The following is a 72,089-nucleotide window of genomic DNA, read 5'->3' as shown; positions in this document are numbered from 1 at the left end:
ATTGGTTAATCTTGACCTTTTAATTGTAATATTTTGCAACCCTTAGTTTGTTGGCTTTGATATTTTCAAGAGCACATAGCTGAAGGCAACTCAAGTCCTCCAAATTGTCTATCATAAGATTCTTATAGACTTCGGCTAACAAATCATTCTGCAGTGTAATGCGCCTTGATCTAGTTCAAACTTTCCAAGGAAGAACTGCATTATGGCCATGCACAAGTTCATAAGGCGGCATTTTAATTGATCCATGATAGGCCATTCTATATGCCCACAGTGCCTCATTTAGCATCGAATGCCACTTCCTTGGTTGTTCCTCGATCTTTTTCTTGATTAGCCTGATCATAATCTAGTTGGACGCCTCTGCCTGGCCATTAGCCTGAGCATAGTAAGGAAAGGAATTTAGTAGCTTGATTCCCATACTAGCAGCAAAATCCCCGAACTCTTCTAATGTGAACATTGTCCCTTGATCGGTAGTCATAGTTTGAGGAATCCCAAAACGACACACAATGTGCTCCCTAACAAAATCAATCATGTTCTTTGAGGTTACTGCCTTCAAAGGAATTGCCTCAACCCATTTAGTGAAATAATCTATTGCTACCAATATGAACTTATGTCTTTTGCTTGAAGGTGGAAAAATCTGGCCAATTAAATCAATTCCCCAACCTCGAAATGGCCATGGCTTGATTATTGGATTCATGGCTGACGCGGGCGATCTCTGGATATTACCAAAACATTGATAGTCGTGGCACCCCTTGTAATATTCAAAACAATCTTCCAATATCGTTGGTCAGAAATATCCAGTTCTACGAATGATCCACTTCATCTTATAAGCTGATTGATGAGCTCCACATATATTTCATGCACCTCGCCCATCAACACCTTGCTTCTTCTTGGTTTAAACATTTGAGCAACACCTCATCGACTGTTTTATAATATAATTGATCATCTAATAAAAAATACTTAGCCGATTTATATCTTAGCTTTCTAGTAACTTTCTGAGATGGATCTCTAAGGTAATCGGCTATTTTGACCCGCCAATCATTACTTGAGGCTTCACTACTCAAGACATCTTGAAACATTTGATATTCTGATGCACTTTGAGCTAGACAATTAGCCTCTTGGTTTTGTGCTCTCGGAATATGTTGGAAAGAGACATGAAGAAACTCCTTGAGCAAGTTTTGGCACTTATCATAGTATCCTTTCAAAGTCTATTCTTTGCACTCATATAGGCCGATCAACTGATTAATAATTAACTGTGAATCTCCAAATACTTCAATTGTTGCAGCCTTTACTTCATGAAGAAGTTGAAGTCCCTTAAGAACAGCTTCATACTCCACTTGATTGTTAGTAATCATTGGTTCAGTTGGAAGAGCAAACTCAAAACTTGTCCCTTGAGGCAAAATAATAACAATACCAATGACACCACCTTGCTTGCATGATGATCCATCAAAGAATAACGTCCAAGGAATCAGCTCTACATAACCAATGCTTGGCTTATGATGCTGGGTGACAAAATCAGCCATTATTTGTCCCTTGACTGCTTTAGCCAATTCATACTTCAAATCAAATTCTGATAACGCAAGAATCCACTTTCTCACTCTTCCATTCAATATTGGCATTGATAACATGTGCTTAACCACATTAGCCTTGGAAACAACTGTACACTTGGCCAATAACAAGTAGTGTCGCAACTTAGTGTAAGAGAAATATAAGCACAAGCATAACTTCTCGGTGGGAGAATATCTTGTCTCTAGATCCAGTAGTCTTTTACTCAGATAGAAAACAACTCTCTCTTTTCCTTCAAATTCTTGCATCAAGGCCGATCCAATTGTCTTGTTATCAGTCGATATGTATAACTTAAAAAGCTTACCTTGCTGAGGAGGGACCAGCACAGGTGGACGCTTCATGTATTCTTTTATCTCTTCAAATGCTTTCTATTGTATGTCACCCCACTTGAATTCTTGATCATTCTTCAACTTCAACAAGGGAGAAAATGGTAGGATCCTTTTCGACAAATTTGAAATGAATCTTCTGATGAAATTGATCTTACCAAGCAGAGATTGCAACTCTATTTTGGTAGTCGAGGGAACTGCCTCATCAATTGCTTTTACGCTTTTCTGCCCAACTTTGATTCCTCTCTCGTGGACCATGAATCCCAAGAATTGTCCAACTGATACTCCAAAAGCACATTTATTAGGATTCATCTTTAAACCATGTTTTCTTATGCATTCTAGAGTCTCTCGCAAGTCAGCCAGGTGCTCTTTGTACCCTTTGGATTTTATCATCACACCATCAATATAGATTTCAATAATCCTCCTGATCAACTTATGGAAAATGTAATTCATCGCCCTTTGATAAGTTGCACCGGCATTCTTTAGACCAAAGGTCATCACAACCCACTTGAACAGACCGATTGCGTCGGGGTATCTGAAAGCGATCTTTGCTATATCTTCCTCAGCCATGAAAATTTGGTTGTATCCTGCATTACCATCCATGAAGCTAATAACCTTGTGCACAGCTACTACATCCACTAACATATCAGCTATCGATATCGGATAACCATCCATGGGTGTGGCTTTGTTCAGATCCCTGAAATCGACGCAAACTCTTAATTTTCCATTTTTCTTATATATAGGGACAACATTCGATATCCACTCTGCATATCGGCATGGTCGGATAAATTTTCCTTCCAGTAACCTTTCAGTCTCCTTTTTTATATCATCGAGCACGTTCGGGTTGAATCTCCTTGGAGCTTGTTTAAACGGCCGATATTCAGGTTTGATTGGAAACTGATGTTCAACAATTGATCGGTCTAAACCAGGCATCTCATAATATTCCCAAGCAAAGCAGTCATTAAATTCCTTTAATAAATCAATTAATTCTCGCTTATACTCTATATCCAACTTAGAACTTACATACGTCGGCCAAGGTCTATCTCCAGACCAATATCTACTTCTTCCAATTCATCGGCCGACGTGAAGCCATGTCCTAGTTTGCCATCTGTACCATCTATCAGATTATCCATTAATATAAATCTTCAAAGCTAACTACTTAGATCGGCTATTGGCTTTCACCATTGACTCTGAATTCTGATGGCAGCAGAAAAGCCATTTGGATATTAGCCGATGGTTGCTTTCTATCGGCTGTCTGCTTAGTAAGCCATACTTGTGGTTTACCGGATGCCTAAGCCTATTCCAACTCCTTATTCCTTAGGCGTTGCACCCTTCTCTTCTGGCTTCTTGTTAAACCTCTTGCACACTATTGGCCTTCCTGCCGAACATATTTTCCTTCGTTGCCTTCTTCTCCATGATCAACCCAGTTTTGGTCAACAATTCGCTTTCTAAGCCGATCATGAACACTTCCATTTTTTAAGCACCGATCCATGTTATTATGATGATATGCATCTTGAGTATGGATAGACCGGCGGTTGGTTTGAGATTGCCTAAACTCCTAATACTAATTGCTGCATTCTAGACAGTCATGTTTGGTAGGCAACTTCAAACATTCATTCCAACAATGCCTGAAGAAAGGACAATTCCAATGTGATTCGGCTTGTTTCCTTTCATACATTTCTCTTTCCAGTTGACGCTGGTATTCTTGATCCTTTAACCAACGCTGATAATCCTTTTCCTTCTATCGCTGCCACTTATTCAACAGAATCTAAGATGTAACTTGTGGCTTTGTTGTCCCTGCTTTTGATGTTCCTCCCTGCTCATATCGCCTCTTTTGCTCATCGCGACATCTCTTAATTTCCCTATATTCGTCGACTGATATTTGCATCTTGGGATCGACTATTCTGGCTTCTTTTGATTTGATTGATGTTAGGACCTTAGTCTTTCCTTTGAGTAGCCCAGCATCAACCATATTTTGCTTTCCTAGGAAAGGATTATCATCAACTTTCATTTTCTGAGGCATATCAAATTTGAGCCTCCCTTATTGAATAGCCCTCTGTATATGCTGCCGAAAGATTCTGCATTCATTAGTGGAATAAGAAGTAGTGTTATGGAACTTATAGAACTTCTTATTCTTCAACTGATCAGGGGGTAACATAACATAACCATCAGGCAGTTTGATTTGTCCTTTCTCAAGTAAGAAATCAAAGAGCTTGTCTAATTTGGTGACATCAAAGTCATAGCTCTCCTCGACTCCTCTTCCCCAAGGATTTGGCACCATTACTGTTTTCTTGCCTTAATTCTATTAACCTACAACAACCTCTTCTTCTTCATCTTCATAGCCGTCATCAACTGAGTAAGGATTGTAAGCCTCGGCCACTGTGATACTTTTCTAAAATTGGGTCTCTGTGCATACTCTGGAATTGTCTATTAAGCGTGGCCACTCGTTGAGCCAATTGACCCAAGTTGTTAAATTCTTGTCCTAGTAGCTTTTCTTTCCACATTGGCAGCATTCCTTGAATAGCTAAAGCAGCTAGTTGATCATCAGCCAAGTTTAAGGAGAAGCATAAGTTCCTAGTCTCTCGGAACCTCTGAAGAAACTCAGTGCCTAATTCATTAGTCTTCTATCTTATAGTTGTCAGATCAGTAATCTTCTTTTCTCCAGTCCTAGTGTAAAAATATGTATGGAACTTCTTCTCTAGGTTGGCCCAATTGGTAATGGAATTGACTGGTAGTGATGAAAACCAAGTGAAGGCTGGCCCTGATAGAGATAAGGAGAAGAAAAGAACTCGATGGGCATCCTCAACTGATGCTTCGCCCAATTGTGTAAGATACCGACTGACATGTTCTATCATGCTTGTACTATCTTGGCCAGTGAACTTAGCGAATTCTGAGAGCTTGTAATTTGTGGGAAGAGCGACCAAATCATACCATTCTGGATATGGATGTTTGTACGAAAAGGTCAGCCCTTTTGGCTTTAGACCGAACTGATTTTTTATCATCTCAGTCACCTTCAGCAGCAACTCATCAGCATTTGAATTTGGATTTCTCTGTACTTGCTGACCCATCTGTGGACTAAAATCCCGTGTGCCATAATACCCTAGATTTGGAATCATGTGAAAGGTATTATAGTTTGATCCATAGTGATATCCTTGTCGAATCTCCATCTGCTGGGTTCTTTGCTGGCTTACTGCTTGAAGTCTCTCATTATAGACATAAGGATCTATATCTCTATGGATCCTTTGCATTGATGGTGCTATTTTCTGAGTCGACGACGGTATGTGGCCTGATGTGCCAAAATTGATCACCTAGTTCTGATCTTGCCCCGCTGGCTATTGCACATGTTGTACTGATGGTCCAGCATTATACTGTATCTGATTTGTAGTAATTCCTTGAGTCTATTCAGATGAACCCTGAACTACCTGGACGTCACCATTACCAGCCGGCGTTGCTTCTTGATGGCTGGTACTGACTTGATTAGTCCCTTGGGTCAATGGATCCAGAATGTTGTAATAAGCCGGCCTAGCTTGACCAATTGGACACCTATGAATCACTTCTTTCATGGCGTTGTGGAATGTGTCCAAGAAAACTTCATTCTGGCTTGATATGGCATCACGAATAGATTTGTCTACAACCTCCATAAAGAAACGTCTATCTTTAGCTTCAGTTGTATCTGTCTGCCCGTGCAATAGAACTCTTGATAGTGGAAATTTCTGAATAATTGTGTTGTCACATGTTTTGGTGTAGGACAACAAACACTTGTTCTGAAACTCTTCTATAGCTTTACTGATGACACCTTTATCTCCATCAGGTAGATCTTCGTAATATATCATAAGGATGTTGTTGTTGTTGTGAGCCGCCATGACGATTGTGGGGTCCCACCGGGCGTGCCAGAAACGCATGTCGACACGGAATTTTGTCCTATGCCGAGGACACATGAGCAAGCCAGAAGGGTCCACTCGATGGAGCTAAGGATCTGCCTAGCTTCAGCATAGGGATGGTCGATCCTGCGCATTCCTCCCGAGATGTGCTAGTCAATTTGACTTTGCAATTGACAAGAAGAGAAAGTTTATCAGTAATTAAGGGTAGAACATGCAGATGTTGTTAGATAGTCCTGAATGTGCGGCTCTAAGAGCCGATATGAAAGGAGATCGACTAAATAGTCGATTCCGACATATTCATAAGAATAAATCGATTAAAGCTCATGGGGTTGTGTAAGAAGAACAGGTTATCATTCTGGATGAATATCATTGTTTAAACAGATATTAGTCACTGGCAAAAGGATATCAACAGTAATTAATTCATGCTAAGCCAATGACTGCAAGTAACCAAACTCCTTTTATGAAAGAAACAGTTCATCATCATTCAACTGTTTAATAGAAATAAATCTAATGAACATATTAGATCTCATCTATCGCTCTAACCAGTGGGGCATAAGGTAGAATCATGTAGGCCATAATACAATAATAAGATCATAGGGCTAACACATCTTTCAACCTATTGTTACTTCAATGATCTCATGATGTGAACTGTTCGTGAAAGCGCTCGATATCGGCTAAATAGCTGATTTAGACATAGCGCATAGTTTAGGTCTTGCCCTCTTAGGAATAGATCTACCAAATAAGGATCCCCACTCTACGGTGCTAACAGTGGGGTGTGAGGCAGAATCACACAGGCTATGATAACGGGCCGTGAAACGGTTTTCGCTAGCCAATAGATCTACTCAAAATCACACACGCCTTAACCGCACGCTATGTACGATCAAGATTGATATAAAACAACCGATAAAACATAACTCATCGTTTAAAGTGTAGATTAGATTAAATTTTAGATCAACAAATGATGAGTTAAAAAGGATATAAGGCCAATCTAGATCAATCCCAATTGGGCAAAGTGATATTGCTATAATTAAATAAACAATGGAAGCAATAAGCAATATCGGTAACTTAATGAATCTATCCAAAGGAACGCCACCCTTAGATAGAGCTGATAACTTGACCTTGATCTAGTTCAAGCAGTGGAGGTCGACCGGATCGATGCAGCCGTACTTGAACTAGACAAGAGTCAATAACTAACTCATACTAGAGTCATAGTGGAGGTCGACCGGATCGACGTAGCCATACGAATAGAGGTATAAGTCATGACGGTACTTACAAACAAACAGTAGAGGTCGACCGGATCGATGCAGCCGTACTTGCTGAAGAACTCGCCAACATCTACTCTACTCCTACTTTTAAGGGGTGGCCAGAGCTAAAAAAAGTAAATAACTAGAATTTGATTAATTATGTCTCTTTTACAATAGCCGGGCTTTGATATATTATACCCGGGACCTGCGCACGACTCTTGTCTAAGCACGACTCATCATAACTTTGACCCTAGAGAAAACATTCCTAATTTAAGATAACTTGGACTCTAATATTTCCCTTTTTTGTAGAGTCCAACATGTCTCGACCTAGCGCCCATCATAGCCTTTGTCGTTATTTGCTAGCGCTATATGAAGAAAGCCGATTCCAGTTTTGCATTTGAATCAGCTGATTCTGATCTGTACGCAATTGATCCCTTGATGACATGATCTTAGGAGTTTTTGAGTCCCTGTGTTCATCCAAATTCTGGTGTAAACATAGAGCATGCACATACAGTACAAGACACCAGCGTTGGTCGAAGCCCTGTCTGAGAGATGGAAAATCTAAACTCTCTTTACTGAGTTGCCATGGTAGTCTATTTATACAACTCTATCCATCTAGTCCTAGTATAGTGCACATGCTGTAACAGTAACTAGATAACATACAAGGCTGACTCTGCGCTGGCCTCTGCATGTGCCTACAGTGCTGCAAGTGAGCCGTGCAGCGCCTGCACCTGCAGCGGCTATAGTATCACAATAGGGGGCCTTTTTGGAGCCGCCTTCCCTTGCTATGTTCACACAAGGTAGCAGTTGATTATCTAACAAAATATGCATTGTTTTTTAGAACTATTAGAGATGCTCTTACTTAACTGTTAATAAAGCTCCTTTTTCTGCAAAAACATAATAATTTCTTTTTCTTGTATTACTCAATATCTACAAATTTGTTAGAACCGACTACCCTAAAAAAATTGTTAGAGAACCGACTAATCGAGCCGCAGATGTATCCCAAACATAGGGACGCCTAATTTGAATGTTGTTGGTGTAACAATCGAAATCAGAATTGATTTCGAAGAAGCACAGCTGAACACCGAGTTGGACACGCATGGTGCCAACCACCATGCAACTACGTTCGCGCGTCGCACCATCTTTCTCTCCCTATATATAGGTTGCAGGTGAGCTGGTTCGCGGCAAGAAAACCTTTTGAACCACACCCATCTCCATCCTTCTTCGCAACTGCCAGAAGCACACCTGTGCGTGTCTGATCGTGATGGATCGATGTTGATGGCGGCGGCCGACTAGGACAGCAGCAGAAAGTAGACCTGCACCCACACCCATGTGCTGGTGGTGCACCCGCTGCTGGTCTGGCACTCGGTGCCGTGGTGGGAGGACTTCTTCGAGTCATAGGGAGTGCCGTGGAAGAAGGTGATGGACCCAGACAGTGGCGGGTCTAGGATTTTAAGGCTAGGTATTCAAGGATTTTAAGGCTGGGTATTCAAAATGTATAAGGACAAAAAAAACTTCACAATCAAAAGTCTAATATTTGGCATGTATAATGCTGCATGGTTAAAATTGCATAATGCATAGTATATATAGGAAATATATACAAAATTTGAAATTGCATAACATATATATGAAATTTGAAATTGCATAATATATATGTAGGAAATATATATGAAATTCGGAAGCTAAACAAAGAGACAGAGACTGAAACTTACAGAAGTTGGGATAAACTCTGGCTCGGTAGTCGGAGTGTCGCCGTTTGAGCCCTGGACTCGTGCCTGGTGCCTTGCCGCTGAGTGCTGTCGGCTGCCTCCCTCCGCCCAATGCGGCGACGCCCCCAACCAGCCAATCGGCGAGCGACTGACGCTGGCAGCCAGGCATCATGGTGAAGCCCGCCCACCCCTGAGTCTGCCGTGTGTGGTGTTAGCCCACAGGATCACCAGCTCAAGTGAGTGAACCACTCACCAGTCTTGCCGAGCACTCGCTAGTGTTGCCGAGCACCCACTAGCTAAGTCGACCATGAAGAAGCGTTGTCTGTCTCCACACACTATGGCTTAGAGGTTGCAGAAGAGGGAGAATAGAGCATACACACACAGTACAAGACACCAGCGTTGGTCGAAGCCCTATATGGGAGATGGCAAATCTGAACTCTCTTTACTAAGTTGCCGTGGAAGTCTATTTATACAACTCTATCCATCTAGTCCTACTATAGTGCACATGTTGCAACAGTAACTAGATAACACATCAGGACTGACTTCTGCGCCTATCCCTGCATGTGGCTACAGTACGGTAGATGAGCCATTCAGCGCCTGCCTCTGCAGCGGTTATAGTACCACAATAGGGGGCCTTTTCGGCACCGCCTTCCCCTGCTGTGTGTTTACACAAGGAAGCAGTAGATTATTCTAACGTTTCTTCCTCTAATCCTACTGCTATCCCTTATACCTCCTCCATGTCGATCATCTTCTTCAGCTTCATGAGTTGAAGACGTCCAAGTGGCTTGGTGAGGACGTCCATGAGTTGCCAACTAGTTTCGACAAACTCGATGATGATCTACCCTCCATCGACACAGTCCCTGAGGATGTGGAACTTCACGTCGATGTGTTTGCTCCGATCATGTAGAATTGGATTCTTCGTGAGGGTGATAGCGGGCTAGTTGTTCACCATCAGTGCTAGTGGGTGAGCTTACATGCTGGTCAGCTCGCCCAGCAACCAGCGCAGCCACACAACTTGGCATGCCGCTGTGGCCGCCACTACATACTTTGCCTCACATGTAGATAGCACCACCACCTTCTGTTTCAGCGATTGCCATGAAATTGGGGCTGACCTAAGGAAGATGAGCATGCCAGAGGTGCTCCGTCATCCGTTGATGTCCCCCACCATGTCTGCATCGCTAAACACAGTGAGTTGTAGTCTACTCCCGCCAGTCTTTGGGAAGATGATCCCATGATCTACCATCCCCTTGATGTAGCATAGTAGCCGCTTCACCGTAGCCAAGTGATCCTCTCTAGGATCCTCCATGAAGTAACTGACATAGCCCATGGTGAACACAATGTTCGGCCTCGTGTGGACTAGGTAGCGCAGACCGCCGACGATGCTCCAGTAGAGTGTTGCATCTACCTTCGCCGCGGTGCTGGCCTTCGTTAGCTTCAGCCACTCCTCCATCGGAGTCACATATGGCTTGCACTCAGCCATGCCGCTCCACTCCAACAGCTTGGAGGCATACACTCTCTAACCGAGCATGAGTTCCTCCTTCCCCTGTCTCACCTTGATGCTAAGGTAGTAGGAGAGTGCGTCAAGATCGCTCATTCAAAAATGAGCCGCCATCTCACGCTTGAAGCCATTGATATCCTCCGTGCGCGCACCGGTGATGATCAAGTCATACACATACACACCGATGACGAGCTCCTCCATCCCCCATCGCCTCATGTAGAGCACGTGCTCGGTTGCGCACCATTGAAACCCAAGCTCACCCAGCGTGACATCAAGCTTGGCGTTCCATGCTCGTGGGGCCTACCGCAGCCAGTAGAGCGCCTTATGTAGTCAGAGCACCCTGTGCTCCTCTCCCTTGATGGCGAAACCTAGAGGTTGCCTGACGAAGACCATCTCTGCCAGCTCACCATTGAGGAAGGCCGATTTAGCATCCAAGTGATGGACGTTCCAGTCCTTTGCTGCTGCCAAGGCTAGTAGCAAACAGATCGACTCCATATGCGCTACTGGCGCAAAGACCTCCTCGAAGTCTATGCCCTCGCACTGAAAAAAGCCTCAGGCGATGAGGAGCGCCTTGTTCTTGACAATGGCGCCGAGCTCGTCTCGCTTGACCTTGTACACCTACTTTAGGCTGACCGGACAGCATCCTAGAGGTGGATCGATGAGCTACCATGTCTCATTTTCCTCGATCGTCTTCATCTCCTCTAGCATCACCCATCGCTAGTTTCCGTCACGCTCGGCCAGCATGAACATGGGTGGTTCCTTTGCACTGATGAGCAGCAGCTCTATGTCATTGAGCAGCCGACAGCCAGTCCTGAGGGTCCTGTGCCACTGATGATGTCGTCCAGCCTGTGGAACCGCACCTCCTCACCTTTGTCGAAGGCATCCACGAACTCAATGATGTCACTTGGAGGTGAGGCGAACTCGATCGGCGTTGATGGAGTTCCTTGTTCCACCAGAGTGCTTGGCACAACACCTTGAGTGTTCGGCACCCTGGTTGTAGTGCTCGGCACTACTTCTGGACAGCTCATCACTAGTCCTACAATGCTCGGCACCACTATAGGAGTGCTTAGCCTCAGTCTTGGAGTGGTCGACACCACTGCAAGACCTCTTGGCTCCACCATAGGAGTGCTTGGCACCCATCCTGGAGTGGTCGCCACCACTGTAGAACCTCCCGGTGCCACTCCTGGCGTGCTCGGCATCCCTCCCGAAGTGCTTGGCACTACCCTAGGAGTGCTTGACTCTACCGCTGAAGTGCTCGGCACCCATTCTGGAGTGTTTGGCACCTCTTCCCCAATGTCTCCACCATCGTGGATGACCAGGTGCTCGACGACAAAGGTGCTAGTGAAGCCGCTAGCTTCCCCCATGCTCGGACTGGTCTAGTCCTATGCCGCCTTCTCGTCGAACATGATGTCACGCGAGACAAGCACCTTGTCTCCATGTGGGTCGTAGAGCCAATATGCCTTGGTACCCTCCGCATAGCCTAGGAACACTATCGGTGTGCTCCTGTCCTCCAGCTTGGTGAGGTTCGGCTTCATCTTCCTAACGTGGCCGATGCAACCGAATGTTCAGAAGGACACACTCGGCTTGCGCCCAAACCAAGCTTCGAACAGCGTCTTGCCCGTCAGGGTTTGGTCGGAGCATGATTGAGGATGAATACCACCGTGGTCACCGCCTCCCCCCAGAACCTTGCCGGCATGCCTTTGGCCTTCATCATGGATCGGGCCATACCGACCATCGTTTGGTTCCATCGCTCCACCACGCTATTCTGTTGTGGCGAGTACGGCTCGGTGTGGTGTTGCACCACACCTTGATCCGCACAGTACGCAGCGAACTCCACCGAAGTGAATTCGCCGCCGCGATCAGTCCTCAGCACGCGGAGCTTCTTGCCGCTCTCGGCCTCCGTGCGCATCTTGAACTTCTTGATCGCCGCTGTCGCTTCATCCTTGCTCGTCAGAAGTTACAGCCACATGTAGCGACTACAATCATCCATAAGCAGGAGGAAGTACCATCGACCACCGTTTGTAGCTAGTGTGATCGGCCTGCAGAGGTCACCATGGACGAGCTCGAGAGCGTCCTTCATGTGATACTTGGCCGTCTTTGGGAATGGTAGCCTCCTCTGCTTCCTGGACAGGCAGCTGTCACATAGCTCGCCTCCGTGCTTGATATGGGGTAGCCCTCAAACCATCTTCTCCAGCCGATCAAGCGCGTTAAAGCTGAGATGTCTGAACCGGGCATACCACATCCACGGTTCCTCGGTATGCCTTGCCACTAAGCACACCAGTTGCTCTACCTTCAGGTAGAGCAGGTACAACCAGTTCAGGGACCTCTTCACCTTGGCGAGAAGTCACTGCTCCTGGTCCCTGATCCTAAGGACTCCATCCTTGATCAGTACCTTGCTACCGCACTCATCCAGCTGACCAATGCTGATGATGCTGAAACATAGCTGCAGGATGTAATATACATTTGTTAGCGCGCGGTGCTCCCCGTTCTGGCACCAGAAGATGATGATGTCGTGCCCTTGTATAGCCACCCTTGAGCCATCACCAAACTTCACTGTATCGGTAACATCGTCATCGAGCTCAGAGAAGGATGCCTTGGAGGCCGTCATGTGGTTGCTGGCACCAGAGTCCAGATACCACCATTGCTCCTGGTCGGCGTCCATATGTCCGAGGTGGACTTGAGCGCGTGGTTCGTCGAGGTTGACAGCCTGCAGGGCCTTCCTAGGTCCTTCCACCATCGTCGCCTCTTCCCTCTCCTCGGTCTCGATGTCGTGCAGCGCACAGAACGTCTCCATTAGGATAGTGGCCTCATCTTCATCATCAGCTTGCGCCAGATGAGCCTCACCCTTCTTCTACTTGTGATTTGGGCACTCCCGTGCCCAATGGTCCATCTTTCTACAGTGCCGACAGGCGTTGGGGCCGACCTGCTTCTTCTTCTCCGAAGAAGCCTTGCCGCGGAGCTTGCCATAGCCACCATGACTGGAGGAGGCTGCCTTCCTGGAGTTCCTCCGAGCAGCCCACTCCTCTTCCGTCAGCAGCAGTTTGCCGCTGTCCTTTGTTGCTGTCGCCTACTCCAGGCGCTCATCCATCGCCCACAGACGTCTGTCACATCCTCAATGGTGAGGGTAGATAAGTTCAGCATCGTCTCTATGGAGAGAGCGATCTAGATGTACTTTGCCGACACGGAGTGGAGATACTTGGAGACTGCCTTCTCTTCGTCGATGGTGACGCCATGGCTCTTTAGCTTGCTAATGAGCGTCTGTAGGTGGAGGGAGAAGTCCTCCACCATTTCACCATTCTTAAATTTGAGGTTGGCATACTCCTGCTTCAGAAGTTGGGCCGTTGCCTTCTTTGTGCGATCGGAACCGACGCGCATCGCCGCAATAGCCTCCCACGCCTCCTTAGCCGAGCTCTTCACCCCCAACGGCTCCCTGTACTCTGCTGGTACAGCAGCGGGGATAGCCTCTAATGCTGACATGTCATCTTCCTCATTGTCGGTGTCCTTGTAAACAACATTCCAGAGCTGTCGGGCTCTGAGTTTGACCTTCATGGTCACCGACCACTCTCTATAGTTGGTGCGAGTCAGCGTCGGCCAACAGGTGCGAACAACGACCTCCAGTCATAGCTAGGCAGCCACAACAGTGCCACTGCTGTCGCTCATCTCCAAACCGTCCGTCATCGCCAGCAGTTAGTCTAGCGACAACGCTTGTATGGCTTTGATATCACTTGTTAGCCCACGGGATCAACAGCTTAGGTGAGTGAACCACTCACCAGTCTTGCTGAGCACTCACTAGTGTTGCCGAGCACCCACTAGCTAAGCCAACCACGAACAAGCGTTGTCCGTCCCCACACACTATGGCTTAGAGGTTGCAGAAGAGGGAGAACAGAGCATACACACACAGTACAAGACACCAACGTTAGACGAAGCCCTGTATGAGAGATGACAAATTTAAACTCTCTTTACCGAGTTACCGTGGAAGTCTATTTATACAACTCTATCCATCTAGTCATAGTACAGCGCACATGCTGCAACAGTAACCAGATAACATAGTAGGACTGACTTCTGCGCTTGTCCCTACATGTGGCTACAATGCAGCAGGTGAATTATTCGACACCTATCTCTATAGCGGCTACAATACCACAGCTGAGGGCTTTTCGACGCCGTTTTTCTTTCACAGCAGAAAACAGTAGATTATTCTAATACGCGGTGCCGATCGCCTGCCGCTACCGCCGCCCGCCACCGGGTGTCGAACAGACTGTACCTACTGCGTGAGGGTGCGGGAGTGGAGAATATGGGCTAGCAAGCCGCTGGGCCTCTTTGGGAGTTCGGGTGTGGGAGAAAAACAAGCAGGAACATGTCTTTTTGGGTCGATTTGTTGTTTAGATACAGTTTCGCTGTGTATTTTTGTTTTTTAATATACAGGACTTGTAGTCTATATATATGAATTTTTTTTCCCAACTAAATACCCTTCAATACTAGTGGGCCCGCCCCTGGACCCGGACGTGGGGCTCAACGCCGACGGCGAGGGCAGCATCGCGAGATGGGCGATTCGGGCGCCGTCGAGGCGCTGCTCGCCGCCAGAAGGCGGTACTGGACGGAGATGAACGGCGGGCTCTGGAGGTGCCGTGCGGTTCCTCCGCCGCCAGGTCCCGGCTTGTACTGCGACGTGATCATCGAGGACGACGGCGGCCAGTAGGACGCCGAGCTAGACGCGGAGTACCAGGAGGCGCTCCGCGCCATGGAGCTCGCGTGGGAGCAGAACGAGAACGTCAGGGTCCTGACTGCGTCCGAGATGCCTCACGACTTCGTGCCGGTGGCCACCGGCTAGGACGACGATGTATAAACTCTGAAGATTGCCCAGTCCATGCATCTCATCGGATCCTCTCAACAAAACTGACCGATAGAACTCATCAGAAGCGGGTCGTACGTCTCATGGATTATTCTGCAGTTGTGTGTGTATTCACTAGTTCTAGTCGATTCAACTCAAGAACTGTGTTTAACCTTCATCCTATGCTTTGTTTGCATGCATGTACGAGTACGAAGGTGCTATGACGAAGGAGAGGACTCTCTCTATCGACTTCCCGTGATGCTTGCTAATTTTGCACACTCCCTATATATCGAGTTCCCGTGATGCTTGCTAATTTTGCACACGGTAGCAGGGGTAGAGGACTATCTAACTGTTGTTTTGCACCACCGAGAAATAAAATCATCCAGTCCGACTATGCGGACAGGAGTCATGCTCAACCCGTGACAGACCCAGGAATTGAATCAAGACCGGGCGAAACGACGTAGGAATAAAATAGAGTTGCAATGGTAGGCTATGGAGATAAACGCCTTTTTTTTCGCGGCTATGCCTTAACCTCTTTTTTTTTATTAGAGGTCTTCAGTTTGATACTTGGAATTGAATTTATTTTAATAATCATAATTTAGATATAGATTAATTAAGCTAATATGAATGTATATGGATTATATTGTATATTTTGTTGGCCATACGAGAGAGATACTTATGTGTTGTATTTCTACCGTAGGGGAGCGAGTTGAAAAGCATGTGGTAAGTTGCAAAATATAAACATATAGCATGATGATCCATAGAATCAATTTCTATTTCTCGCCCTATGAATTTTAGATAGGTTTATATATGAACTTTGGAAAGTTGTGGAATATTAAATTCCAAACCAAATAATCTAGTCTATTAAGTATATTCCAATTCCTCAAAAATAAAAGGATCCAAACGGCCTCTAAGAGAAAAAGAGAATTACAATGTATGGTCTTAGTATGTATATGCTTAATTACCAAGGTCAACATAATTTTTGCTATACTAGTGGTGAACGCTAACCTCATCTTAATTACCATTACTGTTGCAGTAGCTCTGCCCCTACCCGTCGCACGCACTGCCTAGCCCCGTCACACCCACCGCTGCAGTAGCTCCGCCCCTACCCGTTGCACACACCGCCTCCGCAGCTCCAGCTTGACACCCCATCCCATCATACGCTTGATCTACCAATCGACCAGCTTCCCTCCTTTGTTCCGTGCTCGTCCCATCGCCTGCTTGCATTGTGGTCTTGCGGCTGTGTCCCATGGATACGGGTTGAGTGCGTGGAGGCCGTGCAGCCGGGGGCGATCTGCTGCCGAGGCTCGGCTGCTCCTAAGCTGCTCCCTGTGGACCACCTCGTACCATGGCTGGGTCATTCCCTGCGGGAGATTTGTCGGCACCGCATCTACAAGCCGGCGACACAAAGAAGAGCAGCAACACAACTACAGAGGGTATCAAGATCGCATCAGGAGAATCAGATTACAAAGTAGCCAAGCCGTTCCTTCCAAGATCTTGCCAGTGATTTGAAGCATCTCTTGGATGATAGCCAATTCGAACTTGAACAGGCTAGGGGGAGGACTGTGGAGGCATTTCAGGACCCCTTGCTACAAGATATCCTTCTACGACACACCTCCTCCCCAAGCTTGGGATCCTCTTGCTGACAATTACATCAATCAATTTGAGTCCAACATTCAAGTGTTTGAAGATATCAAGAGGAGGGAATGCTCCTACCTCCAAAAGGACAAGCAAAAGGCTACCTACTCAAAGTAACAACATCTAGGCCAGTTTGTGGGAAAGCTTTCAAGCCAGCATCTTTCAAGTTCTTTAGATATTCATTTTGCCTGCCCTGATCGTCACTCGGCGTGGCATGCCTCTGGCTCCCACCTTTCCACCATGTAGGAGGGGACTTGTCGGTCTGCTCAACCCAAGGAGTCTCTGGTCATACTGAGAAGTTTGGCTTCTCCAATGGGTCTCCATCAGTTTCACAGGTCACAAGATACAGCTATAACAGGGCCGTCTCAGCTACCCTCTCCACAATTCCATGCCATAGAGGCAAATCATGCATGGTCATCGATCAGAGCTCCTTCCGCCAACGGGTGGAAGAAGGAACAGTGTCAGCCAAGCCCACTTTAAAATCTACACCAATCAGATAGACAGAGGAAATTCCTTGACCATGTTAGAGGGTGTTGCCTTAATTGCCTATCTACCAACAATCATGTGGCCACTTGCTGTCACAGAACAAGATGTTGGTGCTGTTTAAATGAAGGCCACATATCCTTCTCCTGCCCTAGGTGTAGACCTCACCACCACAACTGGATTGAGGAGGACCATGACTTGTGTCAGCGAGGGCCCATGGATGACTTCTACAACTCCATGGGTCATCATCGTGGTAGGGGCAATCTTCATGGGTCCCTCCTCATTGCTCTAGTCCTTCCTCCCCCCTTTTATGTGTACTGGGTTGCATAAGGAAGCCTTATTTGCTTTGGCTCATGGAAACGACTATGGCTACAACAGGAGGAAGATAACCAAGCATGTCACCTTTGCAACTCCACTCTTTAAGGTTTGCAATGATGAGTTACCAACACTTTATGATGACAGCAGCTTCCTTTTCCTAGGTAACCCCTTGTTGGTGTTTTTGGACCACCGACAAGTAAATTTGTATTTATGCGTCTGGCTCGGATGGTGTGCTCGGAGGACACAAGGGTTTATACTAGTTCGGACAGAATGTCCCTACGTCCAATTTGCTGCTGTTCGTGTTACCGGCACTTGGTTTGCAGTAGGGGTTACAAACGGGCGAGAGAGGGAAATGATCCCAAGTCTCTAGTGAAAGGAGTGAACGGGTGCTGAGAGCTCAAGCGTTGCTCAGCCGTGTGTTCGTGTCGTGCTCTTGTGTGTTTTATATCATGGTTTAGTCTCGTGCGAGTCCGAATCCCCCCTCATGGAGCGCCCTGCTTCCCCTTTTATAGGCCAAGGGAAAGCGCGGGTTATAGCCGAGGAAAAAGAGAAGAATGAGAGAGAGAAGAAGGCTTCCAGGATCGTCGGGTCCTTCTTCTCCTTCATACGGGTCCCGTCGATCCTGTAGACATCAACAGGGACAGTTCCACATCGCTATCCTGTTCATCACTGGCGCCATGCGTAGGCGTCATCTGCTGGTCATGGCGTCCTATTCCATCCCGGTGGACATCATGGTAAACTAATGTGCCTGTCAGTATTCATACGAGGGTTAGGCAGAATAGCACCGGCATGCCCGACGCTGTTCGTGATGTGAATCCTTAGGTATGGCCCATCATGGCCACAGGTTACATGGAGTCATGCCAGTCTTTTCCCTAATGTCAGAATTTTCACTCAGGCCCATACGCTTGGACCTAGAGTGCTTGGCAGCGGTGTGGGTCCCCGTCGGATAAGATGGAAACCATGTCATTAGGGTTGGGCGAGACAGAGTCTGCACCCAAGGGGTCGGGTGAGACGGAGCCCTCACCCAAGGGGTCAGGCGAGGTGGAGCTCTCACCTGAGGGTCGGGCAAGACGGAGCCCTCACCCGAGGGTTGGGCGAGACGGAGTGCACACCCAAGGGATCGGGCGAGACAAAGCCCATGGCCTCGAGGTCGAGCGATACGGAGCCCGTGACATCAAGGTAGGGCGAGACGGAGCCCGCAGCCTTGAGGTCGGGTGAGACGAAGCCCGTGGCCTTGGGGTCAGGCGAGATAGAGCCCGTGGCCTTGGATGTGAAAACCTTTTAATACATCTTGCTTCATCTAGGGAAGTCAGTGTGAGTGCTAACTTCCTTGCTTTGGGTATCCCTAATATTGATACCTGACACCCCTCTACTACTGGATAGAGCATTTACTCATGTGACCCTATGCTATTTGAGTCACATATCTCTATGTCACCAATAGCCATCCTAGGTACAATGAAAGCATCTAGGCCCCTTGGTGGATTTCGGTGATTAATGTCAATACAAGATTACTATGACTAACGTGTGTTTTGCAGATGCAATTAAGTTAGGTCATGGTAATGGAGATCAATTGGGCAATCAAAGTTGTCATGCCCCTACGATGGAAATCGTTTCGGTTTTCAAAGGATGGACGACAAGGTTAAGGATGACTAGTTCTAAGTGTCGATTGGAGTTGGAAAGACACTTAGAGTACTTTAGGACTTTGTTTTTCCTTTTGGCCGAACTATTAAGGGGGGTATAAACGGGTAGCTTAACCTAGTTGAGTCTAGTGAGTTAGGTATGGTGCACACTTGTTAAAACTAGCTCTAGGTAGCTCCTATGAATGCCTAAGATCCTTTGGAGCAAACTTCATTCACATATGTTCGAGAGTTGGAAGTGAATGAAGGGTCAAATACTGACCGGACGCTGGCTCCGGTGCGACTAGACGCTGGCCGCAGGGTCCGGTCAGTTCATTTGACCGAGTAGAACAAGTCTGGTGTGACCGGACGCTGGAAGGTCATTGTGATCGGACGCTGAGGGCCAGCGTCCGGTCGACTCCAGTAAGGGTCCAGACTTGAGAATGTGTGACCGGACGCGTCCGGTCAATACTGATCGGACCCTGAGTATCCAGCGTCCGATCGAGTCTAGTAAGGTTCTAGTAAGGGTTTTATGTGACCGGACCCTGCCAGCGTCCGGTCAACTCATTACTACTGGTTCATGGGTTGAACTGATCGGAGCGTTCGGTCTACACAATCGGAGCGTCCGGTCACCCCGCAGAAGCTCATAACGGTTCGTTTTTTAGGCTGCCTTATAAATAGAAGCTCCACTCGTGTGTGGAGTCACTTTTGCTCATTCCATTAGCTAAGAAACACGTTTGTGAGTGCCAAGAAGAGCAAGGTCCTAGTGAGGTGTTTGTGATTTGAGAATCCAAGAGTGAAATCTCATTAGTGAATCAAGAGTAGACAAGTGTGCATCTATCTTCTCATTAGGCTTCGCGTGGTCAAGTGAGAGTTCGTGTAACACCCTAGGTGTTTGGCTTCTACTAATTGCATGTCATTTCATAAACATGTGCATTATCCATGTCATCATGCCATTATCATTGAAACATACGTATGCAACATTTTAAATCGTATGTGTTTCATGCTTGATTGCTTAGAGTGGTAGTGGTGCAACATATGAATGCAACATGAATTTCTCATATCGTGAAGCATGGCAACATGGTAGTAATGTGACAAGTATAGGATAACAACAAGGTCATGCAACATGAATTTCTAGGTCATGTATTATCTGGTGATGGAATTTTGGTTGACCCTACTAAGGTGCAAGAAGTCCTTGAGTGGAAGGCACCTACTACGGTCACAGAAGTCCGAAGTTTCCTAGGATTGGCTGGCTATTATCGTCGCTTTATCCCGGATTTCTCAAAAATCGCCAAGCCCATGACTCGACTACTGCAAAAGGATGAGAAGTTTGTGTGGACCCCAAAGTGTGAAGAGGCTTTCCATACTTTGCGGACCCTACTAACCTCTGCTCCTGTATTGGCACAGCCTGACATCGAGAAGCCTTTTGATGTCTACTACGATGCATGTGGCACCGGTTTGGGGTGTGTTCTTATGCAGGAGGGCCAAGTAATTGCTTATGCTTCACGCCAGCTCCGAAAGCATGAAGTCAACTATCCTACCCATGACTTAGAACTAGCCGCAGTTGTTCATGCCCTAAAGATTTGGAGACATTACTTGCTGGGTAATGTGTGCAACATCTACACTGACCATAAAAGCCTCAAGTACATTTTTACTCAACCCGAGTTGAATATGCATCAACGGCGATGGTTAGAATTAATCAAAGACTACAACCTTCAAGTGCACTACCATCCTGGTAAGGCAAATGTGGTTGCTGATGCCTTAAGCAGAAAGGCCCATTGCAATTCCTTAGTTAGTGAAGACTTTCATCTGGCACACCTCCTTCATCCTGTAGTACTCCATAATATCACTGTGGATTGCTCTCTTAGAAGTCGAATTATCGAACTCCAGAAGACGGATGTGGGTGTATTTCACATCAAGCGGAAGATGAAAGAGAAAGAGACCAAGCACTTTAGGGTCGATGACAAGGGAATTCTCTGGTTTAATGATAGGCTTGTGGTACCCAAAGATAAAGAACTTAGAAATCAAATTATGGATGAAGCCCATTCTTCAAAATTGTCCATCCATCCTGGTAGCAGTAAAATGTATCAAGATCTCAAGCTGTATTATTGGTGGACCAAGATGAAGAAAGAAATCGCAGCTTACGTGGCAAGGTGTGATAACTATTAGTCAAGGCTATTCACATAAGGCCTGGACTATTGCAGCCACTCTCTATTCCTGGCTGGAAGTGGGAAGAAATTAGCATGGATTTTATTGTTGGACTACCCACTACCAAAAAGGGTTGTGATTCCATCTGGGTTATCGTAGATCGTCTAACTAAATCTGCTCACTTTATTCCGGTCAAGTCTACCTATCATCCTCACAATTATGCTGAGATTTATTTTCAACAAGTGGTACGTCTCCATGGTGTACCCAAATCCATTGTTTCTGATCGAGGACCGCAATTCACGGCTCGCTTTTGGGAGTGCTTACATCAGAATCTTGGCACTCATCTAATCTACAGTTCTGCCTATCATCCGCAAACATCAGGACAGACTGAGCATGTTAATCAAATTCTTGAAGACATGCTTAGAGCTTGTCTTATCTCTTGCAAAGGCTCTTGGGAAGACTGGTTACCTCTTGCTGAATTCTCTTATAACAACAGTTATCAAGAAAGTATCAAAATGGCTCCTTTTGAAGCTCTTTATGGCCACAAGTGTAGAACTCCTTTGAACTGGGTGGAACCCGGAGAAAGAAGATTCTATGGTATTGATTTTGTAAAAGAAGCTGAAGAGCAAGTCTGAACTATACAGAAGAATATGACTACCGCACAGGCTAGACAAAAGAGCTATGCTGACAAAAGAAGAAAACCTATTGAGTTTGAAGTAGGTGATTATGTTTATCTGAAGGTATCCCCTATGAAAGGAGTCAAGCGTTTTGGAATTAAAAGGAAGCTTGAGCCTCGATATGTTGGACCCTACCGCATTATCTAGAAAAGTGGAAGAGTAGCATATAAGCTCGATCTACCACGTGAGATGGGTGCTATATTCCCAGTATTCCATGTGTCCCAGCTGAAGAAGTGTCTTCGTATTCCTGAGGAAAGAATAGCAATAAGGAAAGTCAACTTGAAATCTGATCTTTCTTATGAGGAAAAGCCCATGCAAGTTCTGGATACACAAGAAAGAGTGACTCGTACACGAGTGGTTAAGTTATACAAGGTAGTTTGGAGTAATCATAGTGAACGGGATGCAACCTGGGAGCGGGAAGATTATTTAAAGGAAAACTATCCAGCTTTCTATACTGATTGGTACGCTTTCCAAATCTCGGGACGAGATTTTTCTAAGGGGGAGGGCTATAACACCCTAGGTGTTTGGCTTCTACTAATTGCATGTCATTTCATAAACATGTGCATTATCCATGTCATCATGCCATTATCATTGAAACATACGTATGCAACATTTTAAATCGTATGTGTTTCATGCTTGATTGCTTAGAGTGGTAGTGGTGCAACATATGAATGCAACATGAATTTCTCATATCGTGAAGCATGGCAACATGGTAGTAATGTGACAAGTATAGGATAACAACAAGGTCATGCAACATGTGAAACATTGTACTGAAACATATGTATGAATTGCTTGTTTTAATTGCTGTATCACATGTGATCATTAGAAGTGGTATAACAACTTTGTAAAGTGGTTGATCATGGTCTAATACACCTTAACTACACTTAGGGTAATTGTTTGGACATTGTTCATGTGGACCAAAATGACCAAATTGCCCTTTAGGAGAGGTTTGACTTTTAATGACCCTTAAAGTGACACTATTTGACTGATTCAAAAGACCAACTTGGAAGCTTTGCATGGTTGTGCACTCTTTACAAAAGTTGTAGCAAATTTATTAAGGAACAAAAGTTGTTTTATGATCATCTCATGAAAATGGCTAGAACATGCTCAAACATGGCCCACAAGTTAGAAATACATGCTGATTTCAACACTGAAAAATATGCTAAGTCTTAACTGCATTTCAGTTGCATCGAGCTCACTTTGGCTTCGTGTAACTTCTGATCCATGGCGAATAAGAGGATGGTCTTTGAAAGGAAATTGTAGATGGATAGTAGGTCTACATTTTTCATGTACACAGTTTGTGCAAAGGATCATTGATTAAGCCGTGTTGACGCGTTGAAATGGTGCTGTCAGTCACCGTCAATGTTTACTGAATCGCGATTTTTCAGAAAATGGTCAGTGACCGTCATGGCCGACCGGCGTAGAAGCTGGACGCCACGTGTCCAACACCCGTCGCCGGCCTTCTGTCGCGCAGGCCACGCGCCGTGGATGCCCTGGCACGGACAGCCGCGTTTTGAAGCCACCCCGCGCCTGCTCACCGAGTCGCCGCTCCATTTCTCCCTTCCTTCGCCTCCTCCGCTCACCGTAGCTCTGCTGGATCACCGAAGCCGCCGAGCCAAAAATCCACCGTAACCAAGCTTCATTGCTCGATTCGTCCAAGCCATAGCCCCGCAGTGAGCTTCTCCCCGTCCACGACCGCACCATCACCGCGTTTTCGCGCCAGGTAGAGATCACCGCGTAGGTGGCTCCACCGGGTCGCCATGACCGTCGCCGGCCGAGAGCACGTGTGGCCGTGCTGCTCAAGCCCCTTCCATCCCTTTCTTCCCCTTAGGATGACTTCTGTGAACCCTACTGAAGCTCGTAGAGCCACCATGTAGGTCCTAGTCGCCGTAGCGTCGTCGGAGCCGGCCGCGCCGTGGCCGAGCGCCGCTGTGGCCATCGCCACCCCCACTAGCAGCATCAATAGCTGTGACTAAGGGCTCCCCTAGGTCTGCTAGGATGAGGCGAACACGTAGACACCCTGGCCTTCGCCGGAGAAGCTACCGGCGACGAGCTTCGCCGCCGTCCCCTTCTCCTCCCCTGCCTGTCTCGCTGTCACGCGGGACCCGGCTGTCAGCCGCCGAGGCTGAGGCGGGAGCCCAGCTCGGGCCGCACCGCGTCTTGGGCCACGCCAGCGTTGTTCGCGGGCCACCGTTCCTCGGGCCGGCCCAACAGCAGTGAAAGAAATTCTTGATTTGTTTTGTTTATTTTTGTTTTCACAGATTTGTGTGCATAATTCAAAAATATGTAGTTCCTAGTATATAGATCCAAATGATGTGATTCTAATTTTGTTGAGTTCCTAGTATTGTCTAGTATTTGATAAAAATATTATATGAGCACATGTTTTAGAAAATTTGGATGAATTAAATATGACTTTGAAATGTGTTTTTAGATGCCTGGAAACTTGTTTGAATTTTAACTTGAGTTTCTGTGATCCAAAAATTATGAAATTTTGTGGGTCATCTATTTTTGCTTAGTAGAAGGTATGGTTAAAATTTCAGAGCTAGTGCATGTGTGGTTTTTGAGTTATAGAATTTCTTTTTATTAATGGATGGATCTTGTGTGAATTTTCATAAATTTTCTATAGATCTAGTATGGGTAAAATTTGGTGAGTGAGGTTCTTATGCTAGAATGATGTTAAGAAAAATGTGAAATCTGTTGCTTGACACTTTTCATTAGGGTTTCCTAATTATGCTCAAATTAGACATGTCATCTGTTATTTTGGATACAGCAAGTTATGATTGTCCTATGGCTTTGAAATTTTTATGATGGTCTATGTGCAGCATGAGATAGCTACTGTAATTTTGTAGATTTTTATGAATAGTTTTACTATATATTGCTTAAATCACCTAATTAACTAAATAAATTGAAAAAGGATATTAAATAATTTATTTAGAAGTTGGCACTATACTTTCTGATGTTTCTTAGGTATGAAAAACAAGTTGGTAAACTTGGTTTGATCAAAGTATGCTTTTGCACAATCATTAAATAATTAAGTTAGTAACCCTGTCATTCTGGGCAGATTCTAGGTTTGCTGGAAATTGATTTGGTTAACATCAGAATCATGCTTTGCTATTTACCATTGATTTGTAGAATATTTCATAAGCTTTCCAGAATGTCCTCATGCAAGTCAATTGGAATTATAAAACTCAGGTTATGATTGAATTAAGGAACTACTTGTGTGCATATGAAACTTTAAATGTTGATTTATGTATGCCGTCACTATTTCTAAGTTTGTGGTAATATTCCTAGGTGTTAGGCCTTTAACTGAAGATGAGCATCTTTATCTTAGGTTATGCAAGTTAGGTAAGTTGATCTTGTCTTTAAGTTAAGTAGATACATGCTTAAAGTGATTTGAATAGAGCTAATTACTCGGTAAACGAGTGTCTAGTGATGCTTTCGTAAGCACTCACTGTGATTCATTCATCATGAGCATCATGTCATTCCTTATACATCCATGATATTTATATTTTGCATCGGCATGCAATAGGTGTACCGGAAGGAGTAACCCTACTGGAATTCGAGGAACTAAGCGAGCAGCAGCAGCCGACGCCGGAGATTCAGGAGGAGCAGCCTTTAGGAGAAGTGCCAGACGAGGTCACCGTTGAGTGCCCGGATCACCGTCCTTGCAACTTTGTGAAAGGCAAGCCCCGGAGCATATTAAGTCTCCTAATTTCTGAAATGCAGTTACAGTATTATTATTACATATATTGTTGCATTAAGTTTAGGAGTTGGATGCAAACACTTGCTGCATTGGTTATCCGATCCTTGTCCAGATATTGTTACCCTAATCCTATGTAGCTCAGGCTCGTGTAGTGCTTAGCCCTGCTTAAACACGGTAGAAGTCAGGTGATTTCCTGTCACCTGCAAGATATAGGAAGATACATGTGGCACGGTTGGCTATATTTGCTATCGTGGAAAAGAACCAGTCGTAATTTGAAATGAAGACCGGGTGGAGGCTTGCCGGTTTGCAGTGACTCCGTCTGTGTCGATTAAGGACTAAATCTTGGAGCCTTTCCTGTTCATGTTGAACGCATACCTCTCTCTTAGTTGGCCGACCCGAAGACCGACCGCGAAGCCGAGTAGCTCAACTCAGGCCAGGAGTCGATAAGTATAAAGTACGCCTCGGAAGGGAGCCGTAGGCGTGAGTCCAAGGGCAGGTGATTTAAAAGTCTTGATCGTCCTGGCAGAAGGGTAATCCCTGAGAGCGCTGGCGCTGATCGAACCCACGAATTTAGTTCCTGAGTTGTCCCAAAGGTAACCATGGCTACCCTTGCTAAGTATGCCAGGGTGAGAGTTAGGAATACCCCCTCAGCTGAGTTGTAATTCGATTCGAGTCGCCGTCTCTCCCGGTTAGTGAGAACTTGACGGGCTTATCTCCAATGTAGATACACTTAATAACATAATGGTTCGGAAATGATGATATGATGATGACAGCCTTATTATACCTGCTATGGTTAATATTGTTTGCTCCTAATAAGTGAGTGCTCTAGTACAGGTGCTAATCTAGTGGACAGGTAAATAATGATAAGCTTGATGCTAGGTTTAAATTGGTTACTATAATCGTAAGCTCTTTTATGCAACTGTGTCAAGCTAGCCCACCTGAAAAGCCTTGCATAATCCTTGGTGTCTTTAATTTCTGGTTTTTGACGGGTAAATCTAGCTGAGTACCTTCTCGTACTCAGGGTTTATCTCCCACCTGTTGCAGATGACCAGTTCTACTTTGGTTGCTGCAAGTACTGCCTTCTCCCAGCTGGGGATGAAGACTAGATCGTTGGGCGCAGTCTCTACTAGTTCTCGTACCTGATAATGCTTTTGTGGGACATGACTCAGACTTGGCAATGTATTTGAAAACCATGATGTTTTATACTAAACTATGTTGCTTCCACACACTCAAACTTGGTTTGTAATATTCTATTTCAACTCTGATGGATGTAATCCGCATGCTACTTGTGAAATGTTGTAACAGATGATGTGTTGTGTTGAATCACTATGATCTTGGTTTGTATGTCAAGAGTTGGTTGAAATCCTTCGTGATTTCCGGACTACCGGGATTATGGGAGCTTAAGTACAGAAATTTGATCGCTTCGGTGATTGTTTTTGTACTTACGTTCTTATGATTTGGTCGGTTCTGTTACAGCTAGTATCAGAGCAAGATTTGACCCTAAACACGTCATTTGTGTATTTAAAACAAAAGTATTTGTGAAAATCCTAAATTAAATACTAAGTATTGCCAGTGGTCATATCCCTTATGCCCAAAATAAGGACTCTTAGGTGGCTTATTAAAGTACTAACTTGGGGGTTCCTGCTTGTTTCTGTTTCGTCGTCCATACAGCGTGCTATTGTATGGATGCCATCCTCTTGGGTGGTAATGTATGGATCAAAATACATCTACGCTCTGGTAAGTGGGAGTTGTGAGAGCATGACCGTCCAACCATCGGTCTAGGGGAGAGTAGTTGTGGTTGCTCGCATACTTACATGTTCGATCATGTATCTATGAGAGCACTTAATTATGGGTATCTCTGACGGGTAGCTGTGATACTAGAGTATATGCATCAGGGGGTGTATGTATGAAAGTATTTAGTTTACTGCTTATTTTCTATGCTTTTTGGGAAATTATTGGGCTGAAATGAATTTTCTGCAGGTACACTAACAACGTATCATTGTAGATCGACTAGCTACCGTGTATGAGAGAATGGAGGTATGCCACCGTATATTTCGCTAGCCTTTAAATTTTTTTAGGTTTGTGAGGACGTACGGATTGTGCATGCATCATGTTCAAGCATACATGGCATTTCTCGCATTATTCCCTCCCTTAAAAATTTGATTGTCCCGACTAATTAAATTTTGTATCCCTTAAATGATTCTCCCCTTACGTTGTAACTTTTTGCTACAGATGGCGCGCACAAAACACACTGCTCGCAAGTCTGCTGGAGGCAGGGCACCTCGTCACCGTTTAGCTCCTCGTGAGCCCCGTCTGGAGCCTATTGAGGCGGAAAGGCTGAGGGCGGAGCTGGCCCAGGTGACTGCTGAAAGGACTGCAGCGCAGCACCGTTTGGAGCAAGTAACACAGGAAAGGGACCAAGAGACTCTCGAGGTTTAGAGGTTGACAGTTGCTCACCGCAACTGTGAACGCATGTTGATTCACGTGATGAACCAACGGAATGAAGCCTGGCACGAAGAGAATGTGTTGAGAGCGCGACAGATGGAGCTAGAGCAGCAAGTGGCAGTTGCTGAAGAGTACAATGACAATCTCCATGAGGAGGTCCACCTATTACACAATCAACTTCACCCTCTCCTACCACCTAATGATGAGGATGAGATGGGTTCTGGTGTCATCATGGCTGAAGGTGATGATGACATGGAGGTCAATGGACCTGAGGACACTCCACCAGATGAGGAGGAAGATGAGGAGTTAGCGACTCCTAGTGATGAAGATGGAGGGGAGATCTTCGACACTGACTCCGAGGACGATGCGTAGTTTAGCTTACTACTCAGCTAATGCGCTAGATCTAGTCTTTTGTTGATCCTCATGCATGAACGAGTAGCTTTGTAGCAAGTTAATCGTTGGGATGTAATATCGAACCCTATGTTACCCTTGATGTAAGTTGGAACCACTATGGCTTGGATGTAACCTATCGAACGTATTATGCTCCACGTATGTGAGCTTTTGATGAATTTCACCTTTGCGGTCTATGGATCTCGTTGTTGGTTAAGTTCATCGCATTTATGTGTCAATTGATGCGCTTGATGAGTTGTGTGATTGTGATGAATGATTGTGCCTCGGTTGATTATTTAAATGCATTCTCTCCGATGGAATCAGTTTGGCATAATTATACAATTCATCTACAAAAGTTTCCACATCGTCAGTGCTCATTGACTATACATTTTGCAGATGGCTCATAACCTTCATCGTGGTCATGGCATGGGAAATGAGGAACAACCACCTCCTCCACCACCCACACCAGCTGAGCTAATGCAGACGGTCGTGGAAAGTCAGCGCATGCTAGCTAAGGCTATGCGCCAGATGGCTAACCATGAGGATCGGCATGTCCGCCAGGGACCTGAGCCGAACCAGTATAGCAGCTTTAAGAACTTCATGGACACAAAGCCTCCTATCTTTCGTGAGGCAGAAGAACCCTTACAAGCGGATGAATGGTTGAGCACGATAGAGCAAAGGTTTGGATTGCTCCGTTTGACGGAAGGCATGAAGGCTTCGTATGCAGGACACCAGCTCCAAGGCCCTGCAGGCATATGGTGGACCCATCACAAGACCACCTTCCCTGCTAACATTGAGATAGTTTGGGACTAGTTCTAGACAGCTTTCAGGGGACACTTTATCCCTCCTGGTCTCATGGCCATTAAGCATACTGAGTTTATGAAACTCACCCAAGGCAACAAGAGTCTCAATGAGTACCTTCAGGCATTCAACAACCTGGCAAGGTATGCTCCTGAGTTCGTCGATACTGATGCCAAGAGAATAGCTAGCTTCAAGAGGGGACTTTCCCCAAAACTGATGAAGTCAATGGGCAACTGCAAGTGTGTCACATTCAATGAGTTTATCAGTGACACTCTAACTCCGGAGAATAATGACAAGATTTATGCTGCTTCCAAGAACCGTAAAAGGAACTTTGAGGCTGGTGCTTCCCAGTCCAAGGCTCCAATGGTATCTAGGACCCTGTACCGTTCACCCAATGCTAATGTCCGATACCGCCCACCTCAGAAGAAGAACCAAGCTAAAACCGGTTTTTGCAAGGGGTATACAATTTCCTTGCCGAAGAATACCTCGGGGCAGGGTAGCTCCAATGTTCCACCAGCAAACAGGCCATGCTGGAACTGTAACCAGCCTGGTCATTGGGCAAATAGATGTCCCCATCCTCCCAAGAATGCTCAAGGAAACGTCCGTCAGGGGCGTGTTCACTATACTATAGTGGAGGAAATTCCTGCTGGTGAAGTGGTCACCGCTGGTAAGTTTCTTATTAATGATCACCCTGCAGTTGTGCTCTTTGATTCAGGTGCTTCGCACTCCTTTATGAGTTCTACTTTTGCATCTGAGCATAGTATGAATGTGATTACAATTGCCAAGGGTGGGTATTGTATTAGTGCTGCTGGAAATAATATCCTGACTAACCAAGTAGTTAAAGATGTAAAGCTTGAGATTGGAGATCGAGAATTCATTATGGATCTTGTAGTTCTACCAGGGGTAGGAATTGATATAATCCTAGGAATGAAGTGGATGAGCGGGAATGGAGTGTTAATCGATACCTCAACCCGTGTGGTAATGTTGAGGGATCCTGTGGATAAGAAAGGTTTTCTAGTGCAGTTACCTCATGATATCTCTATCCACAATACAGCCAATGTTACCCTAGCCAAAGCCATTAAGGATCTACCAGTTGTCTGTGAGTTTCTAGATGTCTTTCCTGATGACTTGCCTGGATTACCTCCAGACCGGGATGTAGAATTCAAGATAGAACTCATTCCGGGTACGGCTCCTATTTCTCGAAGGCCCTATAGAATGCCGCCCAATGAGTTGGTTGAGCTGAAGAGTCAGTTGAATGAGCTATTGAAGAAAGGTTTGATTCGGCCTAGTTCATCTCCTTGGGGTTGTCCGGCCATCTTTGTGAAGAAGAAGGATGAATCTTTACGCATGTGCATGGATTATCGCCCCCTTAATGCTGTGACTATCAAGAACAAATACCCTCTTCCTCGCATCGATATTCTGTTTGATCAGCTCTCCAAGGCTAAGGTATTCTCCAAGATCGATTTGAGGTCTGGCTACCATCAGATCAAAATTCGTCCTGAAGATATACCTAAGACAGCTTTCTCTACTCGTTATGGCTTGTTCGAATACCTCGTCATGTCATTCGGGTTGACAAATGCTCTGGCACACTTTATGTACCTGATGAATTCTGTATTCATGCCAGAATTGGACAAATTTGTCATCGTGTTCATTGATGATATCCTGGTATATTCTCAGAATGAAGAAGAGCATGCTGAACATCTGAGAATTGTTTTAACTCGGTTACGTGACAACCAGCTTTATGCTAAGTTCAGCAAGTGCGAATTCTGGTTGAACAAGATACCTTTTCTAGGTCATGTATTATCTGGTGATGGAATTTTGGTTGACCCTACTAAGGTGCAAGAAGTCCTTGAGTGGAAGGCACCTACTACGGTCACAGAAGTCCGAAGTTTCCTAGGATTGGCTGGCTATTATCGTCGCTTTATCCCGGATTTCTCAAAAATCGCCAAGCCCATGACTCGACTACTGCAAAAGGATGAGAAGTTTGTGTGGACCCCAAAGTGTGAAGAGGCTTTCCATACTTTGCGGACCCTACTAACCTCTGCTCCTGTATTGGCACAGCCTGACATCGAGAAGCCTTTTGATGTCTACTACGATGCATGTGGCACCGGTTTGGGGTGTGTTCTTATGCAGGAGGGCCAAGTAATTGCTTATGCTTCACGCCAGCTCCGAAAGCATGAAGTCAACTATCCTACCCATGACTTAGAACTAGCCACAGTTGTTCATGCCCTAAAGATTTGGAGACATTACTTGCTGGGTAATGTGTGCAACATCTACACTGACCATAAAAGCCTCAAGTACATTTTTACTCAACCCGAGTTGAATATGCATCAACGGCGATGGTTAGAATTAATCAAAGACTACAACCTTCAAGTGCACTACCATCCTGGTAAGGCAAATGTGGTTGCTGATGCCTTAAGCAGAAAGGCCCATTGCAATTCCTTAGTTAGTGAAGACTTTCATCTGGCACACCTCCTTCATCCTGTAGTACTCCATAATATCACTGTGGATTGCTCTCTTAGAAGTCGAATTATCGAACTCCAGAAGACGGATGTGGGTGTATTTCACATCAAGCGGAAGATGAAAGAGAAAGAGACCAAGCACTTTAGGGTCGATGACAAGGGAATTCTCTGGTTTAATGATAGGCTTGTGGTACCCAAAGATAAAGAACTTAGAAATCAAATTATGGATGAAGCCCATTCTTCAAAATTGTCCATCCATCCTGGTAGCAGTAAAATGTATCAAGATCTCAAGCTGTATTATTGGTGGACCAAGATGAAGAAAGAAATCGCAGCTTACGTGGCAAGGTGTGATAACTATTAGTCAAGGCTATTCACATAAGGCCTGGACTATTGCAGCCACTCTCTATTCCTGGCTGGAAGTGGGAAGAAATTAGCATGGATTTTATTGTTGGACTACCCACTACCAAAAAGGGTTGTGATTCCATCTGGGTTATCGTAGATCGTCTAACTAAATCTGCTCACTTTATTCCGGTCAAGTCTACCTATCATCCTCACAATTATGCTGAGATTTATTTTCAACAAGTGGTACGTCTCCATGGTGTACCCAAATCCATTGTTTCTGATCGAGGACCGCAATTCACGGCTCGCTTTTGGGAGTGCTTACATCAGAATCTTGGCACTCATCTAATCTACAGTTCTGCCTATCATCCGCAAACATCAGGACAGACTGAGCATGTTAATCAAATTCTTGAAGACATGCTTAGAGCTTGTCTTATCTCTTGCAAAGGCTCTTGGGAAGACTGGTTACCTCTTGCTGAATTCTCTTATAACAACAGTTATCAAGAAAGTATCAAAATGGCTCCTTTTGAAGCTCTTTATGGCCACAAGTGTAGAACTCCTTTGAACTGGGTGGAACCCGGAGAAAGAAGATTCTATGGTATTGATTTTGTAAAAGAAGCCGAAGAGCAAGTCTGAACTATACAGAAGAATATGACTACCGCACAGGCTAGACAAAAGAGCTATGCTGACAAAAGAAGAAAACCTATTGAGTTTGAAGTAGGTGATCATGTTTATCTGAAGGTATCCCCTATGAAAGGAGTCAAGCGTTTTGGAATTAAAAGGAAGCTTGAGCCTCGATATGTTGGACCCTACCGCATTATCTAGAAAAGTGGAAGAGTAGCATATAAGCTCGATCTACCACGTGAGATGGGTGCTATATTCCCAGTATTCCATGTGTCCCAGCTGAAGAAGTGTCTTCGTATTCCTGAGGAAAGAATAGCAATAAGGAAAGTCAACTTGAAATCTGATCTTTCTTATGAGGAAAAGCCCATGCAAGTTCTGGATACACAAGAAAGAGTGACTCGTACACGAGTGGTTAAGTTATACAAGGTAGTTTGGAGTAATCATAGTGAACGGGATGCAACCTGGGAGCGGGAAGATTATTTAAAGGAAAACTATCCAGCTTTCTATACTGATTGGTACGCTTTCCAAATCTCGGGACGAGATTTTTCTAAGGGGGAGGGCTATAACACCCTAGGTGTTTGGCTTCTACTAATTGCATGTCATTTCATAAACATGTGCATTATCCATGTCATCATGCCATTATCATTGAAACATACGTATGCAACATTTTAAATCGTATGTGTTTCATGCTTGATTGCTTAGAGTGGTAGTGGTGCAACATATGAATGCAACATGAATTTCTCATATCATGAAGCATGGCAACATGGTAGTAATGTGACAAGTATAGGATAACAACAAGGTCATGCAACATGTGAAACATTGTACTAAAACATATGTATGAATTGCTTGTTTTAATTGCTGTAAAAATGTGATCATTAGAAGTGGTATAACAACTTTGTAAAGTGGTTGATCATGGTCTAATACACCTTAACTACACTTAGGGTAATTGTTTGGACATTGTTCATGTGGACCAAAATGACCAAATTGCCCTTTAGGAGAGGTTTGACTTTTAATGACCCTTAAAGTGACACTATTTGACTGATTCAAAAGACCAACTTGGAAGCTTTGCATGGTTGTGCACTCTTTACAAAAGTTGTAGCAAATTTATTAAGGAACAAAAGTTGTTTTATGATCATCTCATGAAAATGGCTAGAACATGCTCAAACATGGCCCACAAGTTAGAAATACATGCTGATTTCAACACTGAAAAATATGCTAAGTCTTAACTGCATTTCAGTTGCATCGAGCTCACTTTGGCTTCGTGTAACTTCTGATCCATGGTGAATAAGAGGATGGTCTTTGAAAGGAAATTGTAGATGGATAGTAGGTCTACATTTTTCATGTACACAGTTTGTGCAAAGGATCATTGATTAAGCCATGTTGACGCGTTGAAATGGCGCTGTCAGTCACCGTCGATGTTTACTGAATCGCGATTTTTCAGAAAATGGTCAGTGACCATCATGGCCGACCGGCGCAGAAGCTGGACGCCGCGTGTCCGACACTCATCGCCGGCCTTCTATCGCGCAGGCCACGCGCCGTGGATGCCCTGGCACGGACAGCCGCGTCTTGAAGCCACCCCGCGCCTGCTCACCGAGTCGCCGCTCCATTTCTCCCTTCCTTCGCCTCCTCCGCTCACCGTAGCTCTGCTGGATCACTGAAGCCGCCGAGCCAAAAATCCACCATAACCAAGCTTCATTGCTCGATTTGTCCAAGCCATAGCCCCGCAGTGAGCTTCTCCCCATCCGCGACCGCACCATCACCGCGTTTTCGCGCTAGGTAGAGATCACCGCGTAGGCGGCTCCACCGGGTCGCCATGACCGCCGCCGGCCGAGAGCGCACATGGCCATGCTGCTCAAGCCCCTTCCATCCCTTTCTTCCCCTTGCGATGACTTCTGTGAACCCTACTGAAGCTCGTAGAGCCACCATGTAGGTCCTAGTCGCCGTAGCGTCGTCGGAACCGGCCGTGCCGTGGCCGAGCGCCGCTGTGGCCATCGCCACCCCCGCTAGCAGCATCAATAGCTGTGACTAAGGGCTCCCCTAGGTCTGCTAGGATGAGGCGAACACGTAGACACCCTGGCCTTCGCCGGAGAAGCTACCGGCGACGAGCTTCGCCGCCGTCCCCTTCTCCTCCCCTGCCTGTCTCGCTGTCACGCGGGACCCGGCTGTCAGCCGCCGAGGCTGAGGCGGGAGCCCAGCTCGGGCCGCGCCGCGTCTTGGGCCACGCCAGCGTTGTTCGCAGGCCGCCGTTCCTCGGGCCGGCCCAACAGCAGTGAAAGAAATTCTTGATTTGTTTTGTTTAGTTTTGTTTTCACAGATTTGTGTGCATAATTCAAAAATATGTAGTTCCTAGTATATAGATCCAAATGATGTGGTTCTAATTTTGTTGAGTTCCTAGTATTGTCTAGTATTTGATAAAAATATTATATGAGCACATGTTTTAGAAAATTTGGATGAATTAAATATGACTTTGAAATGTGTTTTTAGATGCCTGCAAACTTGTTTGAATTTTAACTTGAGTTTCTGTGGTCCAAAAATTATGAAATTTTGTGGGTCATCTATTTTTGCTTAGTAGAAGGTATGGTTAAAATTTCAGAGCTAGTGCATGTGTGGTTTTTGAGTTATAGAATTTCTTTTTATTAATGGATGGATCTTGTGTGAATTTTCATAAATTTTCTATAGATCTAGTATGGGTAAAATTTGGTGAGTGAGGTTCTTATGCTAGAATGATGTTAGGAAAAATGTGAAATCTGTTGCTTGACACTTTTCATTAGGGTTTCCTAATTATGCTCAAATTAGACATGTCATCTGTTATTTTGGATACAGCAAGTTATGATTGTCCTATGGCTTTGAAATTTTTATGATGGTCTATGTGCAGCATGAGATAGCTACTGTAATTTTGTAGATTTTTATGAATAGTTTTACTATATATTGCTTAAATCACCTAATTAACTAAATAAATTGAAAAAAAAGGATATTAAATAATTTATTTAGAAGTTGGCACTATACTTTCTGATGTTTCTTAGGTATGAAAAACAAGTTGGTAAACTTGGTTTGATCAAAGTATGCTTTTGCACAATCATTAAATAATTAAGTTAGTAACCCTGTCATTCTGGGCAGATTCTAGGTTTGCTGGAAATTGATTTGGTTAACATCAGAATCATGCTTTGCTGTTTACCATTGATTTGTAGAATATTTCATAAGCTTTCCAGAATGTCCTCATGCAAGTCAATTGGAATTATAGAACTCAGGTTATGATTGAATTAAGGAACTACTTGTGTGCATATGAAACTTTAAATGTTGATTTATGTATGCCGTCACTATTTCTAAGTTTGTGGTAATATCCCTAGGTGTTAGGCCTTTAACTGAAGATGAGCATCTTTATCTTAGGTTATGCAAGTTAGGTAAGTTGATCTTGTCTTTAAGTTAAGTAGATACATGCTTAAAGTGATTTGAATAGAGCTAATTACTCGGTAAACGAGTGTCCAGTGATGCTTTCGTAAGCACTCACTGTGATTCATTCATCATGAGCATCATGTCATTCCTTATGCATCCATGATATTTATATTTTGCATCGGCATGCAATAGGTGTACCGGAAGGAGTAACCCTACTAGAATTCGAGGAACTAAGCGAGCAGCAGCAGCCGACGCCGGAGATTCAGGAGGAGCAGCCTTCAGGAGAAGTGCCAGACGAGGTCGCCGTTGAGTGCCCGGATCACCGTCCTTGCAACTTTGTGAAAGGCAAGCCCCGGAGCATATTAAGTCTCCTAATTTCCGAAATGCAGTTACAGTATTATTATTACATATATTGTTGCATTAAGTTTAGGAGTTGGATGCAAACACTTGCTGCATTGGTTATCCGATCCTTGTCCAGATATTGTTACCCTAATCCTATGTAGCTCAGGCTCGTGTAGTGCTTAGCCCTGCTTAAACATGGTAGAAGTCAGGTGATTTCCTGTCACCTGCGAGATATAGGAAGATACATGTGGCACGGTTGGCTATATTTGCTATCGTGAAAAAAAACCAGTCGTAATTTGAAATGAAGACCGGGCGGAAGCTTGCCGGTTTGCAGTGACTCCGTCTGTGTCGATTAAGGACTGAATCTTGGAGCCTTTCCTGTTCATGTTGAACACATGCCTCTCTCTTAGTTGGCCAGCCCAAAGACCGACCGCAAAGCCGAGTAGCTCAACTCAGGCCGGGAGTCGATAAGTATAAAGTACGCCTCGGAAGGGAGCCGTAGGCGTGAGTCCAAGGGCAGGTGATTTAAAAGTCCTGATCGTCCTGGCAGAAGGGTAATCCCTGAGAGTGCTGGCGCTGATCGAACCCGCGAATTTGGTTCCTGAGTTGTCCCAAAGGTAACCACGGCTACCCTTGCTAAGTATGCCAGGGTGAGAGTTAGGAATACCCCCTCAGCTGAGTTGTAATTCGATTCGAGTCGCCGTCTCTCCCGTTAGTGAGAACTTGACGGGCTTATCTCCAATGTAGATACACTTAATAACATAATGGTTCACAAATGATGATATGATGATGACAGCCTTATTATACCTGCTATGGTTAATATTGTTTGCTCCTAATAAGTGAGTGCTCTAGTACAGGTGCTAATCTAGTGGACAGGTAAATAATGATAAGCTTGATGCTAGGTTTAAATTGGTTACTATAATCGTAAGCTCTTTTATGCAACTGTGTCAAGCTAGCCCACCTGAAAAGCCTTGCATAATCCTTGGTGTCTTTAATTTCTGGTTTTTGATAGGTAAGTCTAGCTGAGTACCTTCTCGTACTCAGGGTTTATCTCCCACCTGTTGCAGATGACCAGTTCTACTTTGGTTGCTGCAAGTACTGCCTTCTCCCAGCTGGGGATGAAGACTAGACCATTGGGCACGGTCTCTACTAGTTCTCGTACCTGATAATGCTTTTGTGGGACATGACTCAGACTTGGCAATGTATTTGAAAACCATGATGTTTTGTACTAAACTATGTTGCTTCCGCACACTCAAACTTGGTTTGTAATATTCTATTTCAACTCTGATGGATGTAATCCGCATGCTACTTGTGAAATGTTGTAACAGATGATGTGTTGTGTTGAATCACTACGATCTTGGTTTGTATGTCGAGAGTTGGTTGAAATCCTTCGTGATTTCCGGACTACCGGGATTATGGGAGCTTAAGTACAGGAATTTGATCGCTTCGGTGATTGTTTTTGTACTTACGTTCTTATGATTTGGTCGGTTCTGTTATAGTTCATGCTTGTTACTCTTGGTGATCGCCATCACCTAGATGGCTTGGTGGTGATTGGGAGCTTGGTGATCACCCGGCGGAGCTTGTGGGTGACCCAACTCAAGTTGTGAGCGGCTTTGGGTGATTCGCCACGACGGAGTGTCGAAGAATAACCCGTAGAGAGCACTTGATCCTTGCACGGATCAAGGGGGAGCTACACCCTTGCGCGGGTGCTCCAACGAGGACTAGTGGAGAGTGGCGACTCTTCGATACCTCGGCAAAACATCGCCGCGTTGTTCTCTCCATTTACTTTGAGCATTTACTTTAAGTATTTACTTTGAGCAATTCAATACGTGTCTTTACATTCATAGAATTGCTATGCTAGAGTAAGTTTGGAACATAGGTTGCAAGTCTTTTGTGCATTAATTTGATAGAAACACTTTTCTAGGCACAAGGGGTTAATTGGGCTATCCGTAGGGTTTGATTATTGCAAGAGAATTTAGAATTAGCCCAATTCACCCCCCCCCCCTCTTGGGCATCTTGATCCTTTCAATTGGTATCGGAGCCTCGTGCTCACGTTTTTAAGCTTAATCGCTTAGAGCAAGATGTCTCACAGGGATGGACCTCCTCCTATCTTTGAGGGAGATGATTTTCCATATTGGAAAATTCGCTTGGAGGCATACCTAGAAGCTCTAGACGTTGGAATACTTAGAGCCGCCTCTCAAGGGTTCCCAACTGAAAGCTCTAGTTTGGTTTTGGTGAATTGATGAAACCCTAAGTGCTAACCTAGTTTATCAAGTGATCATGACATAGGTAGCACACTTCAAGTAGAAGAAGCTAATGAAGATCATAGCATGACAATGGTGATGGCATGGCGATGATCAAGGGCTTAAACATGAAATGAAGAAAGAGAAAAACAAAAAGCTCAAGGCAAAGGTATAAACCATAGGAGCTATTTTGTTTTAAGTGATCAAGACACTTAGAGAGTGTGATCACATTTAGGTTTGATAGCCGTACTATTAAGAGGGGTGAAACTCGTATCGGAATGCGGTTATCAAAGTGCCACTAGATGCTCTAACTCATTGCATATGCATTTAGGATCTAGTGGAGTGCTAACACCCTTGAAAATGTTTGTGAAAATATGCTAACACATGTGCACAAGGTGTTTGCACAAGATTCGGTGCTTTCTAAAAAATAAAATGTCTATTTTCTATTACGCCGGATGCAAAATTCTTGGTGATTGGCACATTTGAGCAAGGGTGAAGAAGTTAGAGTCGAAATGGAGTTGGTCGAAATAATGCTGGCGTCGGTCTACTGACCGGACGCTGGGTCACTCAGCGACCGGACACTGAAAGGATGCGTCCGGTCGAGCTGTTAGACGGCACAGTGGGTAGGGTTGAGCATCGGACGCTAGTCTGTGTCCGGTCAAGGTGGACCGGACGCGTCCGGTCGAAAAAACATGCCTCGGGGAGCTTACTGGAAACGACCGGACGCTGGGGCTTCAGCGTCCGGTCAGTTTTGACCAGAGCGTCCGGTCAGCTTCGTAGCTATTGGAATCTGACGAACAGTGTTTGAAGGCGATGACACATGGCGTCCATTGGGCGACCAGACGCTGAGGGCCAGCGTCCAGTCAGTATGACCGGAGTGTCCGGTCAGAGCGCGTTTTGCCTAGTGAAGGGGTATAACGGCTCTATTTGATTGGGGCTCTATTTATAGTCCCATGGCTGGCTCAAGGGAGAACTCATGCACATTTTCATTGACATAGCAACCTTGTGAGCCTAGCAAAAGGACTCCCACTCATCTACATCATTGATTCATCATCATAGTGAGATTGGGAGTGATCCAAGTGCATTGCTTGAGTGATTGCATCTAGAGGCACTTAGTGATCATGTTTCACTGTGGATTTCGCTTGTTACTCTTGGTGGTTGCCGCCACCTAGACGGCTTGGAGCAGCGAGAATCGTCGAGCGGAGGTGGTGATTGTCTCTGGCTCCGATCGTGGTGATTGTGAGGGGTTCTTGACCTTTCCCCGGTGGAGCGCCAAAAGGTACTCTAGTGGATTGCTCGTGGCTTGTGTGATCCTCATCTTGTGTTGGTTGTGCGGCACCCTATTGAGGGTTTGGCGTGTGAAGCCAATTAGCGCGTGAACCTCCAAGTGAGTGAATCGCCACAACGAGGACTAGCTTGCCGGCAAGCAAGTGAACCTTGGTAAAAAATCATTGTCTTCATCATTGATTCCGAGGTGATTGGTCTTCATTGTTATTCATCTTTGTGATTGATTGGTTCTTCATCTACACGGCGGTATAACTATCCTAACCACTCTCTTTACTTTACCGCAAACTAGTTGACAAGCTCTTTAGTGTAGCTAGTTGTGAGAGCTTGCTTGGTTGGTTGGTGTGGCTCTTTAGTTAGTCTTTGAGAGCACACTAACATAGGATAGTGTCTTTGCTATTGTGTGAATAGACACTATCTAAACTAGAATTGTGGTAGGTGGCTTGCATTTTAAGTAGGCTAGCGCAACACTCGCTTTGCCTCATAATTGTCTAACCACTTTGTTAAGTGTTGTTGTAGAAATTTTATTAGGCTATTCACCCCCCCTCTAGCCATTAGGACCTTTCACCAACACCTAAGAATGCCGCACAACTTCAAGACAATGAAGTGAACTATGAAAAATGGAATGCAAAGGCTCGCAACACCATCTTTAGAGGCCTTTGCAAAGATGTGTTCAATCATGTAAGGAACCACAAAGATGCCCATGCACTATGGTCGGACGTTTGTGCGCTCCATGAGGGAACCAAGAGTGAGCATGAGGAACGCTATCATCTTGTAATTAAAAAGCTAAACTCTTTTGAGATGTTTCCCAAAGAAAGTGCTAATGAGATGTATTCTCGTTTAAATTTTCTTGTAGAGGAAGTCAATGGGCTTGGACTTACTCAAATGTCACCATCCGACATTGTGAGAAAAATCTTGAGTGTCCTCCCCATTAACAAATATGGGCACATTGTGACTGTGCTACATCAAGGTGATCTTTCCGCCACTACACCGACACAAATCTTGGGAAAGATCAATGCTCATGAGATGTATATGCACATCACGCCACAAGATGGCTCATCCTCTACAAAGAAGAAAGAGAAGGACTTAGCATTCAAAGCTAGCCAAGATAAGGGCAAAGCAAGACTTGAGTATGAGAGCTCAAGTGATGAAGATGATGAAGAAAGCCTTGCTCTCATGGTGAAGAAGACCACCAAGATGCTAAAAAGGCTAAACAAGAGTGGCATCAAGTTTGACGGCAAGAAGAAGAAGTTCTTCACTAGCTCAAGAAGAAAGCCAATCTCTGAGATGGATTGCTACAATTGTAGTGAACTTGGCCACCTAGCTCATCAATGCACAAAGCCCAAGAAAGACAAGTTCAAAAACAAGGGCAAGAAAGATGATTCAAGCGATGAAGATGAAAAGAAAAAGAACAAGCCATATAAGAAGAGAGATGGCAAAAAGAGGGACTTCTACAAGAAGAAGAAGAGTGGCAAGGCCTACATTGTTGGTGATTGGCTCACGGACATTGATTCATCAAGTGGATCATCCGATGATGAGAGTGACAATGAGAAGGTGGCCGCCATTGCTATTGATCATGCATCCTCACCACCACCATCACCATCATCCTCTACACACCTATGCCTTATGGCCAAGGGTGAATGCAAGGTAACTAAGAGTGATGATAGTAGTGATGATGAGCAAGCTAGTGATGATGATAGCGATAGCGATGATGACTCACCTACATATGATGATCTTGTCAAAATATTAAGAAAATACACTAAGATCATTAGAAAGAGTAGAGCTACAAATGAAAAACTTGATGCTAAAAATGATTCACTTTTAGCTAAGTGTGATACATTAGAAAAGGCTAATGATGAGCTCAAAGAAACAAATGATTCTATATCATCCAAACTCAAGGAGCTCAAATCTTCTAAGAAAGAGCTTAAAGATAAACATGATAAACTTGAGTGGGTGCACAATGAGCTTATCACTAGTCACAACAAGCTAAAAGATGAATATACAACTCTAAAGATCAATTATGATACCCTTGTTATTGCACAAGAATTCTTACCAAATGAGCCACATGATGCTACTAACCATGTTGTTAAGATTGATATAGCTACCTCATGTGATGATTTAATTGGTGAGAGCATTGAGCATGGATCTAGTAGCAAAGGCAAGCAAGTGGTTGAGTGCAATGACTATGATGAGTATGTCAAGCTCAAGAGTGACAATGAGAAGCTCATGAAAGATCTTGAAGAGATGAAAAGTCACAACACCATTGTGCTAGAAACTCTTGATCATGACAAAGAGTTGATCCTTGAGAATGAGAAGCTCAAAGAAGAAAACAAGAAACTCAAGGAAGAAAAGAACAATGATATTCTCAAGGAAGAGAACAAGAAGCTCAAGATGGAGAAAGAGCATCTCAAGGTGGGATTGAGCAAGTTTGCTAGAGGCAAGCATCTCCAAAGTGAGCTACTCATGAATACCATCATGAAGATGGATAGAAGTGGCATTGGATATATGGCAAGTGTAGAGAAGAAGAAGGCTCAAGCTCAACACCAACAATCAAAGCCAAAGCAAAAGCCAAAGAGATGTTTTGAGTGTGGACAAGAAGGCCACTTTGCTCATGAGTGTCAAACTCCACCACCACAACCCTTGCCTAAGCATGCTAGACCCTTTGCTTTCAATGCTCACTACATGCTTAGAAAAGATTCTAGTGGAAAGATGAAAGTCATGTTCTTGGGACCCCCTAATAAGAATAGGCCTAAGAAGATTTGGGTGGCTAAGTCACTTGTTGAGAAGGTGAAGGGCCCTCAACAAGTTTGGATTCCTAAAGTTTGAATCTCATGTGTGTAGGTGAACTACAAGACCGGTGGAAGTCATTGGGTTATTGATAGTGGTTGCACTCAACATATGACCGGTGATTCTCGTATGTTCACCTCACTAGATGAAGAGGTAGATGGACAAGAGAAAATAACATTTGGAGATAATTCAAAGGGCAAGGTTAAAGGATTGGGCAAAGTGGCAATATCAAATGATCATTCCATCTCCAATGTGCTCTATGTTGCTTCATTGAGCTTCAACTTGCTATCCGTTGGGCAATTGTGTGATCTCGGCTTTCAATGCTTATTCACCGAAAAGGAGGTTGTTGTATCCAAGATAGATGACAATCAAGTGATATTCAATGGATTTAGATACAACAACTTATATCCAGTGGACTTCACCTTCGAAGATGCAAACTTGAAGACTTGCCTATTCACCAAAACAACACTTGGGTGGCTATGGCATAGAAGACTTGCTCATGTTGGGATGAGCTCACTCAAGAAGCTTATGAAGAATGATTTGGTGAGAGGGTTGAAGGATGTGAAGTTTGAGAAGGACAAGCTTTGTAGTGCATGTCAAGCCAGCAAGCAAGTTGCAAACACTCATCCAACCAAAGCTTTCATGTCAACCACAAGAGTGCTAGAACTCCTACACATGGATTTATTTGGACCAACAACATACAAGAGTTTGGGAGGAAATCTCTATTGTCTTGTGATTGTGGATGACTATTCAAGGTATACATGGGTGTTCTTCCTTCATGACAAATCTGAAGTTGCATCTTGTTTCAAGAAGTTTGCCAAGAGAGCTCAAAATGAATTTGAAGTAAAGCTCAAGAAGATAAGAAGTGACAATGGCAAAGAGTTTGACAACACAAACATAGAAGATTATTGTGATGAAGTTGGAATCAAACATGAAGTCTCCGCAACCTGTACTCCTCAACAAAATGGTGTAGTTGAGAGGAAGAACCAGACCTTGATCACTCTTGCAAGGACAATGCTAGATGAGTACAACACCCTCAAAGCTCTATGGGCAGAAGCAATCAACACCGCATGTTATGCATCCAACCGCCTATTTCTTCAAAAGTTCCTCATCAAGACACCGTATGAGTTGCTCAATGGGAAGAAGCCGGATGTCTCCTTCTTTAGGGTGTTTGGTTGCAAGTGCTACATCTATAAGAAGCGGCAACACCTAGGGAAGTTTCAAAGACGTTGTGATATAGGTTTTCTTGTTGGTTACTCATTGAAGTCCAAAGCATATAGAGTATTTAATCATACCACCGGCTTGGTTGAAGAAACATATAATGTGGAATTTGATGAATCTAACGGCTCCCAAGGAGCACATGAGAATCTTGATGATGTAGGTGATGAACCATTGAGGGAGGCTATGAAGAATATTCCGGTGGGAGACATCAAGCCAAAAGATGATGAAGATGATGTACAAGTCATTAACCAACCTTCTTCATCAAATGTACCATGAGATGGTGAAAAAGATGGGAGAGTGGAAAATGAAGATACTCATATCTCCCATGAGCAAATGGTGGTACAAGCACAAGATGTTGATGCTCCACAACCTCCTTCTCAAATGGTCAATAGAAGAAATACACCTCTCCTACAAGATCATCCACAAGATCTCATCATAGGGAGTCCATCAAAGGGTGTAATGACTCGATCTCAAAAACTTACTTCATTTGTTGCTCATCACTCTTTTGTCTCTTGCTATGAGCCTACCAAGGTAGAAGAAGCTCTTAAAGATCTGGATTGGATCAATGCCATGCATGAAGAGTTGAACAACTTCACTCGCAATGAAGTTTGGACTCTTGAAGAGCGACCAAAAGATGCAAGAGTCATTGGAACGAAGTGGGTGTTCCGCAACAAGCAAGATGATCAAGGTGTTGTTGTGAGGAACAAGGCAAGACTAGTTGCAAAGGGGTTCTCTCAAGTTGAAGGTTTGGATTTTGGAGAGACCTTTGCACCAGTTGCAAGATTAGAAGCCATCCGTATCCTTCTTGCATATGCATCACATCATGAAATGAAACTATATCAAATGGATGTGAAAAGTACTTTTTTAAATGGCTTTATTAATAAACTAGTCTATGTTGATCAACCTCCCAGGTTTGGAGACCCTAGATATCCTAACCATGTTTATAGGTTGTCCAAGGCACTATATGGGCTTAAGCAAGCCCCAAGAGCTTGGTATGAGCGCCTTCGGGACTTTCTCATTGAGAAGGGCTTCACCATTGGGAAGGTCGACACCACACTATTCACCAAGAAGCTTGATGAGCATATCTTCATTTGTCAAGTATATGTTGATGATATCATCTTTGGATCATCAAATGAAGACTCATGCAAAGAATTTGGTGAATTGATGTCGAAGGAGTTCGAGATGTCAATGATTGGTGAGCTTACATTCTTTCTTGGTTTTCAAGTCAAGCAAATGAAAGAAGGCATCTTCATCTCTCAAGAGAAATACACAAAAGACCTTTTCAAGAGATTGAAGATGGATGAATATAAGCCAATCAAGACACCAATGCCTACAAATGGACATCTCGACCTAGATGAGGGAGGTAACCCGGTTGATCAAACTCTCTACCGTTCTATGATTGGTAGCTTGTTATATTTAATCGCATCTAGGCCCGACATCATGTTTAGTGTGTGTATGTGTGCTAGATTTCAAGCTAGTCCTAAGGAAACACATTTAATTGCCGTAAAAAGAATCCTTAGGTATCTTAAGCACACACCAAGCATTGGCCTTTGGTATCCCAAAGGAGCTTTATTTGAATTAATTGGCTATTCCGATTCGGATTACATTGGATGCAAAGTTGATAGAAAGAGCACATCCGGAGGGTGCCATTTGCTTGGTAGATCACTTGTGTCTTGGTCCTCCAAGAAATAGAAGAGTGTGGCTTTGTCCACCGCCGAAGCGGAATACATTGCCGCGGGTGCTTGTTGTGCACAAATATTATACATGAAACAAACTTTGCTAGACTATGGAGTAGTTCTAGAGAAAGTACCTCTTTTGTGCGATAATGAAAGTGCGGTAAAACTTGCAAATAATCCGGTTCAACACTCTCGCACCAAACATATAGATATCCGCCATCACTTTCTAAGAGATCATGTAGATAAAAATAATATATCACTAGAAGGTGTAAGATCTGAAGATCAATTAGCGGATATCTTCACTAAACCGCTAGATGAGGCTACATTTTGTAGATTACGGAATGAGCTCAATGTACTTGATTTTAGTAACTTCACTAAAAATTGAGCTTGTGTTGTCCCTTGCATTCATTGTAATATACAACATGCTTAATTTGTGGCAATACATATAGGGCTTGTCTAACATGGTTAAGATAACCGCCGAAAAGCGTGTGAAGAAGCTTAACCTTAGATCAAACTTGACAAGCAACTAGATTTACTTATAAGTATTGCATATGCATGAATGTTGTTTTGTCGTTTTGTTCCATTTGCCCTCTTGTTGCCTATTTTCTTAAAAAGAATTATAGCCTAAGGCAAAATATTTTGAAAAATATGAGGGTTTGAGAGAGGTCACTCACATCAGTCCCAATTGGTGTTTATTTGGATCTTATTCAAGTTGGGACTTGATTAGGAACAGGCAGTGCGAAGGAAGTTTGAAGTTTTGCTGGAAAAAGTGCACCCGACGCTGCTGTCCAGCGTCCGGTCAGTTCACAGGAGGTGAACTGTTGCTGAAGGAGTGACCGGACGCTGCGTCTATGCGTCCGGTCAGGAGGACCTTCAGCGTCTGGTCGATCGAAGGAAGGAAAGGCAGTATTGACCGGACTCTGCCTGCGTCCGGTCATGGACCACCGGACGCGTCCGGTCTCGATTCTAGAGGAATTGGACCTCTCTGGAATTGACCGGACGCTGGGTGGTAGCGTCCGGTCGCTACCACCGGAGCGTCCGGTCAGTGGATCTCGCGCGGCTTCAGGACTCTTTTCTCTGTTTCCTTCTCTGTCACGTCGGGGGATCTATTTATTTCGGCCGTATCTTTGTTTTGATTCCCCGTGACCTAGCCCTAGCTCTTGCCTCCGCCTCCTGTGCCTCCACAGCTCGCCAGCTACGCGTGGTCGTGCTCCTTCCTCGCCGTGCCACCGCAACCCAGCGCTGGCCACCTCACGCCCAAGCTCACCACGCCGTCGCAGCCCCGCAGCCGAGCTCCTTGCACCGGTCACGCAAGCCACCGCGCCTCCCTTGCCCACGCTCGCCCGGTCCTCTCACCACCACACCACCTAAGAGCCCTCTGCCGAGCCTCACCACCTGCCTCTCGCGTGTCTGCGACGCCGGAATCAAGACCGAGGGGTTCTTAAGGCCTTTGATCCAACCCTTACCCTACCTCCTTGATTGGTAAGGCCAGGCATTTTCAATCTTGATCTGTACAATTGTGACCTAGATCAAATTGCAGTGCACTGATTCCCCATTGCATTCAGGGCTTTTGACCTAACCCTAGCCGGTTCCAAGGATCCCCCGTGTGACATCTCATCTTTCCTCGGATCGCTGTTCGTCAGGTAGAAAGCCAATCGATTCAAGTTCGCATCTACATTGCTTTCTCTATTAGGGTTTCGCATCTATTAGACATATTGTATTTATTTGTATATCCATCTATTCTATCGTGCAACGTGTCAGTGTCGTTGTGGTTCTTGTGGCAGTTGGCAGTCAACTCGGAGCCAAGCTCGTGAGTAAAGATCGAGGCCAAGCCTTGAGAGGTTCAGTTTGTCTGTTGATCTTCATCAGCGTTAGTTCATCATCTTGTCAGTTCAGATGGCTCACACCAAGAACGTTGGTGGTGGCCTAGGTGATGATGATCGGAGGCCCCTGCCTCACCAGCTAGCCGGATCGAAGGGCAAGTCAACCAAGCAGGTGACATCTAAGAAGCACAAGTACCCGACACAGAGACAGTGAGATTAGCAGCTGTTGCAGAGGCCGCAGAGCGTGCTGAGAGAGGCGATGCCCGCAGCGGAGTTGTCATTGCAGATCAGCCGGTTTCACCAGCAGTTAGAGCTACGATTGAGGAGGTTGAGCATCGTCACGGTAGTCCAGCTAGGACTGCCACATTTGCAGGCCGACGGGTTGCCATTGAGGAGGGTCAGTCAGTAGAGCAGGAGCCAGTTCAGCAGACTCAGGAGGGCAAGCAGGCATAGCATACCCAGGAGGCCGAGGAGACAGAGCCGGCACCCCAGCTTCGCCGCTCTGGACAGACCCGTGTACCAGTCTTGCCGAGGCCGCCAACACAGCGGAGGGGATCACGTCCACCACCTAGACCACAGGTTCCACCTCCAGTGGTTCACCTCGACTTGAGGGCCACCACAGCCAGACAGGTTCAACAGCTGCGATTTGTAGAGTTTGAGGTTTGCTTTCCTCCGAGGAGGGATGAGAGAGCAGCTGAGGGTTTCTACACACCACTGCAGGAAGATTTCTACAATGCTTATCTCAACAGTGGGGCAGTGTTTAGATCTTAGAGAGTCTGTCGGATAGAGTCTATTGTGGCAGCTGCCGGAGAGCACATTCAGCCTTACTTATCATATTTGCCAGGATTGACAGATTTGATTGGACGGATGGGGATATATGTACCATCTTGGGTCTGGCAGTTTTATGCTTCACTCTTCATCGATCCACATCACAGATTTATTCACTTTGCTTTTAGAGGCAAAGACTACAGAGTGACGAGTGGTAGGGCCAGAGAGTTACTAAGGCTACAGGAGCAGCCTGTCAAGATGCGTGAGGTTTGTTATGGATAGCAGGAGCCTCCCAGGCGTCCTCATGGAGGGTTGGTGCCACCTACGGATTTAGTGCGACATTGCTTCAAGGAGCCCTTTGGTGAGGGGTTGAGCAGGAACCCTAGTGACTTGACTCCTACAGCGAGAGTGCTAGAGGCCATTATCAAGAGGACACTATTCCCAGGTTGGGATACAGGGAGGGCCTAACTCGCTTACAGCTCTGGCTTCTCAATGCCCTGATACAGCAGATAGTATTTGATATATGGGATCTCCTTCTTTCAGAGATGGAGGATACAATAGCTGAGGGATTCAAGGGTCATAGGCAGCTTCCCTATGCTCACTGGATCACGTTTCTCATCCGCGGAGTAGTGCTTGATAAGCCCCCAGGTATGATGGATGAGTATACAGGTGCCACCACATAGTTCCCAACTTACAACCTGTCACAGAGGATCAGGCACAGCACTCCTCAGGCACCCAGACAGCCTAGCCATCGTCCCAACGTGCCAGAGTCCGTAGCTCAGCAGGATGAGATTATCAGAGGGATTGCAGCCACTGAGGAGGAGGAGCTAGAGGCACATTAGGATGTGAGCGAGTATAGTGATAGCTCTAACGACGACTACCAGCCTATTCCTCAGATGCCTCCACGCAGACATGATGCAGAGGCCGGTAGCTCTAGTTCTGCTCCACCTACTCCACAGACAGACCCTGCTCTCATTGCTATTCTTGAGCGGATGCAGCAGACACAGGATAGACAGGCATAGGAGACAGCTGCAACTTTTGCCCAGTTTCAGACTCGACAGGATGAGTTCTAGAGGTAGCAGTAGGCCATGCAGCAGCAGCAGCAGTGGATGCATCAGCAGCAGATACTCTTGTAGCAGTAGCTTATGGGTTTCATGCAGCACGTAGTGACAGCTCTTGGGGCCCCATAGCCATAGCTTTTGCCCCAGCTTGCTCCGCCTGCCACCACTTCGACGACTCCAGCAGTACAGCCCAGTGGGCTCAAGAGTTAGGTACTGCCTCCAGCTCAGTTTGCTTCACCTCTTGTACAGGTGTCCCAGTGGTTAGCCTCACCAGTGGTAGCCTTGCAGTTCACTCCACTTCAAACGGGCTTCACACTAGAGCAGTCTTCCTCGCTATTCGTGCCTAACACATCAGTCTCCAAGAGTCTTGGAGCATCCTTCAGCGAGTTGACCAGTATGCCTACTCCACCTCATATGCATACCGCCGGTCCGTCTACAGCAGCTCCAGTCGCAGTGACTACTCAGAGGCTCCCCTTGTCTGTCGCCTCGTTAGATCCTGCGATAGACATACTAGCAGCTTCATAGGCAGCACCAGCCCTAGCTCAGACCTAGATCGCTTCAGCGACACTTCCTGCCATAGAGGGTCAGTCAGTTCAGAGCTTAGGGTCAGATGATGATGGTGCCCAGTTCTAGCTTGCCCCACGTTCTTCAGCGCCCGGCTCGTCCACTGCAGCCCCGCCGACCGACCCCTAGGTTTTGGTGTTTTACGCCAAAGGGGGAGAGGGTTCGAGTATGTAGACTCAGGGGGAGCGTCATTTAGGGGGAGCTAGTTATATAGTATTATCTTATTATATACATTTGGAGTTTTATTTGTGTGATACACTATTACTTTTGCATTCGTGTGTTTACTTTCACGCATATTATTCTATCTATGTGATAGTGCTATCTATGTGATTATGATATATGACATGTGTGCTCTCTACTATGCATGATTTAAATGTCATATCAATTGTGTCATGCTCATTTGCCTTTGCTTCCACGTTTATACTCCGATGCAAGTGAGCTTTGTTAATCGTACTCATGCTTAACTCACATCCTTTGAGTACATTGTGTTGGCTTGGGTCATATAAGCTTGACTAACACTTTTGTTCTTATCGACAAAAGCTTATATGAACCAAGCCTGTCAAAAACCTCACTCTTTCACATACTCGAGGTGGTATTGTCATCAATCACCAAAAAGGGGGAGATTGAAAGCATCTAGGCCCCTTGGTGGATTTCGGTGATTAATGTCAATACAAGATTACTATGACTGACGTGTGTTTTGCAGATGCAATTAAGTTAGGTCATGGTAATGGAGATCAATTGGGCAATCAAAGTTGTCATGCCCCTACGATGGAAATCGTTTCGGTTTTCAAAGGATGGACGATAAGGTTAAGGATGACTAGTTCTAAGTGTCGATTGGAGTTGGAAAGACACTTAGAGTAGTTTAGGACTTTGTTTTTCCTTTTGGCCGTACTATTAAGGGGGTATGGACGGGTAGCTTGACCTAGTTGAATCTAGTGAGTTAGGTGTGGTGCACACTTGTTAAAACTAGCTCTAGGTAGCTCCTATGAATGCCTAAGATCCTTTGGAGCAAACTTTATTCACATATGTTCGAGAGTTGGAAGTGAATGGAGGGTCAAATACTGACCGGACGCTGGCTCCGGTGCGACCGGACACTGGCCGCAGGGTCCGGTCAGTTCATTTGACCGAGTAGAACAAGTCTGGTGTGACCAGACGCTGGAAGGTCATCGTGACCGGACGCTGAGGGCCAGCATCCGGTCGACTCCAGTAAGGGTCCAGACTTGAGAATGTGTGACCGGACGCGTCCGGTCAATATTGACCGAACCCTAAGTATCCAGCGTCCAGTCGAGTCCAGTAAGGTTCCAGTAAGGGTTTTATGCGACCGGACGCGTCCGGTCAGTGCTGACCGGACCCTACCAGCGTCCGGTCAACTCATTACTACTGGTTCGCAGGTTGAACTGACCGGAGCGTCCGGTCTACACGATCGGAACGTCCGGTCACCCCGTAGAAGCTCATAACGGTTCGTTTTTCAGGCTGCCTTATAAATAGAAGCTCCACTCGTGTGTGGAGTCACTTTTGCTCATTCCATCAGCTGAGAAACACATTTGTGAGTGCCAAGAAGAGCAAGGTCCTAGTGAGGTGTTTGTGATTTGAGAATCCAAGAGTGAAACCTCATTAGTGAATCAAGAGTAGACAAGTGTGCATCCATCTTCTCATTAGGCTTCGCGTGGTCAAGTGAGAGTTCGTGCTTATTACTCTTGGTGATCGCCATCACCTAAACGGCTTGGTGGTGATTGGGAGCTTGGTGATCACCCGGCGGAGCTTGTGGGTGACCCAACTCAAGTTGTGAGCGGCTTTGGGTGATTCGCCGCGACGGAGTGTCGAAGAATCAACCCGTAGAGAGCACTTGATCCTTGCGTGGATCAAGGGGGAGCTACACCCTTGCGCGGGTGCTCCAACAAGGACTAGTGGAGAGTGGCGACTCTCCGATACCTCGGCAAAACATCGCCGCGTTCCTCTCTCCATTTACTTTGAGCATTTACTTTAAGTATTTGCTTTGAGCAATTCAATACGTGTCTTTACATTCATAGAATTGCTATGCTAGAGTAAGTTTGGAACATAGGTTGCAAGTCTTTTGTGCGTTAATTTGATAGAAACATTTTTCTAGACACAAGGGGTTAATTGGGCTATCCGTAGGGTTTGATTATTGCAAGAGAATTTAGAATTAGCCCAATTCACCCCCCCTCTTGGGCATCTTGATCCTTTCAATTGGTATCAGAGCCTCGTGCTCATGTTTTTAAGCTTAATCGCTTAGAGCAAAATGTCTCACGGGGATGGACCTCCTCCTATCTTGTAATCAACAGGGCTAGCGGGCTACAAGACTCTAAGCAAGCTATGCAAACACAATCACTAACTAGAACTCTAATTGTAGAGAAGCTACCTGGAGATATCATGACTATTAACCAGTTTATTGACCATATCACTTTACCGGTATCAGCACCTTTGTTGCAATTGCCACCAAACTTATCAGAGTATCAGACAATTGAGCAAACACAAACACCCACAAGAACTGAGATAGTGACAATGCAAGATAGCCAACGAAAAAGTTGCAAATTAGCAGAGAAAGCAAAGAGAACACCAGGGAAGAACTCAATGCAACTAGCACAAGATGTGGTTGCTAAAAAGTTGGGAGATCCATCTCCTTCCTCAACCGATGCCTCAAGTTCTGATGAGTTTAATCGCTTAGCGCAAGCACTTGGACCGTCCGCTAAGCAAACAAAGCATGGAGGCACTCACGGCCTTAATCGAGCATGGGCAGCCCAAGAAGGTGAAGAAAACTCGAATGAGGGTGGCGTAGCTGGAAGTTTTTTCTTGGACAGTCCGGTCAAACTTGCCTTTCAACCTGTTAACTCTCTACCTTGCTTCAGGGATTCTAAGTTTGGTGGTGCTTTTCAGTCAGAGGTGGTGGTGTTTCTACTTAGTTGTTGGTGATCTCTGTGTTGCGTTTCCTTTTTCCTAGTTGTCATTCTTTTCCACCCCATTATAGTTGTTATGCTTTGTTTTTCTTGATTAGTTTGGGGCAGTTGGGTTGGTAGTTGGGTTGGGCTTTCGACCAAGTTTGCTCAAGGTGTTTGCTCAAGGTTGAGCAAGTTGTGGGGCAAAGTCGTTAGTTACTTGGATGTTGTTTCTAAAAGTTGGCCAGGATGTGTGGTGCACTCTTCCAGTTGGTGGGTTTTTTTACCCTGGTTTCCTCTAAAAAAACTGGGCCGACCTTGTATTTTTATTTTCTCCGTCTAATAAAAATACGGCAAAGCTTTGCGGTCCCTTAAAAAAATCTTAATTACCATTATATTGTGCTAGCTTCCAATCGATGGTGTTGATGCGCATATCGATTACAGTCGTGAAGCTAAAGTAAATTAAAGAGGGTGCAACTTCCTTGTGGGTGTATGGACTTCGACCATAGACGATGCATATGAGTAAAATTTTAGACTTTATCACTAAATTTGTATGGGGGGCTTATGCACCCATAGGTACATATGTAGATTCGTCCATGATAGGTTATGTGGTATCGTGAATCCCGTCAAGAGAGCACGAGTTCGTTTGCACTCTATAAGCGGTACTAGCAAATGGCCGTGCGTTGCTATGGGAGGCTCAAAATTTTCAGTGTAATAAGGGTACAAAAAATAGCAGGTCAAAACCAATAGGCAAATGATTTTTTACTCAGCTTAACAACGTACTATTCTGAGCCATATTCAAATCAATAGATATTAGATTACAACAGATCTTAACAGATTTACACACCTAGGAACTTACTACTCACTTTAAGTCAAATTCACCTCTGAAAAAATAAAAGAAAATCTAGTGTGCAACCACACATATAAAAATACATCAAAAAATGATGATTCCAAGGATAACTTTGACGCCTAGCTATGCTATAAAAACTGATGATTGCTTTACTGTAGCATCCTGCTCAAGAACACTGGAATTTCAGGCGAAGGGAGCAACATTAAGTCACAATTATTTTAAAAAAAATCAACTCAATTTTACGATACGTATGATATGATAGCTAGGTAATTATTTTCATACCTCAAGCATTGTTCTCATAGCAGTTAATTTTATTTCAAGTTTCCATAATCCAAGGACTTTGCTATTTCACATTTTGTCTAGGTAGTCATGTCCTTATATCTATTTTCTGGTTGCCAGTAAAATGACTTTTTGAGTTGAACTGATCAATATAGTCACATGGAAACTTGATTATCAAAATAGCATTTGTGTGATGGTACTACATTGTCGCTTGCTCAGAGAGGCTTTACATTTGAACACATGTTGTTGTTTGAAGACACTGATAAAGTAGGCTTTGTAAGGCAAATCAGCAATAACGGAATATGCATTTGATGAACACAATGCAAGAAGCTCATGTGTTTAGTTGCTTTTTTCTACGGGGAAAAGCTTACCGAGTTTATTATTTAATAAACTTCTGTGTCAATTAAATTAGCAGTCCTCCTACCTGTTTGAAAGATATGACTAACAAAGAAAACAGAGACATGTTAGAATGCAACTACTATTTCAGTGCTTTGCAAATTCTATTTTAGTCCTTTGAAACATATATCTACAAAATGGGAACAACCATGCAAAATGGCAACCAGTGTTGAGCAAACGTTTGGCTAGCAATGGCAAAAAAACCAACGGATTGGAGTGGACGACCTGTATATGTTCAACATTGTTGCGCAGTGTACTTGTCATTTCAGAAAAGGCAGCTCATGAGTCTGACCTCCTGATAAGAATGCAAGTTTGGTTTCAGTGGGTTTGAATTCTAAAAGACATTTATTTGTTTTTTGGGATTTTCTAGAAACCGTTAACAAAGACACCAATGTTAATCGATTTATAGTTGTAGACAAACTGAATAGCATATTAACATAGACCATTTGATATAGGCGGTTGGTCTGACCACCTCTAAAAATGGTGCATGAATTAGTGCTACTCAGATCCTATATCCCTGTCTTTACACGGAATACATGGATACTCACATATGAGCACCTTCGAAAGACATGCGTCATTGTTCTCACCTACCTTAAAACATTGAACCACAGAATAAATCTAAGGAAATAGAAGCGTCATTGTTGATGATTACATCACCTACCATTAAAACATTCAACCATCATTGTCGACAGTCACATCATGTACCATCAAAACATTTAACCATGGAATAAATCTAAGAAAATGTAAACACCCGGACTTAAACCCAGTGGATAAGTTCAACTACAAGAAACATAATAATCGGCTGAGATATGTGCAGTACGCGCACATTCATGTAATCTGCAAACTTTAATCTAAAATACCAATACATCGGTGCATTATATACTTTGCTCTTAATTAAATAATTCGATCATAATAAATTCTTCTGTACTTTTTTTGTGAGGATTCTTTTGTATGTTTTACTGATACACTTTGTGATATGTAAATATATATTGGGGCAGTTTGCAAAGAGAACGTATACCGTACCAGCACAGAACTAATAGTGAAAGATATATTTTTTTTCCACGAACTTGTGTCGGGGCACAAGTTTTTCATTAAGAGGAAATAGTGAAAGATATATTCAAAATCATTATAAAACTAAGTAATTGTAGTAGTACAAGGAGCCTATTTAGTTGAGGAAACCATACTAAGACTACACGTACGTACCAATACGACTAATTATCTCTCCTTCATGCGTTTGTCATACCCTATGGACAAGAGGTGTGCGTAGAGGACCTGATTCCAAACGTCTGGCACGCCCGGGAGGCACCAGTGGCTGCAATCCTCCGGCGCGCCCGGCGGCGTTCCCGGCTCCCGGTGCCCTGACGGATGGCCATCCGGTCTGAGCTCCGTCATGTGAGTAATGTTCAGAAACCTTGCCTTCCTTCCGTGGCTCCTAATACCATCCGTCATCTTCGCAATCATCGCGTTCATCCATGAGTACTCTTCACCAAAACAGTGGACATTAGTGGTTAGTGGATCTCGCTGGCCAGCGCACGAACCACCAATGTCCCAGGTGCCATTGCTGCAATTTTCAGGTACAGTGGAGAAAAGCCATGGTTACGAGACACAGTTCTATTTATCACAATGCAAGCAAAACCACTTATGTACTTACCTATAATGCGAGGGAGAATAACTCCTGAAGAAGAAATAGCTTTTGGAACATCGGGCACTGCTCAATTCCCAATCTTTCACCGTTTGCAGAGACAGCCGAAAAGCTTCCTTGATGTTCATGGTTCTGTTCAAGCGGTTGCCAACCATGAAATATTTTCCTCTGCTCATGAGCCACACGCACGACAACCCGAAATTAGTGTCTGATCAGCACCCAAGATAACAAGAATGTCATATATACATACGCCTTGACGGTTTTGCGGTGGTTCCACCAGTGGCCGGTGTTGAGCACAAGCACGTTGGCGCCGGCCCACCGGTCGGCGTGTCGTGGCATCACGTCCAGGCGGACGGCTCCCCTCACGCCTCCGCTGCTTGTCGTCGCGTCGTTTGCCGGCCGGAAGCGGTCGACCATCACGATCATCGGCGCGCGGTAGTATTCGACGGAGAGGTTGTAGTCGGCGAAAACCATGGCGAGGTAGCCCCTGTGCCGGCTGATCGGTTTCCCGGACTGCTCGTAAACTCTGGCCGACGCGCTGGCCGCAGACGGCACGGCGGCGGCAAGCATGCACACCATGGACTCCCACTGGTTCCGGCCGATCGAGTCCCCGGCAAAGACGATCCTGCCGTTCCGGCTCCGCTCCAGCATATCCGTCGCGTTGAACCTGATATATTAACAACTTGATTAAACCATTGACATGGATCAGGTAATAACCAAGAAGAAGATGTCGACGTGCATGGCGGGGGCCAGCGGCGGATCCAAAGGGGGGGGGGGGGGGGGGGGGGGGGGGCTGGGGGGCTCCAGCCTCCCTAATGACTTGATTTCAAGCCTAATCACTGTAGCAAAAGCTTGATTTTACCATTAAATCTTCATGTAAATCAACATCTCTATTGTTTTAGCCCCCCTTATCCCGCATCGTGCATCCACCACTGCGCGGGGGCTACCTACTTAGGGAGGACGCAGCGATGAGGTTGCCAGCGCCAGTGTCTGAAGGAGGAGTCGCTGCGTCCGTTCCGTGTGCACCGGAAGCCGGGGTCGAGGAACCGGCAGTCCTCTGTGTACGTCGTCACGTCGGCAGCGTCATCCCTCACCCATCGTCCGTCCGAATAGTCGCACGGGTGGCCGTCGGTGCTGTCGTCGTGCTCTCTTCTGTTGATCGGAGGAGGCAGCCAAGACGGGAACGACTTCGACCGTGGCCACCCAGGCGAGGCCAGGAGGCCGACGACACAGAGCGCGGCGACCAAGAGGAAGCCGGAGGAGACGAGTAGGGGTCTCGCATGCATTGGTCGCGAGAGTCAGTGTTGGCTACCATTGGTTGCTGGTTAGTCGGAGGGTTGTGAGGTAGAGTATACGACGAGTGTTGGAGCGATTTGTGGGTCGAGTTGGACTGTGCCATAACCATATGCATGGCTATGTTTGCTTCTTCATGTCGTCAGTTTCATTTTGTTTTATTTTTCGGTAGTATCACTGTTTTTTTTTTAACTAGCAGTGATGGCCGCTTTAGAATCGACAATGATAAGGTTATCATTACTAGTTGAAAACTAGTGTGATGTCTCTTAGGTGGTGGATGAATGAAATAATCACTCTTAATGTTCAGTACGTGTAACTCAGTTTTATAGACTAGATACCACATTAGATTGTACCATGGTGTTATGGTCAAATATGCCACATGAATTATGTACTCTCACTTGCATTCACACTAACAAAGGAACGATACTCTACAAAGGATTCATCTTTTCACTCTAAATGCAGTAGCTTTTATCATAAGGATGTCATTTTCACCCAAAATAAGTATCAGGCTATCAGCAAATAAATTATGATAGATAACTAATGAGTTAAATGCACCAGAGATCTATTAACCTGTGAGTAAGTTTCAGTTGAGTCCATCAACTTTCAAAGTGACTTTTTTGGGTCCATAAACTTTTAAAATGATTCACTACAGTCCATACCTATTTATTTAACCTTAAATTCAAAGCACATTTATAGAAAACCCGTTTCCACATGCATGCAGGTGCGCAGAGAGCCCTAGACACGCGGAGGATCTGCTCGCCTGAGGCGTCCGGGTTGATGTACGTCCTGTAGATGTCATAGGTGCAGAGGGAGGAGACAGCCACCAGCTCGGCCGAGCCGGCCGATGTTACAGCCATGAAGAGCATGATGAGGAGCAGGACGGAGCCAGACTTGCCCATGAGCGCGGTGGCAGTGGTGGGCGGGACAAGCCCCTTGGCCGCCTCGGCTGCCGTGATGTGGAGGTCCAGAGCGAGCGCGCCGAGACCCAGCGAGGTGGCCAGCGAGAAGGGCACAGCCACCTGATCCGCGTGGGCGCCGTCTTCGCCTTGGGCTTCCTCCGCGCCATCCGCTTCCTGGAGCAGCCCAGGCAGCGCCTGTGCCGGGACATCCGCAGCGGCACGCTGGACGCCGAGGCGGTCACGGACCGCGCCGTGCGCGCCGTCGTGGAGCAGCGGGTGCTCCTCCGCGCCGACCCGGCGCTCGCCGACGCCGTCGAGGCCGAGTGCGCCAGGCCGTCGTGGCAGGGGATCATCCGGAGGGTGTGGCCCAACACCAAGTACATCGACGTCATCGTCACCGGCGCCATGGCGCAGTACATCCCGCAGCTGGAGTTCTACGGCGGCGGGCTGCCGCTCACGTGCAAGCCCAGCGAGGTCGCCTACACCCTCATCCCCACAATGTGTTACTTCGAGTTCCTCCCCTTGCCACACCCCAACGACGCCGCCGGCGAGCCCGACCAGCGCGACCTCGTGGACCTCGTCGACGTCAAGCTCGGGCACGAGTACGAGCTCGTGGTCACCACCTACTCAGGTTGTACGCACTGTGTGCCTACTGATAGATGACAAGTTCAGTGCTGTGCAGTGACACTAACAACGCTAGCTGTGCAACCGTGTGACCCTCAGGGCTGTATCGCTATCGCGTGGGCGACGTGCTGCGCGTGGCCGGGTTCAAGAACCAGGCGCCCATGTTCAACTTCCTACGCCGCAAGAACGTGGTGCTGAGCATCGACTCCGACAAGACCGACGAGGCGGAGCTGCACGCGGCGGTGAGCGGCGCGGTGCAGCACCTGGTCCCGTTCGGCGCGTCGCTGTTGGAGTACACGAGCTACGCGAACGCCGGGACCATCCCGGGCCACTACGTGATCTTCTGGGAGCTCCGCCTCCGCGCCGCCGCCACGGGCGGGGCCGCGACGACGACGCCCGTGCCGGCGTCGGTGTTCGAGGACTGCTGCCTGGCAGTGGAGGAGGCGCTCAACAGCGTGTACCGCCAGGGCCGCGCCGCCGACCGCTCCATCGGGCCGCTGGAGATCCGGGTGGTGTCGGACGGCAGCGGGTGGTGTCGAGATCCGCGGACTCGACGACGACGTGCATCGGGTGGCTGTACGCGCAGCGGGCCGGGTCGGTGGTGTACGTGGGGTGCTACCTCGCCCAAGGTTTTTATTTTCAGAAATTAAAATTTATCGGGGGTCACAGATAAAGAGGATAAACATGATATATCGGAAATATCGGACCAAATTCAAATAAAATTTAATTTGAATTTAAGTAAATTTAAATAAATTTAAACAAAATTTGTACGAAAAAGATAGATATTTTCTTATCGGCACCCACGGATAAAGAGGATATATCGAAAATATCAGGAGATTTCGGCCGATATTGGAAACCATGACCTCGCCCACTGCGGCTGGAACTCCACGCTGGAGGCCATCCAGCACGGGGTGACTTCACCTAGTTCCTGAGTGTCCTGTTGGACAGCGCGCAGCGTGCGGACGTGACGCTCGCCGTGGAGAGGAGCTGCCTGTTCGACGTGCACCGGCTGGTGCTCGCCATGCGCTCGCCGGTGTTCAGGGCCAAGTTCTCCTGGGACAGCAGGGACAGCAGCCTCGAGTGGTTCAGGGTCCACGACTGGACAGGCTGCGGCTCATGTGTGAGAGGATGCTGTGGGAGCGCGTCCGCACGGACGGCGTAGGGAGCGCGATCTCGACGCTGTCGCTGGTGCCGCGAGCTCCAGGACAAGGGGTTGATGCCGAAGGCGAGGCCTCCGGAGCTGAGCATGGTGAGGTAGGAGCCCTTGAAGTTGCCGTGCACGGGGCCGCACGCCTGGTCCGAGTGCGAGAGCGGGGGTGGAGCAGTCCCGCGCCGCGCTAGCCACGACGGTGAGGTGGTCGTGCACCACCCGGGGGCTGCCGAGCCGGTGGCTAGAGGTGTAGACGAGGAAGACGAAGACGACGAGCACGACGTGCAAACGTGGCCTTGAGGCCGCCCGCGAGCGTGTACACGACGACGCCAAGCGGGATGAGGAAGCTGGCGGCGTAGACGTTGACACTACTACCAGAAACGTTTTTCGTGGCGGACGAATTTGCTTTCCCGCAGCGGGCAAACACGTCCGCCACCGCGTAAAGGTCACGGTAAATCGTGGCCTTCCCGCGGCGGGCCGCTTTGCCCGCTGCGGTTAATCGATTTTTCGAGGCGGGCAAAAGTGTCCACCACGGTAAATAAAAAACGCCCGCCTTGGTAAATCGTGGGATTTACCGTGGCGGGCTAAAATAGGCGTCCGCCTCGGTTAAGTTTTTGGGATGTCTCGCAAAATCATTTCTGTAGTAGTGTGATGCCCGTGAGCGCGTTCGCCACAGCGGAGCCGCCGAGCAGCAGCATGGTCGTGACGATGACGTTGGTGGCGAGGCAGAACACCAGGAACACGGCGTGTGCCGCTCGTCCCCACCGTGCGCGAACGATCTCGCAGACGGTGTGCGCGTTGGGCGCTTTGCGCTTGATCTCGATGGCCATGACTCCGAACAGGAGCACCTGGATGGTGGCGCCGCTGGCGTACCAGAAAGGGCCGCTCACGCCGTACTGCCACGCCACGTTCGAGCTCTGCAGGATTGTTGCCGCCCATGTCCACGCGTGATCCATTGATCCATTGGCCGGCGAGCGCACGGAGGCAACAGTGTTCAGCTGGTCAGGCCGGCCCGACCCGTTGCGTTAGTTGGGCCGACATAACACAAACGAACCAAGCTTAAGGTTGTGCCTGAGCCCGACATAACACAAACGAACCAAGCTTAAGGTTGTGCCTGAGCCACTTGTTGAGCCTGTGGGCTGGCACGACATAGCACGATTAATAGTCAGGCCATGCCGCGTGCGTCGGGCAGCCCATTTGGCCATCTATAATAGCAAATGACCATTTATATATATAGGGAGAGTATATTCGTGCGTTGGCTAGGGATGAGCCACCCTCCGCCCCCACGCGTCGGCCAGCGTTGTGCTGTCTCCGCATCTGCACGTAGGTCGGGCCCTCTCCGCCCTCCACCTCGAGCCAACTAAGGCCATGCTGCCCTCTGCCTTCATGCATCATTTAGGGTCGTGCCGCCTCCGCATGCCGGTCAAGACCACGTCATGCGGTATTTACGGCCTAGCCGCCGAGGAAGCAAGTGGGGGATGGAGATGAGCCTAACGCAAAGGCAGCAGGAGAGGATGCCAGGATGGAGGAGACCTCTGGAGTTGTGGGTGGCTTGTTGTTCGATCGCCGGAGAAGGTGAAGATGGACCTGGGAGGAAGAGGAGCGAGCGATGGTGGTAGTGGAGAAACTACACAGAGTGAGGTAGATTTTGATTTTCGAGACGTGGGATATATATATATATATATATATATATAACTACTATCCTGTAGCTGGCTACAGAATAACTTATTCTGTAGCCACTTTGAGTTATGATAATTACTATGTTAATTTACGAGATTATAGTAACTCCTTACTAAGTGGTTTAATATAACGTTATGGTAAATATCCCCATGTGTTATAGTAACCCAACTATCGTAAATATGTATTGACATTATATAAAATTATAGTAAATGGAAGTGGCTACAGAATAACTTATTTTGTAGCCGGCTACTGAATAGCCTCTCCCTATATATATATATATATATATATATATATATATATATATATATATATATATATATATATATATATATATATATATATATATATATATATATATATATATATATATATATATATATATATATATATATATATATATATATATATAACTACCCTGTAGCTGGCTACAAAATAACTTATTCTGTAGCCACTTTGAGTTACGATAATTACTATGTTAATTTACGAGATTATAGTAACTCCTTACTAAGTGATTTACTATAACGTTATGGTAAATATCCCCATGTGTTATAGTAACCCAACTATCATAAATATGTATTGACATTATCGTAAATTAGTATATAAAATTATCGTAAATGGAGGTGGCTATAGAATAACTTATTTTGTAGCTGGCTACTGAATATACTCTCCCTATCTATATATATATATATATATATATATATATGGAGTGAGGATAACGGCCCATTCTTGGACCGCCATTTATCGGACCGAGTCATGAATGGGGCCAAAATAACAGGCAATGAGGTGCCCCATGCCCCCATGTGTTCTTCTCAAAAGAAAACGGGATTGCTATCTGTTGCCCGTGTGTTTGTTTTGTTGGCAGCACATGAATTTTTACCGCGTTCATCTGGCGATGGAGGGCTGGGAGCGCTGGTTTTGGTTGAGAGTGAGGTGGCCTTTCGTTGTTTGGCTGATGCGTGGGTCCCACTGCTACTGTTTGTATTTTGGAAGTCGCGCCGGGTATCCGATGGGTCGCGTGGCTCCGCCATTTCTCTCGCTCACATCCCCATTTCTCTCGTTCACATCGCCGGGTAGCTGAGGGGTCGCGTCCCATTTCTCTCGCTCACATCGCGGCGACGACAACCCTCTCCCTCCCGGCGCGGTGACCAGGCGGTGTATCGGCGGTAGCGGCGCCTCGTCCTATTGATCTGCTCGGTGACCTGTCGACTAGCTGCTTCCCGGTGCGCTGGAGGCAATTTGATCGGCGGAAGCGGCAGTTGCTCCAGCTCGTTCTTCTTCGTCTCGGATTCGTTGTTGAGGTTCGTAGCCGATCCCGTTTCTGTGTTGGTAAGATTTGGATTCCGTTTCGATTTGGTTTGGGTTTAGGGTTTTTTTGGGTTGTGTTTGTCAATTCGGTTGCGACAGCGGATGTGGTTGAGGATTAGGTTGCAGCCGAATCCTCTCTGCATCGCACGGTGGCGCTGGCAGGCGGCGGATGGGTTGGAGGTTGTCTGCGGCAGGGAACGGGTGGGGCGGAGTTGTGGGTGGAGGCGCTTTCCTTGCGCTTCGCTTCCCACAGTGCTGTGGTGCCTCGCTCAGGCGGTGTGTGGGGCGAAGCTTCTTCGTCCTGCATTCCGATGAACTTTGGGTTGTGTTTGTAGATCTCGTTTTGATGCATTGCTTGTTGTAGATCTCGTTTTGATGCATTGCTTGTTGTTGTCTGTCGATGAGCGGATGCGGGCTCTGTGTGGGTGAGGTTCGAATGCGTCTAGGGTTTGTTCTGTTAGTCTTTGTTAGGGTTTGGTTTGGTTTGCGGGCTCTGTGTAGATCTCGTTTTTTGGTGAACTTGTTAATTAGGGTTTGGTTTGATGGATTGTTCTTTTGTGTTGTTGGGTTTTGTTTGATGTTTATGAGTTATTAAACTCATGATTCAATCAGATTCAGTTCTTTTGTGTTGTTTTCTCTGTTGCATACAAGGTTCAGTACACTCTGTTGTAGTTTCAGTATGTCTATTTAGTGTTTTTAGTAGAATGTATTAGTCTCAGTGTGTGGCATCATCACTGTCTGTTCATTTGTTGTTCTTGCTCTTTTAGGTAGTGAAGATTTGGTTGAATCCACGATGTGTGTTTTTATCTCAATCAGTTCCTCCATGCTAATGTGTCCTTTATTTTCAAGTTTTGTGTGCACCACAGATTGAAGCATTGCCAGCTTTTAGGCTGTTCTTCCTTGGTTTGTATACATCATGTGTCATCCTTTTTTTGTGACCTTTTATATCAGTGATTGGTTTCATTGTTGTACATCAAGCTTGTTGATGGCTAGTTGACATCCTGATTTTTTGTTGATGGCTAGTAACCCTAGCTTGCAGAGATCCAAGGCTTGGAGGAGGGTACCCACTGAAGGCTGTCAGCAAGGTAATAATATTGTAGCGAGTCCTATCATTTCTGTGTCTTGTATTTTTGTATGTTTTCAGTTGTCCCTTTTCAATTTCTATCAATTTCACAAGAGACTTGAATTAAGGTGATTCAGGACTGCATGCTTATTACGGCCAAACTAATGATTTGTCCCAATGTTAAAATGATGATTTGTCTTGTTAGATCTACGTGAGGATAAATTGCATTGCACTGTACCTAGGCCAAACAGGTAGCCTTGTTATGGCTTACAGGAATTTTTGTAGTGCCTCTGATCATGGATGAAATTAGTTGTTTGTGTGTTAAAACTGCAGAATTGTTGTCCTTTTCTTGATGCAATGATATCCAAATGGGCCAGTGCGTGCACTTCATGAAAGCTTTTTGCATGTCTGTTATAGTCATATTGACATGATTTTTTATCAAGTAATTATGATATTGACATGATTTTTGAACTTCTGTCTTTAGTCCAAGAATTGAAGTAGGATAGGCTGTTAATTCAGCAACTGTAAATATAATTCATGATATCAAAGTCATGAATGAATTCAGCAACTTTACATTTCTGATTCGGTAGGATGCTTATCATCCAGTATCTTTTTTTTGTCATTTCTTTTAAAGTGCATGTTTGATTATATACTTCTTTTTACTGACATTCCATATGGTCCCTTGGTAAGATTGTATACATCAATTTTTAGTTGCCTCTATTCTTGTCAACATTGGTTGTCCCTAAAGCAAACTGCATTAGAATTCTAGTGAACTGTGATTTTATTCTATTACTTTATTTAGAAGCACCATTTTCTTGATTGCACATTTATTACTAGTAAATTGCATACTTCAACTACTACAATTACGGTGTGTAACATGTGCAATATCTGTTCTTGGAGCATGCAATTTTAGTTAACTTGGAGCATGCAATTGTTCTTGCTTTAGGGCATCGATATTCTTCTAGATGGGCTATTTGGGACTGGACCATACATTTTTAAGGAGTGCATCTCATTTCTATTGTACAACATTGCGGTCTGACATAGATGATGCAATATTTGTAGTTCCCAGTGAAACACATTGATTTAATATTTTCATCTTTGATCGTTTGAGTTTAGATGGACAGGCACATGCGGAGCTCTTCATGTCCCCCTGTTATTCAATCGTCAGCTCCTCGCGTTGAAAGGGAACCTATTTTAGTAGAGTTGCCTTTAAAAGACGACGAGGTCTGTGCTATCTGCTTGGGTATCTTAGATATCAGAAAAGAGGACGATGACGAAGTTGCTTTAGAGGCTGCCATGGAGACACTGAGGGTGCTGCCTTGTATGCATGTCTTCCACAAGATATGCATTTTTGAGTGGCTTGGTAGCGATAAGTCGTGCCCTCTGTGCCGATATAGGTATCCTAGTGTAAACGATGGTGATGATGTTGAGTTGTAGTTTGGTTAGTTGATATTATAAGTATTGGTTTTTTTATGAATACCAGCTATTACTGGCTTGTAATTATTATATTGAACTATGATATATAATATATTTGGCTCTAGTTATTCCAGTGATCTTGGAGTTTCAGGTTATTTTTTCAGGAAGGCTCTCAGTTATTTTTTTATTTGTTCTGTAAGCGTCCAATTACTTTTCGAGCTAGTTGTTTTGCTTCTTCTTTTATTGGTTGTAGCTAGCAATGAGGTCATTAACCAATTTTTTTTGTTATGTTATGTAGCCATGGATGATGATTTATTTCTTTTTGATGGTGATTCTGGATATGGTGAGAGTGAGGATGACTTTGCTATGAAGTCTGAAGAAGAAAACAACTCTAATTCTATGAATGTTGGCGAGGTACTAAGTTCACTTGATTTTGTTTTGTTTGTGCACTTGTGTATTATAATAATATGATATATGTTGTTGCCTTTTTTAGGATCAAAATCCCACAGATGATGATATTGATACTGCTGAGATGCTGAAGACTTTCAAGCATGTGCAGGAAGCTTTATCTGGAGTATGTTCTGAAATTTGTATGGTGAAGATTACTGTATTTAAATTGTAGCGCAGTTGTCATCCTAGGCACTTCTTGTGCTGTTCTGTTTCCTATTTTTTTGTACTATACTTCTGTGGGTTGTTTCCCCTCTTAATGAAACATATGCATAACACATTCTTTAAAAAATGTGCTTTATATCAGCAAAAGTTAGCTCAATCTAACGCATAGTGAATCTTGTTTTAAAGTACTCTTTTGGGGCATAAGCATTAGTTGATTTTGTCTGTCATTGATTAACAAGTAGGAAAATTAAGCACTAATACCAAATACTAAAGTTGAACACAGGGAGTTTCAGGGGGTGTCAGAATATCAATTGTGCACACATGCCACATGATCCCGCACAGCAAATATCAGAAATATTTAGATTAACAAGTATTTTTTCTTACAGTTTTCTAAGTTTGTTGGCAACAAAGGGAAATCAAGACGGTCTGGCGTCCGGGTGTGTTCTGGAAAGGTAAATTCAGTACCTAACTAATCTTCTTTTTTGTTTGTCACCATGTTTACTAAATTCAGTAGCTTAATTGGAATTTTTATATTATTTTTTTGCATTGGTTTTTAGATTAACAGAACTGTCAGAGGCAGGGGTAAAGGGAAATCAAGTGCTGCTGTAAGTACATCAGAGAGAGCATCCTCTAGGTTCAATAGTAAGTATTTTGGAGAGATAATTGTGAAATTGGATGAGCGTAAGAAGAAGATTATTCGGGATCACGGTTTCGGTACCTTGCTGGAGTATGATGGTTGTTCTGCACCTAGAGGCTTTGTGCAGTGGATAGCAGATCAAGTTGATTTGAATTGTTGTGACATAGTTGTTGGAGGGAAAGTGATCCCATTTTCTGCAGAGGCAGTTCATCTTTTCTTAGGCCTTCCAATAGGTGGTGAAGACATTAGGGAAAATCATAATGACTCTGCAAAGACCAAGTTTCTTTCTGAAATCGATGAGGCTTCTCTGCCTCTGATCAAGACCTTTGGCGAGAAGTTGTTAGGTGACACTTTGTCAGATGATGATGTGTTTCGGTACTTTATGGTTGTTGCTTTGTCCACTTTTCTGTGTGCAAACTCTAGTACTCTTCCCAGCCCGCAGTACCTTGGTGCTTTGATTGGTGTATCTAAGGTGAAAGAATGGGATTGGTCCAAGTTTGTGTTTGATTGGCTGTTTGCTTCGATTTCAAACTACAGAAAGAAGAATAGAAGCACTATTGGTGGCTGCAGATATTTTCTTGCTGTAAGTGTTTCTGTATTCTGTTGTTTGTCTTGGATATGTACCCTATTTTAGTGATGTCTTTGAAATCTTTTGTAGGCTTATTATCTTGATTTTGTCAATATTGGAAAACATAATGAGCTCCCCCCAAATCTGCCAAGGATCCTCTGTTGGAAGGGCTCGATGATTAACAAATATGCTTCTTATGATCGTGTGTCTGGTGAGAAGTATGGAAAGCGCCTAGTAAGTCTTGGTTTGAGGTTTTATAAGTGTTGTCATGTTTGTTTTGTTCTTGTTTAGATTACTGACTGACTAACTGTAATTTTTTTGTGTAGGTCAAATCTATTGAGGAAACTTGTTATGCTGAATCTTTGTTACCGGTTGATGCTTGTGCTTCTTTTAGGGATTCTCTGTATACTGATTGTAGATTATTTGATGAACAAGTAGGTGCCTTGTTCAGTATGTTCATGAGTTTTTCATTTAGTTTAATATTTGTGTGGTTTAGTTCATTGCTATTTTAATATGCATAATCCGCAATTTTTGCCATTTTAAATTACTATTAATTTGACATGACAGGACAATGAAGCTTTGTGTGGCATTTTCCAAGAACATCACACAGCACATGGTTTCAGGAGCCCTGATAAACTTGTCATCTCAATGTTCCAGTACATGAAAAACCATCATGGTCGTGTAGTTGATGATGATCCACTGCCTGAGAATTCTGCTGCCGGAATCCCTTCTCCAGCCAATGTTAGTCACAAAGATGATGATGCAATGGCTCATGAATTTGAAGCCCCAATGCCTCCTGCTTCAACTCATACCATTGTGGAAGATGTTTTGGATACCACATTGCCTGCTGCTGGTGTATTTAATGTGGAAGTTGTTGATCCCACAATGGCTGTTGCGACTAAAAATAATGATGAAGAAGTTTCTGTGACTGAAAAAGTTGATTCAGATAGTGCATACAATGTTTTTGGTAGTGACAATTGTGGTGTTTCTCAGGCAACTGTAATTATTTCTTCCAATAACTCATCAGCTCAAGGTACATAAAGTGTTTTTTGTAACATTTTTTCAGCATTGAGTTAACTTTGTATCTCTTATTCATACTCTTATGAATATTTTTGAGGTGCAGATTCAGGTAGAAGGAAGAGGAAGAGGAAAAACTATGCGTCACAAACTTCCACTCCTGATAGTGTAGCTTCTAGGACTCGATATGGACTATCTCAAGGTCTTGGAAAATCCCCTCTCAGTTGCAGAAAAGATGATTATGTTGAGGTCAATGTTTCTACATCTTATTCATTTTCCTTTTGTTTTGTATTTTCTAAATTGATGGATCATGTGCATTCAAAATTTTCCTTTTGTTTTGACATGCTTTTTACTGTAAATGGACATTTGACAACACCAGTGCCCCATTAGATTATATGTATTTATTTGGTTTAAAAAATAGAACAAGTGCTAATCCAATGTACTACTTACAGCCATAACTAAACAAGTAGCTTAGAGTTATACTTCTCAACATTTCACTACTGCTGTGCATGAAACTATCTAAATCCTGTTGCATTGTTGTAGTATTTCTATTGTCAGAAACTCTCTGAATATAGTTATACAGCTGCTATGTCTGAAACTCTCAATTTTTCAATCATTTACATGTTTGCTATTTGTTGTTGTTGCATTGATGTAGTATTTCGTGTGTTTAATACCATGAAGGGTTCTTGCTACTGCATACTGTAGCAAAGTTGTAGGTGCACCAGTCTGTTTGATTGTATTTGTAGATAATATGTATTGTGACAAAGTTGAAGGGTTCTTGCTACTGCATATTATTATTAGTAGTAAATAATATGTATTTGTGAATTTTAGGCAAGTGTACTGGATCATGCTGGAATTGGAGGTACAAAGGATAATGCTGTACTTGTTGAAGAAGCCCAAATATTAGCTTCTAAAGCTAGAACCAAACATCAGAAGCTTGAACTAAAAGTGAGTTTCTGTGTTTTGCTGTTTTTTTTGTGTGTGCACCTCACAAATTTTTATTTTCAGCTCTATTTTCGAACACCATAAGGCTGTGTATCGCCTCTATCCATCGGTGTTCGATTTTATTTCAGTTTAGTATGTAAAGCACTAGGTTTAGTTTAGATCACATTGGTTTACTGGATTATTGCTTGGATCTTTTTTGTGTGTATTTGCGTCTAGTTTAGTTTAGATCACATTCAGTTTATTTTAGTTCAATTTTTTTCAGTTCAAGTATTTTTTGTTTTTTATTGGAGCTGACTAAATTGTCATTGTTCAGGTAGGTGAAAGAACTAGTGGAGCTGCTAGACCCTCGACCGATACGATTGAGAACACTCTAGGTTTGTCCTGCTGATGAAAAAATGTTTAACAAAATCTATGATACAAACAAGACACATGTTTGAGCATGGTCTCTGTGCAGGAGATGCGTCTAGTAGAAGGAATCCTATTGGTTCTCTGAATCAGAGTGATCAAGGTCTTTGTGCAGTGAAGAATGTCCAAAATGCTTCTAGTCCTAATTTGCATGTTTCAGACCCAAAAACAATTCTCTGCCATTCAAAAGAAACTCAACTGGCTAAAAATACAACTCCTGCTTTGGATCGTACTGGTTAGTACCTATCTCTAGATTGCACATTTGTTAGCAGTAAATCGAAGATTTGAAATACTGCAATTATGGTATTTGACATGTGCAATATATGTTCTTTGTCACCTGTAAGTTTGAACCTTCTTTACCAATTTAGTATTTGATAAAGCAGGGAAAGCACCTGTTCAGAAACCTTGTATAAAGAATAATGCTCCCTACTTTAATAGTCCTAGCATGCCATCTTTTAGAATGTTTGATGATGAGGATGATATAGGAAATTATGTTGAAGATCCTAAACTGAGGCGTCCTGTCGGTCCAGTATCTAGTACAGCTTGTACTTTAGATGATAATCTTCAAAGAGAAGCCTGAGTGCTACCTTCTAAAGCTCCAACTACACATCAGAATGTCCAACTAAATGTGAGTTTTGTATTTTCTGTGTTTTTTTTGTTTGAAGTCATAGAACAAAAAAAAGAGTTTCTTGTAACTTGTCTTATTGTACTAACACTTGAGTTACTTTCACTCTTTGATAGGTTCAATCCGAGAGCAGCTTCTACTTCCAATTTTGCCCTGCATCAGATGGTTGGACGTTTATTGACCGGATGAGGTCTAATCCATTTGGTGGAGGCAGTAATGTGAGCAATCAGGAAACTGTTCAGACCGAAAGAAATGACAATGTTGAAACTGTAAGCTTGTTTATTAGATTGGATCAATTTTGTATTGTGACATATCTTGTGACCTCTTTTCTGTAACTAATATCGTAGTTTTTCTTGATTAGGACCTTGTGCGAATGGAGTCTTTACCTTTTACTGAGACTCCTGAAGAATCAATTGCTCCTGTTCCTCTAGCTGCAATCAGCCCTTCTGGAGTACACATTGACATTATAAAATGGGATTTGTAGTTTTATCAATTTGGAACAATTTGTTAGTAGTTGGGGCTGCTCTCAGTCATGTAATAGCTAGTACAAGTGCTCTCAGTCATGTAGTATCGATACTCTAGTGTACCTTAGCAGTACTAGTGGTGTATATATAGACAATGAAGGCAATAGAAGCATTTCTATTGTCCCATTCTTTATACCTCTATTATGTCAATTTTAAATCAGACATAATAGAGGTACCTATTATGTCAATTTTTAGTTTATGATTTTCGAACAACTTTATGTTTTTTTCTTGATTTTGCAGGCACCTACACCTCTTCCATCCCATCGAAGTGGGACTTCTGTTTCTGCAAAAAGTATGGGAAGCAATGGTTTATCAGACAACTCTGAGTCCTTTTCAAACCAAGGTCCTTGGTACTCTTCTAGTGCAAAGTTGGCTGTTCATCGTCCTAGGAGGACAGTGATCCCAAGCAAATACAAGTTGAGCCCTTATATGATGCCTCATTTGAAGATAACAGTCTCCAGACTTGAAACTGACATATATGAGATTGTTTTGAAGATGACAGAAACTGAACATTCCAAGTAAGTTTTCAATGTTTACAACGTCCTTACCGTTTTCACCACTCTTGAGTAGACTTGAATCAAGTAATTATGAATTGTTTTCATTTGTCTCAGTCTTGCAGTAATCGATTATGGGCAAGTGGTTGTGAAATTAAGTGCACTTGCAAGTTCTCTTAAGCCTCAAGGAAAGGTCCATTACTTTGTAGTGAATGCTTTGTGCAGATTGTTATTCCATAGGAAATACCCTAAGAATTCTTACAAGCATTATTTCTTCTCTAAAGTTGGTGTAAGTGTCATTTGTTTCTCTTTTTTTTCTCAATTACATGTGGTAACTATATCAAATAAAATAATATTGACCAATCTATTTTTGTAGGACTATTTTATTGGAAATCATGGTCCTAATGATAGCAAGGAGAAGGAGCTATATGATAATGCAGTGAAATGCTTTAAGGGTGCTGGTCGTGCAAGGTCATTAGCAAACAGCCAATATGTGAGTAACACATTCTTTTAATTTTTTTAAGCTTTAGCACATATGTTGTGTGCATTGCAGTTGTGCTAATAATCCCTTCCTTTTCATTTTGGGTTATTTTGTCAGCTTTATTTTCCAATTCTTTTCCATGATCGGTGGTATGTGGTTGTTGTGTATATCACTCGAAGATTGATTGTAATCTTGGATTCCTGTACTCTACATTTTGGAGCAGACTCACATTTCCATAAAGCTGTCCGTGATGAATTTGTAAGTGGCAGCAGCACATGGATTCACATCATTTTGTTTGAATGCAATGTGAAATTTTGTTCAAATAAGAAAAAATATATATCTGCACTCTAATTATTTCCTCTACCTACTTTTAGATACCAAACTTGACCACAGTCTAGAGTGAAGTTGTTCAAATTGACTTTGGGTTCCATGGAT

At 44.7% G+C, this 72,089-nt stretch overlaps 2 protein-coding genes and 1 long non-coding RNA gene across 3 annotated transcripts; 2 read left to right on the top strand and 1 right to left on the bottom strand.

The window, feature by feature from the left end:
• Window positions 1–55,376: 55,376 nt before the first annotated feature.
• Window positions 55,377–57,204, bottom strand: LOC136514466 (protein trichome birefringence-like 8). Its single transcript, XM_066508416.1, has 4 exons — window positions 56,868–57,204; window positions 56,167–56,583; window positions 55,926–56,084; window positions 55,377–55,835 (listed from the first exon to the last, which is right to left on the bottom strand). Exons 1-4 carry the CDS (start codon window positions 57,200–57,202, stop codon window positions 55,490–55,492), a joined length of 1,257 nt encoding a protein of 418 aa, XP_066364513.1. The 5' UTR covers window positions 57,203–57,204; the 3' UTR covers window positions 55,377–55,489.
• A 716-nt stretch (window positions 57,205–57,920) lies between these two features.
• Window positions 57,921–59,894, top strand: LOC136510810 (probable indole-3-acetic acid-amido synthetase GH3.4). Its single transcript, XM_066505141.1, has 4 exons — window positions 57,921–57,930; window positions 58,002–58,739; window positions 58,832–59,261; window positions 59,681–59,894. The coding sequence occupies exons 1-4, from the start codon at window positions 57,921–57,923 to the stop codon at window positions 59,892–59,894; spliced, it is 1,392 nt and encodes a 463-aa protein (XP_066361238.1).
• Window positions 59,895–68,063: 8,169 nt separating this feature from the next.
• Window positions 68,064–69,563, top strand: LOC136512739 (uncharacterized). Its single transcript, XR_010773192.1, has 4 exons — window positions 68,064–68,196; window positions 68,287–68,429; window positions 69,012–69,128; window positions 69,439–69,563. It is a non-coding gene; the product is annotated as an uncharacterized lncRNA (long non-coding RNA).
• The last annotated feature ends 2,526 nt before the right edge of the window (window positions 69,564–72,089 follow it).

Source organism: Miscanthus floridulus, chromosome 16, assembly GCF_019320115.1.
Source record: "Miscanthus floridulus cultivar M001 chromosome 16, ASM1932011v1, whole genome shotgun sequence".
Lineage (NCBI taxonomy): Eukaryota > Viridiplantae > Streptophyta > Magnoliopsida > Poales > Poaceae > Miscanthus > Miscanthus floridulus.
Note: the sequence above shows the minus strand (reverse complement) of the source record. Positions and strands in the feature narration are given on the sequence as shown.

Coding starts and splice junctions, on each gene's coding strand:
- LOC136514466 (XM_066508416.1), bottom strand. CDS start 57,202: ATGCATGCGAGACCCCTACTCGTCTCCTCCGGCTTCCTCTTGGTCGCC. Junction 56,085..56,166: donor CACCGCAAAACCGTCAAGGC/GTATGTATATAT, acceptor GCTCATGAGCAG/AGGAAAATATTTCATGGTTG. Junction 55,836..55,925: donor TATTCTCCCTCGCATTATAG/GTAAGTACATAA, acceptor TGAAAATTGCAG/CAATGGCACCTGGGACATTG.
- LOC136510810 (XM_066505141.1), top strand. Junction 58,740..58,831: donor CGTGGTCACCACCTACTCAG/GTTGTACGCACT, acceptor TGTGACCCTCAG/GGCTGTATCGCTATCGCGTG. Junction 59,262..59,680: donor GTGGTGTCGGACGGCAGCGG/GTGGTGTCGAGA, acceptor CCTGTTGGACAG/CGCGCAGCGTGCGGACGTGA.